Genomic DNA, 72,089 nt, shown 5'->3' with positions numbered 1-72,089 from the left:
GTATTTTTAAGATGAATGATGATAAGTCTTGAATGTAGCATTCTTAAGTTTGGACACTTGAATTTCAAGAGCTTAAACTTGTTGTGATGTGAATTAACGGGGATCTTTCCTTAAGTTAGTTTAATTAAATAAAGAAACAAAGTTGTGTTATAACACAAGTGTATCTTGGTTCTAAAAAAATTTGAGTTTTAACATTTCCAAATCAAGAAAAAGATAAAATTTTCAAACATAAAATAGGATAAAGAAAACACCGAAAAAGAGAAGGAAGAGAAAAAGAGAAGAAAGCGTTACAAACTAAATTTCATAGAAAATTGATAATAACAAACTTAGTGTAGAATTGCCATAGGAGTGTGAGAAACTCTTGATAAAATCTAAGTTATGGTTCTTTCTAAGAATTCTAAGAAGCACACAAGCACACTTGAAAATGTAGCCCTCAATTTTTATTTAAAACTAAAGTTGTCTCACTCCTAAAAGAGCCTTATATAAATATATAACAAAAAGTAAAACTCTAAAAGGCTAAGTAATCAATATGACGAAGCTCACTAACATAATTTAAATAAAAATTCTAAATTTTTTTAATAATAACTATAATTAAGTCTACTAAATATAATAAAATATAAAATTCTAAAAAAGCTTGATAATCAATGTGGTCTAACCCGCTAACCTAACCCAACATATAAAAAACTATTTAATTAATATATAAAATTTTAACCCAAAATACATGTTAAAATAAGATTAGATTAACATAAATTAAATTTAACCTTAATTTTTATAATCTTCAACTAAAACATAAGAGACCAACTTTGGCTTCTTCTTTTTCAGTTTCTTAAACGCAGTTGTTATCATTTAATTTAAAGTTTAATTGATTTTTTTTTTTTTTACCTTGTCATTAAACTTCTAAATCCTTATAAAAGATCCATCTCTTTATTTTCTTTCTTCTTTATCATTATTTCCCGTTAGTTCTCATCATTCTCTCCTTTAAGTGAATTTGTCTTTGAGTTAAGATCTTTATTACCTATATATCAAAAAGATATAAGTAAAAAATATTATTGATTTTACTGACTTTATACTAAAGGTAAGTCATTTTTAGAAGTAATGTCATTTATTCTCTAATGATCTATTGTCCCTTGTTAGAGTTCTAATTTTTTTTTTCGTAGTAGTTGTTTTTTTTATCATGTGAGCTTACACTCAATATTGAAGTTTAAACATAACTTTCTTCTTTCCTTTGTTAGCATGTTAGCTTTATAGAGCTTTTTCACATATTTAAACTTAGCTTTTTCATCCTTATGTATTAAAGAAGAAGGGAAACAAACTAAGAGAAGTTAGAGGATTAAATCCATAAACATTTTCAAAAGGAAAATATTGTGTATTAACATATATTACCCTTTTGTAAGTAAATTCAATGAGATAAGCAATCATTTACTAATCTTCTATAGAAGCTTACTACTCCAAACATCACAAACGAATTTGGGATTGGTCAATCTCTAATGACCTTAACTTTTTCTTTATTAACCTATACTCCTTTTGAACTTACCACAAAATTAAGAAAAATTAGATGAATAGCGCAAACAATACTCTTATCTAAGCAAGCCAAGGACATTACAAAACATAATTAAGATATTCAATGCTCTTCAAAATTCTTGGAATAAATCAAAATGTCATCAACTTATACATCGACAAATTTTTCAAGAAATTTGCCTGAGACATTAATTAATCCAAAATACATTACACACCACTCATACAGTTCATATTTAATTTTGAATACATTCTTCCATTCATCTTCTTCCTTTATCCTAATTTGACAATACCCACGAAATGAAACAAGCATCAAGCAGGTCATCAAGTCTAGGGACAAGATGTCTATACATAATGTTACATTATTGATGACCCTACAATTAGTGCACATTTGCCATGATCCATTCTTTTTTGGCACCAAAATTACTATTATGATTCATATCAGCTAAAGTTGTGCACATTTGCCATGATCCATTCGGTTACATCGGAATTTTGAATGAAATAAATAATAAGATTAGCTTTTTCATATATGTATGTATATTTCCCTTGCTGGCCTATAGATTTTCATAGAAGCTTATTGATCGCAAGGCAAATTAGATCGGGGAAGATGTGTCTCTTTTTCCAATATCCAAAAAGCAGTTCTCCTTCAGCAGAGAGAAAGAATGGAGATCATCTATCATTTATCACTTACAAATGAATGTACATGTACTTCTTCAAAGAAGATCAGAATGAATCAGGTTTCATATAACTTCATCTCTTCTGTCCCCATTTTGTTCTTGACTGTAGAGAGCCGTTAGCTGTTGTTGCAACTGTTCCACAACTACGTGGTTAGTTTGTTCTCAAATTTTAAAGCTTCAGCATACATTACATGGTTCTTCGATTGTTCATCTAACTATCACCCCAAATGGCCGACTGACTATGTAATGCAGTGAAAACCTGCTTAACTGAAACTTTTGAAGGAAAAAACATAGTTAAAAGCTTCTATAGAAAATTACCTGCATGTATTTTAGCTTCTCAGCAGTCAGTTCATCAGTCAAATTGATCACCCTGGAATATGAGATGGGGCAGGGAAAGAGGGAGTTAAATAAGCTATTTGAAGTCGAATAAAAAGGAAGACCGAGAAAGAATATTCAAATTGGGATAACTAACCGAGATTGAAGCTCCAAAATTTTGACCAGCAGAAGACGTTCCCTCTCTGAAGCTGCGCTATCCACCTGTCAGTGACACAAATGTCCAAAGGTAACATCATCAAGCTGTTGAATAATATTAGATTATAGGAATTAGTAGAAGCTTGTGTAACAAAATCAAGATTGACAAGTTATTCAAAGAAAATTGACATACAGTAGTTGAAAAGTAATTAAGCATACTAGTAAAAGGAATAAATCAAGTAAAAGTTACCCACACTTCCGTTGATCTCTGAACTGCGAGGTAATGGTGGCAACTTTCCATTCTGCAAAACTGAAAAAATTGATTGAATTATTATATCCTTCAAAACCCCATAAAGAATGCCTCAAACATAATGAAGGGAAAATCCTTCACCCACCATCATTTGCTTCAGCAGGTTGCAAGCTATTTAACAGATTCATTATAAGATCCTGGGGTAAAACAGAACTTTCCATGAGATTATAATATGGCAAACTTACAGTTATGATGATTAAACCACTAGTACTTTCATCACCTGTTGAATAGATGTTTGCTGGCAAAGATTTAGAAGTTGAGCAAAAAGAAGTGATTCAGAGATATTGGTGGTGGCAGAATCTTTGGTGGCCTGACCCACTGGCTGAAGAGAAACAGATTCAATAGAAAACAGATAAGCCTTATATATCAATCTAGTAATATATGATACATCATACAGTGTCTTTTTAATTTTGACAATATTTTATAAATTGTTTTGAGAGCATTAACCAAATATGGAATAAACATAGTGAAAATGCCGATAAACAAGGCAGTTAGATATGATGCATGCATATGGCTTATGTACAAACCATTTGTTTGGAATCTAACATCCAATCACTAACACTGGCAGATTTCCGCAGTTTTGATCCCTAAATCAAATGTAACAGGGATATAAATACATAAATAATAACAATTAGAAGTAGAACAACAACCAACCTGTGAAGATCGGTGTGAAACTGAAGTTAAAGGAATATCCTATGGCACAATGTTAAGTCAGTTAAAGTTAAGACAATAGAACAAACCACTTGAAAGCAAAGCATACCTTCACAAGATCTAAATTTTCTGACGTCACAGAGAATCTCCCTTTAATTTGTACTAGATTAGCCTTGGATTTGTCATCCAAGGAATCTCTGAATCCTACAAAGAGTAGTGGGAACCAAATTAAACTCGGAATTTAGGCTGTTTTGGTTCAGAAACTGTTAGAAATTCTGCACATAGCCTTATAGTGCATACAGTATAATTTAAATACCTCCAGAAGACTTTATCGGTGCTGATAAACTATTTGCTGAAGCTCGAGTTGGAAGCATCAATGGACCACTAAAACTTGGAGTTCGTCGCGCTTCACGATTATTTTTCTCGACTGGCAACTGATTTCCGTTCTCAAGCCTAAATGTAATAATAAGGCATTAATGTTTTATCAAGCAAAATATGATGATATTGACAAGTAAACAACAATTACCCTGAACTGAAATGTCAGTGTGTCAGTAAGAAATGACAAGAGACACACAACATGGGGGAATCGATTATTTAAACTTCAAATTACATTAGTTACAACATTGTATGGTCATAGACATCTTAAGAAAAATTAAGGGAAAAATGAGACTTTCCTGCCTATACATTTTTCGTGGTTGGCTTCAAACTTACACCTTTTATACAAAACAAATATGCTCAAAATTCAAAATAAAAAATAAATAAGGCAGTCACTAACGTTTATTGATTTTCTAAATTAAAAGCTACAATCACCACCCCATAATTATTGTAGATTTCTGAATTATTCTCTGTACCATGAATGCAGTGGTAAATGGAGAATAAATCCCTAGCATACTTTCTTGAAAGTGAATCCACAATCTCCCATATTCTTAATTCCTTCCATGTGACAGTGAATTACAATCACAAACAAACTATATAAACCAGAATATTAAAAGTAAACTGCTTTCATGGATTGAAGTACTATTATGTTAGAAACTCATCCTCAACTAATAATACTGACAACAAATATGCAGTATTGGATAAGTGTTTGATACTATTATGCCACCAATTCTGGTGTGGTGTGCAATAATCGTCTACATTAATAGGAAACAGTATCCAAAGCATTAAAGGAATGGATGCAGTACTGGTTCCCGATACAAATACAAGTATGAGATATGACAATTTTCAAAAATCCAAGGTCTGAGTATGTTAATAGAAATTTTTTACAAAAGTTATACATAAGAAATTAAAATTTTATAAAATAAAAGATGACAAGATTACATTAAAGATTAAAAAAAAATAAAAATTAAAGGCTAACATAAATGGAGTCAAACACTTGTCAGTTGTTGTGAAAATATTAGTAAGAAATGTTAAGAACTTCAATTTAACCAAAATCAAATTGTTGTGTTGAATGCTACAATTTGATTGTGTACTACCATTATTAGTTGGGTTGACCTCCCAACTCAATGTTACTACTGGGTGCCTCTAGGGACGCTTTATTTATAGCTTATTGGTAAGGACTAGACGAATGAGTCTGATTAAGTATGGAAAAAACAATGAAAATAGAGAGGGAACAAAAAAAATATTTAACTCTTGACTAAAAACTGTCATTTTTGGGAAAAATTTCCTCGCTACTATCCAAGCTATTATCAACTTGGTTGTCAAAATCACTCATTGAAGCATACGATTCAACATGTTGCAGGTTACCTAAAGATGACTCATTGACTCATTTAGTAAATTGAATGTTTCTGACACTTTTCATTGAATAAACAATCTAAGTTAGTGTAATTAATTGGAAAACTCAATGGAAAGATGTTATTACTTGGAGTGCAATGGATAGTTCAATTATTAATATTTTGCAGTTGATTTTTGAAGATTTCAGAAGAGTAATTGCAATTAGATCTAGTGGAAAGAAGTTAAAATACTGGAGGACTAATTTATGGGCACATGCATAGCTGATTATGCGGACACGAGTTAGATAGAACATATAAAAATAGAATTTTCTTCTAAAAGCAGCACCATTTTTTCAGACACAGATTTTTAGGTCGTCTTTACTTTGTCCTTCCTTTATTTTTCTTTATGGAATTTTGATAGGAAGGAGGGATATATCCCTTTATTCTCTTTACTCTTTAATAGAACAGTGATTTCCTATAATTTACATTTCCTGTAATTTTCTTTCAGCTGAACATAAAGTTTATTTCTGCAATCTATTTCAGTTTCTTTTCCTGTATTATTTCTGCAATGTCTTGCTAATTTCATTGGGGTTGAAGATAGATGACTTAATTCTTAACTCATTGAGATAATCTGAATGTGGGATATAACTAAGTTGTAACTTCTATTCTAACGCATTTAATCCTAAACTTAATGCTTCTCTGGTTCTTAGCATTCAGAGTTGATAAAGAAAATCTTTTAATTGGAAAATTGGAATCATTCTTGGAAGTGGATTAAATCGCTCCTTATGGGTTACCTAGGAATAGGAATCTTTAATGGTATGATACTATGGTCACTTTGATTCTAAACTTAATGCTAATTTTCTCTTGATTACCTAAGGAATTAGGAATTAAGAGTTGATTTAGAACCATTTGATCAACGAATTGATATTGGGTACCATAAAAATCTAACCATTAGATTAGTTATATTCTGGGTTATACATACTTTTCACAATGCATTAGAATTAAGGAATCTTAATTCAACCCACTTCTATATTAATTGTTAACTTTACTGAATTCATACCCATTTCTATTCTGCAATTTATTTGTCAATTTGTTTTAACTTCTTGCCCTCAGTTTTATTCTCACATTAAAGTAATCCTCCGAGTTTCCATCAATTTCAATTGTTGCATAATATTTAACTTCTGCATTAAACTCTTACTCTGTTTGTCACCTAACTAACAATATTCTTGTGGTTTGGTAGTTAACATTAATCTCAGTAAACGATAAAATTTAATTGTTATTACAAACGGTTTGGTACACTTGTCAATTTGTTTACCACCCGACGTGGTGTGTGCCACTGTAACTCACAAATCTGCTTGGAGGAAGCAGACTGGATCATTGCTCCAGAGCATGGAATTGAAATGACACACCAAAAATGTGCTGGATTGAGCTCCACATGTGAACCCTAAACTATGCTACCCAGCCAGAAAGAATCATTTGACACACTGCCTCTATTCCCCCTCACATTCGACACTCTCTAAGCATCTTCTGCTCAATTTCTTTGCTGGTTCAGGGTTTGAGTTACTGATTTCTATCTTTGGTTTGCTGCACCTGCATTCTCTTCCTTTCTCTTTTCTTCTCCAGTTCTCTGTTGCTTTGTGCAGTTATTTAGTGCAGTTTAGGGTTGCTGTTCTTGCAAAAAAAAAAAAGTTTGTGGGTGTTTGCTGCAATATACCTACTGTTTTGTTTTACTCCTTAATTTTATGCATTTCTTTTGTTTTGTCAAAAGCTTATGTGACTTATGTTGACTTTTGAGTTGTATTAGGACCTTATGAATCTTTAGTACAAGTTTTATTAAATGTTTGTTGTGGTTTAAGGGTTATAATTTTTCTTTAATGTTTTTTTTATGCATGTATATGTGTGTTTAAATATAATTTAGCATTTTAGTTGACTTTTACGAGTTGTGTTACGATTCACTGATACTAAAATCCAACACCCCTCCTCTGTTCCTATCTCTTGAAACTCAATTTTGACATCCTTGATTATCAATTACATTAAAGTCATGCTCAAGCTGACCTTTTAAATTATTTTGGTACATACCTGTTAGAATATATGAAAATATTCCCTATCAAAGAGGAATACTGGTCACCGAATTAAAAGTCATGTCATCTACTCTCTATTTTCCTTCGAAGTATTTTTATGTTTCTCTCTACCCCTTTTTGTCAGGCTAAAAGTCATACCATCTACTTTCTTAACTAGTGACATTAGTGGTCTTCTTACATGTCCAAACCACCTTAAATGATTTTTTGTTATCCTCTCTTTAATAAGTGTTATTCCAATATTTCCTCGTATGCAGCCATTTCTTCTCACGTTCTTTCTCATGTGATCACTCATTCATTTTAACATTATCATTTCTGTAACTTTCATTTTATTTGTGTCTGTAGCATTCTCATGTGACATATCCATATTCCATCACTATTTTGCTTTCCTCTAATTCAGAGCTCAATTTTATTTTCATCATTCTTCATTCAACTTAGTCATCTTGTTGCAATTGTCTTTCCAATTACCATTTGCATTTTCTAACCTTCCCTTTCAGTAATGTCCTTCCACCATTTCCTTTGTATTTCCACTATTGTACAGAACCTTTTTGCCACCATCTCCTCCCTCTGGTGGTCTGAAACACTTCTGCCACCCTATGCAATCACATCCACCACCATGTCACTAGTTTTTTCATCTGCCAACCTCCAGATCAAATGTCTACAGTCAACCCAACCCCATCAGTTTCACTGTCATTAGGGTCCTCATGCACCTATTCCTGTTTTCTAGCAACCAACTAATGACATTTTGATAGGGTCAGACGCAGCACAAGGTAGTCCAAACCAAACCCACGTTACATGGGCCAATTTATTAACTAAAGTCTACTAATCATTATATTATCTTACTATTTTTATCCTTTATAGTTTATTTTATTTCGTAAGTGATAGCTCTAGACTAGTTTAGATCCTTATTTTTTGGCCATCTATTTAGGAAAGTTGTTAAGAAGACCATAGTATTTATATTCATGGCAATCAGCTTTGGAAGGGAATAATAATAATAATAATTCAGCAAATTCATTCTTGGTTACCTACGCTTGAAACGTGAGAAACCCATGATACCTTGAGATCATATCACCATTTAATCCTAATAAGTCATCCTTAAATGGTCTTGAAGGGCATATTAGAGAGTGTAGTTCATTTTTTTATAAAATTCAGAACAATAAATGAGATTAACTAATTTTCTTAATTAATGTAATTTAGTTATTTTTTCCTTATTTTTGAGACCAGAGGGAGTATCTTTTAAGATGTTCCAGTTTGACTAAGAATAAAGCCAAAATACTCCTAAGGCTTTGTTTGAGAGTTTGGAGGAAGAAGGAGGAGAAGGGTTTGAAGGAGGAAGAGAAAGGAGGAGGAAAGAGATTAAACCCCTTCCTTTGTTTAAATGTTTAATATTGAGAGGGAAGGATGATGTGGGTTTAATTATATAAATGATATTATATTTTATATCTTTTATTTATATTTTTATTTTTACAAAAAATAAAAAAATATTTTTCTTTCTCTAAAAATTAATATTTTTAAAATTACTATTTTTATTTTTTATAAATGTTTTTAAAAAATCATCACTTGAAAAATTAATATTAAAAAAAAAAAGAATTCTATTTATGAAAGAGTACTAGAGAGAACTAAAGAGTGGGAGAGAATGGGAGAGAGAAAACTCCCAAAATGAGGAACTCAAAAAACAAGGGTTAGAAGGGTTCTAGAGGGTTTAAAAAAACTCCCAAAACCTTCCCCTCCTAATTAAACAACTTTCAAACAATGATTAATCCCTCCCTTCCCTTTCCCTCCCCTCCCTAGTCTAAGGAGTGGGCATCAACCCAACACCCCACACAAAACCAATGAAACCGAATAAATTGTGAGGACGGGCGGGTCAGGTGGATATATCAGGTAAACAAATTGATAAGTTCAGTTCGCAATGGTTATGTTCAGATGGCTGTGGGTCTCATAAATTATTTTCATTGGTACCCGTTACTGACCAAACACATTAAAAAAGAAATAAAAAAAGTTTCAGCCTTTTTTTCCTTTGGCCCACATGAAAGAGAGTATAAGGCTTGGCCCAAGTGGCCTTCATCATAAAACATCAGTACATGAGAGGCAAAACCCTAATCATATTTTCCTCTTTATTCTCATCTTAGTTTTCTTCAAGGGTGCTGCTTCTCTCATGCCATCTTTTCACAAGTTCTCTATTTCCAATTTTCATGATCCACATGGCAACAAACACCTTGGATGCAACAAATGCGTCACATCTCTAGTTCCTTTGGCAATGGCAAGACCAACCACTTTGACGATGTTGTCGATCCTGTCTTGCTAGCACATAGGCAAGATGCTTTCATTTAGGTTCATGAAAGAGCTCGCCAAATCCATGTCCAACAATGATGGCAACCATAAAGGCAAGGGAACAACAACCACATGATTGCACTATCTGGTACCATCTCAGATCAAAGGTTGCATTGTAGAAAAGGGGAATGCTTGAACCCACCACAAGTCACACCAAAAAGGTAAGGCCTGGCAAAAATTCTTTACTTTACACTTCAGTTTGAACCCAATTGAACCCACCAATACACCCTTGACTCGTTCAACCTGTGACCCACTATACTCATTGACGTAAACGGTCGGAGATGGTTACTATTTTGTTCTATTCAGTTTGCTTTGTTTTGAGTTTTATAAACTCGAAACCAACCAAAACTGACTGATTCGCAGCCCTCATACTCCTTATAAAGCTTAAGCAATAATATGAAAATATCCAATGTTATATTGATCATATATCTTAGATTAACCCTTAAGATTAGTTTTTCTATTTCCTCATTATCTTTCAGGATTGGTTACCATATTTCCTTATCTCATGATTTGTTTCCACTTTAGTTAGGTAATAAAATGAGGGTTGGTGTTCTAGATTTTATGAACGTATACATGGCAATACTCAATAGAACATCATTCAAAGCCCCTTTTCTTGTTATTTTTCCCTTTATTCCTAAAAACCCTTCATTTCAATAGTACCTAAAACATACATATACCTGGTAGATGTACCACTCACAAAATGTAGTACCCATGCTTCATACTCTTAAGAGTTATTCCAAAGCAATAACTATAGCTTCATACCCAACAATACCTGTACTGAGTCCATGTACAACTCCCAAATTGGTGCACTTGTGCTTCAGTCCTATAACTATTTGAAAGCAATAACTGTTGGGAGTTCAAGTATGAATGAAGAAAGCACTCATTGGAAAAAAATAGACATTATCTCTTAAGGTTTTGAGTCAAGATTTTGTGTCAAGCCCTCATATGCGGTTCCTCACTAATCCCATGAAATGAAATCTCTCAAGTATTATATGATTCCACTAACCGATTGGTGACATTAGAGCTTAGGAATCAATTGAGATGAGTAATAAAAATGGTGGTTGGTACACCAGTATATGCTGCCCTCAAAGAAAGGAGTCACCCAAATAGTTAAGAGTCTTAACTCTTGCAAGAAGGCTACACCACATCATAGATACTTTAAAGAAAAGGTTATCTTTTCTTGAAGATGGCCCAATTTGGAAGGGGAAAAATGAAGTGAGAATCATATTAGCAAGCACAACACATGTATTAATGCCTTAGGATTTTGGGTCCCAATGTAGAATTAAGCCCCCAATTGTAGTCATTTGCCAAGCTCATGAAAGGAGGTCTTCTTCCATAATGTTTCAAACTCCTTACATCTAATAATAGTGTCAAGCATTGAGAATCAAATTGATCCAAAACACCAAAAAGACATACCCTAACCACTTTGTGTCTTTTCTCAAATAACAGCAAGTTTGGATTTGTGTTGGGCAGGCATCAAACCGGCGTATAGCCACAACACTTCTCTTGGTTATGTTGAGCTAAACGTGAGTTCGAGCATTTTAAACACCAATTCAAACACTCCCTAAGTCTATTCTGATAACACATCTAGACCGTGAGCCAACTTGAATCTTTTGGTTTCAGCAGTGGAAATTTGGCCAGCATACATGAGATTGAAAGCTCACTCAAAGTCGATGACCCAAATCTTGTTGATTTTTTATTGTGTTGCATTCCTCCCAAAGGGTTGTTCACTCCCACTCCTACACGAACAATCCCCTGTATCTGCATCTACCAATGCAGACCTTAAGCCCTGAAATGCCTGAAACCCACAAATGACGCTGATATCCACAATTGCTTTCTTCAAGAATGCTTCCAAAATCTCCATTTCTTATAAGATAAGAGATCCAGCACATTGAATCAATTTATTTAGAACCGACATACATGAACAGAGAAATCGCACGAAAGATATATAGAATATAAATCAGTTAAATCTCATCCAATAGTTTCCCCTAACAAGTTACAATTGAGCCACTGCATCTTTTATGCTAGGCCCTCTAATGCAGATATGAGCCTTTGGAATCTTTTAGCTCAGCAAACAACCAGCGGGCCCAAGGTGTGGAGGGTGCATAATAAGAGAAATAGCAAAGAGAGTAAGAGGGATGCTAAAGTGGCAGGGAGAGAGAACATGCTAGGAATTGGTTAGGAGATTTACTTTCAGTTATAAGGGATGGAGTGAGGTATGTGTAAGGTAGCAGAAAATAATGCCTTTCTGGTTGTTATCATAAAAGAGAACAGTAGCTCTCCATAGGAGCGAAGTCAACAGTAAGATATTCATCCTCCGTAATCTCTAAATTCAATTCAATAAACATACCTATTTTCTCTCTCCCCCCCCCCCCTTCTGTACATTGCTTGTCCTGTGTAGAGTTGAAACCAGTTTGTATCATTTTAAACGTGCTGCAAGTAACTCTGAAGGCCACTCCCTTTTCCACCTGTCCTACTATTTAAACTAAATCCCTCTCTTTCCAACCTCTGTGGCTAACTAACCAATTATTGATTCTCTAGTGTAACTAACTATTGATATATAGGAAACTCTAACAGAAGCTCTCTTCAATTTCATCAAACAATATGTAAAACTTCTAATCACAGCCTAAAATAAGAACAACAAAACACATGATAAAATATATAAAGTACCTTTCTAATGTACGTCCTGACAAAGAATGATTGACAACTGTGCCTGGCAACAGTGGCCCACTTTGGGTTTGATGACTTTTCACAGACTGACTTTTAATTTTACTCGTACCTATACCTTTCTCTACACTAGATGTTGTTGCTTCTGTAATTGATCCATTTCTCTTCCAAATAATATTTTTGGGTAATTTAGGTTCCTGGAGATCACTTTCAAGAATCTCCTTTTTGTTCAAGTATTTACTCTGCTCATTCTGTTTTATCTCAGCAGCAATTACTTCTGATGTGATTGTATGCTGTAGTAATTTCTCTGAATCCATTTTGCTAGTACCAGACTGGGAATCAACTGCACCCTGTCATGACAAACAAAAGATGAAAATGAATATCTTTAGGGTATAGAAAGTTTAAAACAATTGAACCAACATCAAAATTCAGTAGCAGGATCTTCTTACAGCCTTGTAATTGGTGAAAAATTTGCTTTCGTCTTCTTCCCTCATCTCTGCAATATCATCATCATCCCTCACCTAGCAAAATTGAAGACATCAGTTTGAATCTAATAAAGGGACAAACTAGTCAAGTAAATAAAATCTGAACACAATAATACATACCAAAGAAGCTTGAGCTTTCAAATCATCAATATCAAAGTTCCATGCACTAACTCCTCGTTTGTATTCACTCTTAAGTAAAAATAGAAGTGGAGAAGATTTCAGTTAATATAATTGATTATCTATGTACACAAAAAGAAAGGTGATAATCTTTCTAGTTTTCTACCAGAAATGTGTATGTGATAACCAAAGCTCTTAAATGTTCAATTATCAAAAGGAATGCTTGGGTTTGTCATAAACAAAACACCTTTATAGGGGTTGGGGACAAAGTGCCACAAAACCCTCCATTTTAAAATCATGGTTACTATAAAATGTCTAGAAATAGTCAGCCTTCTCATTTTGATTAAATGGCTAACTTGGCTCAGTTCATAATATTGCTCCTAGGAATCATTGAACATATCATATTACGTGACAAATATACATTTGAGTATCAGCTTTTACCTGAGACATTGCTTCTTCTTCTGCAGAAGGCATTTGCTTCAGTGCTAGTTGAGAAGCATCTTTGAGCTGCAAGAATTTGAGAAGTAAAGAAAAAGTAGCAGGAAAAAGAAAGTTTAAAACCTACACCAAATCCTGTGTGAAAATTAACCTGGAGGGCTTTTAAACGTTTCCAAAGAGGTGGTAAGTCAGCAAACAATTTCTTTACAGAGAGTTCAGGATGCTTGGCATGTTTGAAGAAGGAATGTTTCAGTAACTTATCCGCTGACGGCCTTTTTGTTTGATCTTTCACCAGGCACATAGCAACCATTTCCTTAAAAGACTGATTACAACTGGAAATACTTTAATTAGACTACTATTAAGACGAGAAAAGCACTATGAAAACAACCATATTAGAATCAAAGATCCGCCTTATATGATATGACAGCATGAGTAAAGAACTAAATAAAAGCTGTATAATATTGACTCTTGTGCAACAATCTATACAGAAAGAAAACTGATACCTTAGAGAACTTTTTATCACGGTCATAATCAAGTCCAGGAGGGGCATTCTTTATGGTCATCAGAAGAACCTGTACGTGAAACAAAAAAGTAAGTCGTTGTCCTATATTTTGCATTATACCACAGGAACCTGAATGTGTCTAATGCCAACATCTATCTAGATATTGTCTCTCAACACCCCCTGGATATAAATACCTTCATTGGAGGATATTTTGAAAATGGTGCATGACCATGAGCCAACTCGAGCGCCGTAATCCCAAATGACCAAATATCAGCCCTATCCAACATTTATGGACCGAAGCAATAAGAATAAACTTGGTCCATTATTCAATCATAATAAAGACAAGATGTTTTGCAGTCTGTTGAAATAATGAACAAAAAAGGATTGCAGCCCCTATGTAAGCCACAAACTTTGTCAAGCACTTTTGCATGACTAAGAGGGCATTTGGAAGAGTTACTGCAGAGCTTCTTTGAGTCCATGAAAATAACTTATGAACTTTTTATAGACTCTTTTCAACATATTTCAATAAGCTTCATTAAGAAGCTTCTTATAATAAACTCATTTTAGCTATGTACAGGTATGAGTTAGTTAACTTCCAAGAAATCAGTTACAATTAGTTACTATTGATTACAGCTATACAATGATAATCTGTATCCAGCTCAACCAATCAAGGAGAACCACTTCTCTTCATTTGACTCTCATTTTCCTCTCAATTCCTTTCCTTTTACTCTTTCACCATTGCTGCTCAAACACCTTTGAGCATATTTCAGTAAGCTTCACAGTTAACAGTCAAGTTTATGATAATCCCTCATTTGACAAGAGCTGATAGAAAACACTTAATTAAGCTGTTTACCAAATGGATTCAACACCTAGCAGAGCAGCATTAAATGTTGAGTTGGCAGTTTTACGTTTTAAATGTGGGCCCAATCTAAGATTGGACGAGAGTGGGCGGGCTTTAATCTTGAGTGGTTTGTTGGTCTAAAATCTCTAAGGCAATTTTGAATCATGACCCTCGGGAAACTTTATCATCTTAACAAGCAGTCACAAGAATGGCAGAGTGTTCTGGCAATTGGTAGAAGCATATAAAATAGCAAGAAGAAAAATTGGACAGACTACTGACTTGGAATTATAACCACTTCCGGGTTGAAGCACCTCCGGAGCCATCCTGCAAGAGAAAGGCAACATGCTATGTCAGGTTGAGAGGGGAGAGATGTTGCAATGAGATGGCTATTGGTCACCGACCAGCAGGGAGTTCCGACGATAGTGTTTCTGGAACGCTGTCTATCACCGGCGTCAAACAAGCAAGCCGCGACGCCGAAGTCGGCGAGCTTGACGGCGCCGTTGCTGTCAAGTAAAATGTTGCCGGCCTTGACATCTCGATGAATATGGCCCTGCTTGTGGAGGTAGTCCAAGGCCTTGAGAGTTTCCTTGAGGATGGATCCGATTGCGTCTTCTTCAAATCCATCGGTGTAAGCAATCTTCATGAGGTGCAAACAGGAACCCTGGTCCATGAACGGCATGACCACCCAGAGACTCTGCCCCACCGCGAAGGAGCAGTAAGCCCTCACCACGTTGGGGTGGTCTATGAGGCTCATGGTCTGACTCTCCCTGCTCAAGTCATCCTGTTATGTCATGTCAAGCCAGCACCCAAATAACAATTAACCAATGTTACAAAATAGAGCGGTGGAAAGGGGAACGAGATTGCTCCTACGAACCAGGTTGATGTTGCAGCGATCCAGATCCAAACACTTGACCGCAACGACTTGGTTGAAGGGAAGATAAATGGCTCTGCAGACAGCGGCGGTGCCGCCATGACCCACTTCTTCTAGAAGCTTATAATCGGCGGGGTTGGCGGAGTAGTTTCGCGGATGAGTCCCTCCTTCCATTTGGTTTGTGTGCTGTTGTGTTGTGTTTGAGTGAAACAAGAAGATGTTTTTATGGGCTGGTTGACCGCCACCACTTTGATTTTGAGTCAAGATATGAATAAAGCGAAGCAGTGGCTGGTGCCAACGCCTATTCCCAACCACTCACTCCACCACCACCTGCTCACGTGTTCCTCTCCTTCCCCTTTTGACACCTGGATCCTCCTATTCTTTCTTTTTTCTCTTTAAAGTAATTGAAATAATTTGTTTTGCTTCCTTATCCATGTAATAATTATAATTATTAATTTTATGTTAATAAATAATAAATTTAGTAATTTATTTAAAAATATTAATTTTTTTTACTTTTAAGATATTAAAAAATTTATAATTATTAATTTATGTGAATAGAATATTCTCAAGTTTACTAATATTAGAATAAATATTTTTTATTTATTTATTTAAAAAAAAAATTACTTATAGTACTATACCTGTTGCGCCAGTGTCTTTCCACACTAGTAATAAGAGTTGCGCTTCAAAGATGCTGTCCCTAAATATTCCAATAATATAGGGCTTTAATTGAACAATGAGAGTAAAAGTGGAAGAGTTTATATATATAAAAAGGTTTAAATATTATAAAACGATATAATAGGTTCACAGTAAATCAAAGTAAAGATGGTAGGTAAAATATTATAGTACTCATTCTTCTATTTGAGTTTTAAAAAAATACTTATACTTATTCGCATGAGTATGAATATTAATTTTGTATCCATCTTATACCTATTACTTACACTTGTTTGAGAAAAAAATATTTATAAAGAAAAATATATTTATATAACTTCAAATAAGTAGCATAATAATATAAAAATTTAATAAGTAGTTGCCAAATAAGGTATAAATATAAATAAATATTCAAATATCACAAGTGCTAAATGTATCTTAATATAATAATTTTCTAAATTAAAATTCTTAGAAACAATAAGCGAAACTAAATACACAAGTTATTTGTTAGCGATGATTTTATCTTGTGTGAGATTCGATCGATTGACAACATCAGAGTAACAACGAAATAAATCTGCACAATGAGTGACCCTCCTTATAGAATCATTTGATGACTTCTTGTGGCGGCATTGACAACTAACTTTAAAACGTTTCATAGTTGTTAGGTTTTAATGATGCAGACACTGAGAATGAGAGTAGAGTTAGGGCCGGGAAGTTCAAGTATTAAACGATAACGAAAAGTAGATACATAAAATATTTTTTCTAACTTTTAAATTTGAAATTGTAAGAAAAATAATAGATTTAATTAAAATAAAATAATTTAATTAATATATATATATATATATATTAGTATTTTTAATTCATGTACTATATGAAAGTATTTTGTCAAAAATACAAATTTTTAAAAAATTATTTTAATAAATTAAATATTTATATTGTATATAAATTTTATAAGAAAGAATTTGAATAAAAGATAAATGGTCACAATAAAATTTTATAATAAAGAAATATATGTATATAAAAAAATTATATTTTTTTATCCAAAGAAAAAATTAACAAATAAGAAGAATTAACAATATTTTTTTATATTTTATATATTTTCAAAAACTTCTTTGAACATAAATAAATGGTAAGAATAATATTATTTAGATTCAATAGATTATAGTTGTGCTTATAATACACATGTTGCATAGGAAAAATATTATTTTAAATTAAAATATAAAAAATAAAATTTAAATATTATCAATAAATAATAAACTTACAGTAATAGTGATTGTAAAATTTATAAAAATTTTACAATATGTTTATTATTTATCATTCATTTTATGATTTAAATATCAATATAATTTTATTCACAAAAATATTTGTGTGAAAAATATTTTACGTGTGTCATATATAAATAATATTTTTTTAAAAAATCAATCTCATATCAACTGTGTAATAATTAAATTGTATTAGTCTAAGTAAATAATATAAAATAGTAAATAAATTTTTCAGTAAAAATATAAATCAAAATAAATTTTTTGGTTTACTTTATTATTAAATATATTTTTATATTAATCTTATATAATTTCACTTAAGTAGAATAATAATATAAAAATTTAATACATAGTTTTAAAACAAAGTTCAAGCATATATATAGTGGTTTTAGTCATTTTAGGAAATTTATTTTTTATTTAATTTAATAATTAAAAAATTAATTTAAAACAATTTATGTTGTTAACATTTGCCACATTGCCTTTAAATATTTTTTATTTTGATTATTATTATACGTAATATTTTTCTATTATGGTCTTTATAAAAAATATGTTTTTCATTTTAATCTTTATACAAAAAAAGTTTAGACTATACTGATCAAAATAAAAACAATATGTTATACATAAATATTAAAAACAAAAAAAATTACATGGAGAGACTAAAATAAAATTCATCATTGTAACACCTCAGATTTTTGTAATAATATTTTAATATATTAATATAAGGGTATATGTGAAATTTTCATATATTTGTAAGTTTGATTTATATATATTATGATGTGTATATGTGTGTGATGACATGGACGTGTATGAATATGTGAATATGATTGTGAAGAGGTCCGTATAGTGTAGTTGAAATGTAATGTAAATTTGTGAATAGGTTGGAATTGATTGAAAATTTAGCTAAGTGTGTAATGCAATGGTGTTCTCGGCGAGAAGGACCTGGGTGAGCTGGATGATTATGTTGTTGCGTTCTCGCTATAGCGAGAAGGCAATAGAGAGGGGTGCATTTCTGAGTGCAGTCTCACTGTAGCGAGATTCTACAAAAACTAGAGTGCAATTTCCTCTGAGATTTTCGCTGTAGCGAAAGTGTCGAAACCAGAAGGGTATTTGAAGGATTTAGGGTTTGGAAAATGCATTCCCTTTTTTTTCTTCAAAATCTTTTCGATTCTCTCAACTCAAAACTCTATTTCACTGATTAAACTGTCTCCAAAGTCGTTTGGGAGCTAGATTGAATATTGAAATCATGTTTGGAACACTTGGAAATGAGTTTTATGGGTTAGGGTTTTAGTTTTCGTCCCTTTTCCTTATTTTCTCAGTTTCTCGTGGGGATTTTCCATATGTTTAGGACGAAATCCATGTGGAGAGTCTTTTCAGTGTTGATTTCATGTTGGGCCTTCAATTTGAGGTAAGGAGGAAATCTACCTTATCTCCTTGTGTCTTTAATCCATTTATATTGATAAATAATGTAATATGGTTGAGATAGAATGTGGGATAAGCGTGTTTTGATAGAGGATTCTTGATTGAGTATGATGAAATGAATATTGTTCATGTGTGTGATAGAATGGCTTGACTAAGGTAGGGTTTCTATGAAAATTTGGATGTTGAATGTGATATAATTGAATGTGGGCCTATGTGTCGTGTATGAAAGTGAATATTATAATGTAATTGAGATTGTGGGTGAAACTATGTGTTAGCATGCCATCGTGTGGAAGATAGGGTGGTAGAAATACCTTGGGGAAGAGAGAGTGGTGGTGACACCAACAGTGAGCATGGGTGCACCACAAGCAACATACTTTCTTTCTGACTCGGCTTCTAACTAACACCTTTGTTAAGGGGTCCGTGACTGCACACGTTGTATCTGTGAGGCAGGGGTTATCCGATGACCATCCATGGTGTGAAACTGAGTAAGTCTCTGATGTTGATGGCTAGCATGCAGTGAGCCCACGTGGGTGTGAATTGTTTGATAGTGCAGTGAGTGCACCTAAGTGTGAATGAGAATAAAATTATTGTTTTGTGTTATATGATGAATGACTTACATTATAATGGAAATATGTGAAAATATGTCAGGTGAGTCTCTATGTTTGTGCATGTTTGATAGTGTAGAGTACTCACCCTTACATTTATTTTTCAGGTGACAAAGACGATCAATACTGGGTTCAGTGAAGAGATGGATGGAACTGCTATATATAGGACTTAGAATATTATTTTGAATTATGATGTAATTGAATTGGTCTTGTAGCAGTTATTTGATATAAACTTGTAATTCTTTCATTTATTTTGAAATACTTTGATACAGCCATGTGTTGAGAATTATTTAAATAAAAAAAAATTTTATTTCTATTTTGTGAAATTTATTTATTTGAAAATAAAATTAAGGTGTTACAATCGTCAAAATAAGTTGAACGAGGAAATGTTGTAATATGGTAAAATATATCAACTTTAAATAATATAACGATAAATTAATGCAGTAAAATATAGTTTAGTGTTATAGTTTTAGTAACTTTGAGAGTTATTTAATCATGTTTGGTAAGGGATTTGAATTCAAATGGAGTTAGTACTCTGAAGTAGAAGGCCAAGTTAGCTAAAGGTAATGCCAAAAATGAGCTTAGGCAAGAGGATTTAGGAAATAGTTTATCCAATGTATTAAGCATTAAAACCAACTTAAAAAGGAAGCCAAGTTAAGCAAGGAATCTTAGCCAAATGTAATAAGAAAGGTTTGGTTAATATAACAGTAAGGTCAATGTGTGGGTCACGAAAGAGTCAATGAGATAGTCTATACAATCTTGGACAGTGATAAAAAAAAGGTTAGTTTCAAGGTCAATTTAACACAAAAGACAAGTCAAAGTTTATTTTCAAATCACTTTCAATTTCACTATAAAATATTTTTCCATTGTATATCCACATTTCATGTTACTAAAGCACCACTTTATTCTAACCAAAGAAGAAACTTCTCACTTTCCTAAAGGTCATAAACTCAAAACACATCTATACCCTGCAAGATTTCACCCCATCACCAAGAGATCATCAATCACTTAGCCACCATAAGTGTCAGGCCTATATATCTATCTATCTATATATATATATATATATATATATATATATTACTCTTTTTAATTTAGGTTGTAATTGCTTGATTTGTATGAATTTTCATATATTAGAATATAAATGTGAGAGTTGTGCAATTGGTGAATAAAAAGTTATATGTTACAGTACTGTTTGATTGCTTTGTTTGATATAGTTAGTAATGAGGGTTTGTGATCAGTTATTAAGTATTTTGTATATGTTTTAACATAAGGTGTTAAGTATTTTGTATATGTTTTAACATAAGGTGATAAGTCAATATTTTGATGTGTTTCACAACTTATATTTATGTTATTGGAGCTTGTTTTATAGATGTTTCTCACTAGTTTTAATGTTAATTTTCGCAATTAAGCATAAGAGAACCATCAATGCATTATGAGAATATTCTAAGCAAAAATTTGGGTAAATTCAACTGGACCCGCACTCAAGCACGACAATGCTTCGCACTTGACATGGGCGTGCCTTGTTGTCTAGCATGGTCGTGTTGGATAAGGATACATGACCGTGCTAAATGGATCTGCGGTCAAAAGTTTAAATTCAAAATTCAAATCTTGCGATAGTTTTTGACCCAGATTCAGATTTAAAATTTAAATAAAGATTTCAGTTAAGATTCTGATTATGAACAAAACTAATTCAAAATGATAAAGCTCAACCGCCTAAGATCGAGTGACAACTGGAGAACTCATTACACAATCCTGTATGAAGAAACCTTATGCTCTTGGAGAGACACTTTTTTCTACACACCTTCTTCTTCTCTTAAATTCTGACTTAATCAACCATTAAGAGATATTAAAGATTATTGGCAAAGACGACAAGCATTTCTTCGGAGTTCGAGCGAGTGACTGAACGCCCCTTGGAGAATAAGAGATACTTTTATCCTTTACCTTTTGGGCCCTTCTAGTTCGAATTTTTCTCTATGTTTATGGATTTATTTATCATGTTTTTCATTGTTTACTTTGTTATGAGTAACTAAATTTATAGCTAGGGTTATGACGAATTCTATTGTATACTCTATACAAAATCATCAAGCATGAAAAAAAATTACACAAAGCCTTTATATTTATATAAATTGAAAATTTGAGAATGAGGTGGTTAGATGAATAATAAAATATTACTCAACATTTCTTTATTATAAAATATATAAATAACAGTATTATTTCTTCAAACATATTAAAATAAAAAGTTTTTAATACTTAGGTTCATCAAAGTAATTTATAATATTTTAGTAAATATTTTAAGCTTACTTTAATGTATTTTGTAATCTTATGAATATAAATATAACCAAGCATTAATCTATTCTATAATAAGTTCATAATTAATGAGATAATTAATATAAAAGTATTTATTAACTTTTTTATATAATTTTATTTTTAACTAAATTTATAGTTAGGCTATGGTGGATACTATTTATACTCTATACTTTGTTAACAAACCAGTTTGAGAGTAAAGAAGCTCTTGTCGTCTTCCTTTTTTACTATTTATTAATGCTATATATCTGTTTATGTTAATATGAGAAAATGTCCATTGTCAACTTTGAGACAGTAGAGTACTCCGAAATATGTGGATTAAAGAGGATTGTTTTAACTTAGTAGTTGAAGTTCTAGTAAATGCAAGTTAAATACTTAGAGGAAGAATTTTACTGTTCATAGTGATTTTACTTGTCTCAAATAAGATTGTTTTCACGATAGGGTACAATGTGTATTTGTGTTTTATTGACTAGTTAGCTTTTGCTTTGATTATTATGCTTTAAGAAATATAATGAAAATGATAAAATTTAAAATTATTCAGGACTTTACTCCCTGCTAGGTATTCATATTTTTTTGTTTAATTATAAATTGAAATTTGCTTAGAAACAGATAATAAAACAAAAATATAACTACAGGTCACAGTACTTTAAGGTTGGCTTATCTCCTCCACAGGCAAGACATGCAATTAAGGACGCAAATGCGTCATATAAATTACCAAAAACATTGATCTTAAAATGAACTTGGGTTGCTTTTTGCAGTAGGAATGGATGTACACTCGAGACATGCAGACAACCCACATGCATTGTTCAGAAAACAAAGCAATAAGCAATTAGCACTGTTTGAAAAACGTGGACGATAAACTATATTAAAAATTTATAGAGGAGCAGCATTGCATAGTTGGAAACAACAATACCCTCACTCACTGCTTGCATTATAAATAAAAAGGAAAGAGGTGCCCATTTTTCATGACAACTTGGTCGACAATTAAGCAAATTGCTCACCTACAAACCCCATAATTGCTGTCCAAAAAATGTAACACCCGTAGTTAAAAGCGTGAGAAAAAAATAATAGATGCAATGTATAATATAATTGAAAGAAAAATGAAAAGATAAAGGGAAGCGTAAAATGTAAAAATTAAAGTGTGAAAAGATATCGTTTATTACAATTTAGATGTTACTATAATTAATGTTTTTTCATGCTGTTGTTTATATTTTCTTGTGTGCGTATGATCTGTGTAGTCCAAATGGGAAATAAATATTGAACGTATCTTCGTGTAATTTCCATTAGTTAACAATATACCCATCATATTTAGTAGAGCAGATGAAAATTTTTATTTCTGTGATTTGTGAACGAGCCCTTCATTGGTTCTACCATTTTCGATAAGAAATACTAAAATTTGCCAAAAATTGAATACGAATACCATCCTTTGATTTCCGTCAAAAAAATTGAAATATATATTTATTAACAAAGTAATGGTTCGTCAACCAATAAAAACTGACCACATAAATTCATGATGAATTCGTGTAACATTTTTCTGTACTACAGCATTAGCATTGTGTAAGTAAATTTTTACAAGTAACGACTTAATTATGTTTTTAAGTCGATATAAAAGTAGTGTCTTTTAAAATTCGTTTTATAAAAAAATTTATTAAAATTTAGTTGTTGACATTTTAAAATATTTAGATTTTTTTTTTGTTAATTAATGAGTTGACTAACGAAACTTTAATTCATTACTATTACATCATATTTTTTTTTAATATTTTACTACGTAAAAATTTATGTTTGTAAAAAAAAAAAATATTTTGCTATTTTGTTTCTCTCTTTCTTTTCCTTTTAGAGATAATTTTTGGTATTGGAACTAGTAAGTAGCATGGTAATATTTCCACTTACTAAATTTGGAGAGTAGAGTAAAAAAAGAAAAAACCTCATAAGTATAGGACACCACAATGCAACCAAAAATTTTAAAGTAATGACTACATTGGTCTATCTCTTTATAGACAGGACTAGTCCATATCTCATCCTACATGAGACTTTCTTCTTTATTCATACTTGATTTCAACACCCCACCAATAAACACGCATTTTCCTATTGACGAGAAAAACAAGGTCTCATGCATCAATTTCTAGTTGATGCACACGTGCCTTCATGCTATCCATGTGCAAGTGCAACACCTAATTCTCCTCATCATTACACACCACCACGTGCTACTCCCTTTTCTGCAAGTGCTCTAATGCTAAATCTCCTTCACCTTTTTTCACACTGATTTTCTCATCAACAATGAAATAGTTTCTAATAACTTTGATAATATCCAAAATTTAGTTGGAACAATTAAGTTTCGGTTATGAAGTCTCTTGTCTTAACTACAGAGAAGTCATCCTAGGTCATTTGATTTCTTGGTGCACAATACCACATGTGTCTTCCTAGTAACATCTTGATAAGATCAATGTGTCTTCCTAGAGCTTAAGCAACAAGAATATTAACTTACAACTTCTTAAAATTTTTTAATATTTCTTCTATTGCTCATCATTTTATTTTCTCTTCAAGGCTATGAGTAGGGATGGAATTAGGTCAAGTCAGACCAGACTTTACTTTAAACAGACCTAACATGTAACATAATTATTAGGTTTGAACCTGACATGTTACCTGTTAACGGCTTTATTTTTAGCCTGGCCCGAAGCCTGTTACAAAAAATATATATATTAATATTAATGAAAATATAAATATTTTATTATCAAATTAATTTATATATTTTTCTACTTTTCATCTGTGTTATTGATAATTATTAAATATGTGTTATTGATAATTATTAAATAATTATAATAATTTTTATATAATTTTATAAATAATTTTTAAAATATTATTTGAGCACTAATTATAAATTTTTTTTATTAAATAAATTTATATTTATATTTTTTGAATTATTTTTAAAAATTATTAAATTATTAAAGATTTTAGTTTTTTCTAAAATCATATTTTATTTGTTTAAAGATATCTTATATTTAATAAATAAAATCATAATAAACACATAAAATTGATCACAAGAAATAACATTCAAACAATTTATTGAATCAGCTGAAAGAAAATTATTATATTTTAAAAAATAAATAAATTTAAATTCAATGTAATATATATATATATATATATATATATATATATATTGACAATAATAATAACTATTAAATTAAAAAAATAAAATAATTACAAAATATTTAATTTTATTTTTTTTATTAATTTGTTATTTTAAATTAACAAATACATGTAAAATTAACAACACTATAACATACTATAACATTAATATAATATAAAAAAATATTACTGATACAAAAAATTAAAATATATACTTATATATAAAATATAAATTAATAAATTATCTAATAATTTAATTTTTTATTTATGTAAATATTTACAAATTATTGAATTTCAAATGTATGTTAATAACTATAATTAAAGTATTAAAGATTTTAATTAATTTTTTATGATAATTATATTTTGTTTGTGTAAAGATATCTTATATTTGATAAATAAAATTATAGTAAACTTATAAAATTGATAACAAAAAATAATACTCACAAAATTTGTTGAATCAGCTAGAAAAATATATTATATTTAAAAAAGTAAATAAATATTTATTGTAAAAATTATAGATAAAAAATATTTATATTATCAAATTTAAGAATGCAGAAAAATAACATATGAACATAATAAGAATTAATAAAATTTATATTTAAATTAAAATAACTTATATTTCTAAACTTTTATCTTAATAAAAAAATATGTAATAAAACTTAATATATATATATATATATATATAATATGACAATAATAATAACTATTAAATTAAAAAAATAATTACAAAATATTTAATTTTATTAATTTTATTTATTTTTATTTTAAATTAATAAATATATGTAAAATTAACTACACTATAACATTAATATAATATAAAAAATATTACTGATACAATATATTAAATATATATATATATATATATTATAAATTGATAAATTAATTAATAATTTAATTTTTTATTTATATTTTTTTTGTAAATATTTATTAATTATTAAATTTTAAATATATATTAATAACTATATTTTTTAAGAAAAAATTTATTTACATTTATGTCAAATTCGTGAAAAATAATTCTTTAAAATTTGATTTATTTATATTTAGGTATGTTGCTGTGTACTATGCATCTGGTATGTAAAATTTTTTTATAGGTACTTTACTCAAAAAATTTATATTAATAAAAATAAAATACATATTAAGTTACAAAAAGTATATATTATTATATATAATTTATTTAAAATTATATTATTTATATTATTTACTATATAGTCCTATTATATACATATATATATATATATATATATATATTTATATTGTATATAGAATTTTTTATTTTATTTTTGTATCATTTTTTTAATAAAATTTTAGTTTCAAATAAAATATAATTCATATTTAAGGAATTTAATTTATTATAAAGAAAAATAATTAAACATAATATATTAATATAATAATTAAATAGTAATAATAATAAAATTAAAAATATAAAAAAAATATTAATATAATATTATTATTTTATTTTTTAATTTTATTTCATTCAGTTTTGATTATTTCTTGTTCCTGTTCAAAGTTTTAACCACTCTTTAACTTATTTAAATGTAATAAATATGATAATTAACAAAATTTGACTGTTGCACTACTTTCACATACATCTCATGCAACAGAATCCAGTCATTCATACAGCGGTTTAAAGTGCAGCATAAATTTAGGGGTTCTCACAGCATAGGATACTCAGATCAGAGAAGCCTTCTTGACAACGTCATGCATATTTTAAGTGATGCTTTGGTGTATTACATCTTCACTTAAGTGAGGTTGGACCAATATTAACAAGCAGAAACAGAATAACCAGAGAATATACACATATTATAATTGGCCTGCAGATTATTCAAAATGATAAGATACCATAACTTTTCCACAAATGAGACCAGCCGAGAGCATAAAAAAAATGAAGAAAATACACCGTTCTCATATTGTAACACAAACCAGAGCAATTATTCAGGCATTGCTTCATGATTTAAACAGAACCAAGGCTACTATGAATTCAGAATCAACGAGACAAAGCATTACAAGATCAATCAACTTATTTAACAGAAAATCTAGTTTAGACTGAGAGCATTAGACCTTAGTCAATCAACCTATTTAACAGAAAATTTGGTTTAAACTGAGAGCATTAGACCCTAGTCATACAACACATTATGTTCAATTAGTATAGAAAAAATATTCATGCAAATATGCTATTTTTGAAATAACATGAGACCATCTACACTACAGGATGGGAGAAAAAGATTTCCTTGCTGATGCAGAGTCACAAAACCCTCGAGGTTAACTAAAAAAAGAAGACAGAAAGGTTTCCATGACATGCACATGTGCAACATAATCTGCATGAATATTATATCTGTTAAGATGTGAGAAACTGAGAAAGCATATGATGAATTCCGTGTGTTTCAACTACACTACAGGCTGTAGATTTATATTAGCAACGGTAATCACAATCATAGCTACATAATTAGGAGCAAATATAAGGTTACCTAAAATATCTAAACACATTCTCATACCTTAGGTATCTAAGTTGGGCAGTTACATTTACTCCTTGATAAGAGTGAGAATGGCAATAGGAAATCTAGATGGGATTTTTCTTTCAATTTGCATGCATTTTCATTGGACCAGAGTGTAGTGACATGACAAGTTTGGTGGCCGGCTGGATGAATTCTAAGGCACCTTAGCCTATAGCCTTAAACGGCCTAGAGTAAGTTAAAAGAGGAAGGTTTTAATCAAGGTAGTCAAAATCGAGATCCTACTTAGGATCGAAAAGGAAAGAAAAACACGTAACTCGTGGAATTCTAGAATGGACCATAAGATCCTACCTAATGTATAAAACTATATTTAAACATATAAATGCACACAAAAAAGAAGATAAATAAGGAACAAATAGTCTTAAGTTCATAAAAGACAATCACAACTCAAACATTAATGACAATAAATATGTTCTCAAGTCAATTACACATAAAACTCAAAAAAGTACTAAAGTAAAAACAAACTAGTCAAAGTGTCCAAGATTGGTATTCCTTATTCTAACAAATCATTCAAGTTTTGATCATAATAATCATCTTCTATTTGATCTTCATTTTCTTCATCTCCAACTCTATCAAGGTCATCATCAAAAGTAAGAATCTCTCAATCATCTAAATTTACAGGATCATCATTAGCATCATTGGAATCATTTCCAACTTGACCCAAGTGTTCATTTGGATTCAAATCCAAGTCCAATAAGTCATCAACTTCTAAATCATCAGCATTGGATGAACTTTCATTACCCATAATCCATTCATCATCAGATAAAAGATCGTCAAGATTAAAGTCCATAGCTTTTCTAGATGTCTTTTTCTTGGCTAATTTTGAGTTAGCCATCACATAAACAACATCATTCATATTTTTTTGTTTGAAACGATTTCGTCTCTTTGTGTGGACCTAAAAAATATATAAATGCAATTGATTATTTGCTAAATAGGTAAAGAAAAAGAATGCAATTTCTCATAGTTTTAAAATTTTACCATCTCAAAAGCACTCCAATTACGCTCACATCTAGAGGAGCTACATGTCAAGCTCAATATACGAATAGCAAATCTTTGAAGCTCTAGATGTCCATCTCTATAAGATTCTCACCATTGTGCTGGAGTTTTGATATTAGTTTTAAGTGCATTTAGGGCTGCCTTGCCACCAAAAAACTTCTTTTTTGCCTTGAAATCTTCAAGTTAAGCATCAATTTTAGTCATTTCTTCATCATTTTCTACCATCCTTTCTATACAATCATATAATTCATGTTTAATTTCAAAATCTGCTTTAAAACCAGGATTGTAGTGTAAAAAAGGTTGAGGTAATAGGCTGCAGCATGTAATGGCCTATGGAGTTGATTGTCTCATCTTTTAATAATGACATTCTACAGAGGGAGATAATTAATATATGAAAAAATAAAATTAATTTTTAAACAAAAATAACTAAAATTTTTAATTAAATTTAATAATTTATTTACCTTCTTTTACTCTCATTGAAGGCCTTTGCTATCTTCATATTTAGCTCGCTCCATTTCCTCATAAAGGAATCCCATAGCTAGAATCTCATCTGAATCAACCAAATGAATAACTTTGTTTTATAGAATATGAGAACGCAACAGAAACACGACTACTTGCCCATTACCTTCTTGCTACAACGAGAATGTTCCTGCAGCACACATTAGCCTATAATCTCAAGCATGTTCAGTCCATTTACTGGCAAATATTCACATTTGAACCACAACATATCAATATACACATCTATATCACTAGCATAAATCAAAATACACATCAAAATCACAATATACACATATGTATAATTATCATAAAAGAATTACAAAACTCAAGGCATTACATGGATAACCTGAAGGAATGGAGTAAACTGCTTCCATGGGCCGAATTATGGTATAACAGCTCATTTTCAATCCAACATAGGAATGACTCCTTTCATAGCAGCTTATGAAAGAGAACCACCAACAATCACTAAGTATCAACTAGATTATACGAACTCTCCTTCCTTATGGGTGATGCTACAAGAGAGACATGACCCTCAGTCAGTTAAAAACTCATTTACTTAAAGCTCAACATCTTATATAAAACACATTCCATTGGAGTTTGTTGTAGGTGACTTGGTGATAGTGAAACTACAATCTTACACACAACATTCGGTGATACTTAGAAGAAATCAAAAGCTAGAACTTAAATACTTTAGTCTTTTTACCATAATTCAATGCATTGGTTCAATGGCCTACAAGTTACAATTGTCTACTTCAACTAAAATTCGCTCTCTCTTCCATGTGTTCTTGCTGAAGAAATGTAAAAGTGATCATAAGGAAGCTTATCTACCACTTCTTCTACTTATAAATGAGTTCGATCCTGTAGTTCAACTAAACAAGGTTCTGAATTCCAGCATTATCATGTGCGAAGATTAACATATACAATGGGGTGGACTAGATTCAACCAAGACCACGAGTATACAAATATTTTTATTAACTTGAGATTACCTAAACTTCAATTTTAAAGATAAGGTTATTTTTTATGGGAGAGAAAAAATTATTATACAAAAAAACGAATAAGAATGATGAGTTAGTTAAAAAAAGAGAAAATGGTGAAGAAAATGACATCATACGTAAAAGCGTATGCATAAAAAAAAAATCAATGAATCATTGAAAGAATTCTTATAATAAATAAAATTAATATATAATAAAGATAAATAAAAAATTTGGTAAAACTGGTCTCTTCTTTCTATAGAACTTTAAAAGATATTTCTGTTACTATTTTTTTCTCTCTATATTCCCTTAACTGATTAAGTGTTTGCATTATTTTTTCTATTTAAGAAATTACCGTATTATTATATTATAATACTATATAGAGATTTTATTTTATTTTTTACCTTTAATATTCTTATTGTTGTGACCTACTTAATTGAAAAAAAAAAATTGCCAACAGATTAAGAATGCATAACTTAGATTTGTCGACTCTTCGCTTAAGCTCTAAATATCGTGTTGAGAAAAAATATATAAAATAAATCCGTTTATCAAATATACGAAACTATATGTTTATAATCATAATTCAGAATAAATACATAATTTTTATCTAAACTCACGTTATAATCACAATTACCTTGTTTATCTACGTTAATGTCAAAATGTTTCAAGAAAGAAGATGATACAAGTCAAAAATGCGTCGTGGAGGGCGAATGTTAGGTTTGGAAGCTCTGGAAAGCATGTAACCAAAACCGAGGCAGAGGACCCAAATTCCCACATCCATCGCCCACTTCAGTACTTCCAAATCCATTTCCAAGTTGGTGCGCGCTTCTTCAACTTCCGCATTCGCATCAGCACTGTTATCACTAGGAAGCTCTGTTTCCTCCGGAATGTCCTCCAACTTGTTATTTCTCTTGACGACAACCCTTTCTCTTACTGGCTCCACTCCATCCAAGGCAACCAATAGCTCCACCTCCGAAATTGACAAGGAAATGGGAAGCTCCCACTTACAACACTCCAATCTCCAATTATTCCGATCGTGTTTTCTGATTACTCCCTTCAACAGTTTGGTTTCCCCAGCGTGGAGTTGGAAATTCATTGCTTGGGTTGTAGCCCGCACCCTTTGCTTGCTCCCGAAAATTACATGCCCTTGGGTTTTGGCTTGGCGAATCCGGGTGAGAGAAAGCGAATAAGGAGGAAGAGAGAGGATTAGAGCGAGGGAATCAGGTAAGGGACTTAGCTTGGATTCCCAAGTTGAAGTCCGAAAGCGTACGAAGAAAGCTGTGACAGTGAACGAGTTTGAGTGGGATTGATAATGGGTTGGGCAGCACATGCTGGCAGCGAAATGGTTAGAACTTATGATCAGAAGATGGAAACATTGGAAGGAAATTGTGTTCTTTATCTGTTTTGTGGTGTTCTGTTTGGAAGCGAAATGGCACCGAGTTTTTAAGAGCCCCGCCCATAGTTTTCTGCTGCTGTTGTAATCATTCCGCGTGCTTCAACTTGAGACCCAAAGCACGCGGATTTCACAGTGGGAAGCGGATTATGCTGAGTATATTGATAAACCACCTTTTTTTTCAATTATAATTGTTATCATTTATTTTAAATTTTATTATCAATTTAGTTCTATGTTTATTATTTTTACTACTTTTTAATTTTATATGAAAATGTTTAATTTTATCCTTATATAAATTATATGCAGAATTTTTATTATTTATTAAAATTGAAATGAAGATAAAATTATTTTTGACATTTAATATTAGTTTTTATTTTTGAAATTTATTTTAGTTTTTATACTTATGGTATGTTTGCCACGTCATTGGAGATGGGCGTATTTTTATGGAAAAAAAATACGGTAATTTGCAGCTTATGAGATTGCTTCTTTCGCAATTTTTCTTCATCCCAAACTGCAACTGATTCCTGTTTCTGTGGGTCATTTTTGCTTCGAAGACGGGATGGCATGTGACAACTACTTTTAGATTTATTTTCCTAAAAAAATAAAATATAAATAAAAAATATAAAATATTTGAATGGTACATACTACATAGCAATAGCCGGTGGTCGGGGCCTAAATTCTGATATCTCATCAAAACTTTGTTTTGATAATTTTTTATTAAATATTTGTAAAAGAATAAAGATAAAAACAATTAAATTTATCAAATAATTTAAATTATTTTTATGCATCTTATTTTTTTAAAACAAATTTTTTGTCTTATTAGATTTTAATTTATTATATAATTTTTATTTTGATATAACTATTATGAAATTAGCATTCATATTGATCTTAAATTTCGTACTTCTCACAAGAATATAGTTTTCACATAATCAAGAATCGGAAAAGCATTGACTTCTAAATCCATTATTTTTTTTATGTTACCTTCTAATGTTGTTAAGTCTTTGGTATTTTTTTTAACGTTTTCTTTTTCTTTTATCTCATCTTCAATGGTTGAGAGAAAGTTCTTTTTGCAATTATTGTGAGATCATTGGATACCATGAAAGTAATAGTCTGAATAATAGAGAATATTGTAATTTCTATTTGACAATTGTTCTGTTATTTCTTATTTATCTGAAGGAAGAGGGGGAGGTTTCCTTATAATTATATTTACAATTATACCTCAATGACTCTATATTTTATATTTAACTATCATTACATTAAATCGTTAATTAGAGTCATACTATAAGTTACATAGGTCATACTATAAAAGAGAAGAAGCTGCAAGTTAACACTTTCAGTTCAGAAAGCAAGTGTTTCATAATGTTGTTATTTGAGAAGAAGTTATGCATTAACACTAGGCACCAAAAATGATCACGTCAGAAGTGCGAGAAACTTAGAATTAAAAGTATCTTTTCTCTTTTTATTTTTTTTACTTTCCTACACTTATAGAGTTGAAAGAGGATTGAGGGCAAATTTCAAGTCTTAATCCTTGAGGAATTAGGCTTAGGACTTGGAATCATGATGATTTTCTATACCTTATCTTCTACTTTTTCTTTCTTTCTTTCTTTCTTTTATAATCATGTTCTAATTTGCTTTGGTTAGGGATTGATGGATCCAATCTGGACCTTGTAAATTGATTCTGGATTTGAATTCTAGGAGCTTGATTGTATTGAACATTTAATTCTTTATAATTCTTGGATTAACCATTCAATTGAATTGAACTTAGAGAGTTTTCATCAATGGAAGTTGAGTTAATTTATCAAATTTGAATTAAATATCAAGGTTATTGATATCTTAGGAATAACCATTCATGATCTTGTGATCTCTTAATTTCTAATACCTAATACAATGTTTGATTGATTTACACCTAAGAAATTAGGGTAGTTAATTGAACTTTGATTAACCTAGTGAAATTGATCATCAATCAATTAAGAACTTAGAGTTTATATCACATTCAATTTTGCAATTAACAAATTGGTGAAATCAACCCTAACTTTGTTTAATTAATCATCTTATTTCTTAAATCTTTTGCTCTATTGCTGTTACCTTTTATTTTATGCACTTTATTGCTTTAGTTCTTCAAATGTTCAAAACATCTCAAAATTCGATTAGCTCAAATAGTTATTGATCTTATAAATCAATCCATGTAAATGATACTCGAAACACATAATTCTAAATTTTATTACTTATTAGAACTACCTAGTATACTTGCTAGATAGGATTATAAGACCGTGACAACATGCACAACCTTGCACCTCCTGAAGCACCTATGTACTTATCTACCTATTTTACACATACATGGTCGTGCTTTTCCGCGAGTTTTCAAAAATAAAAAGGATAGGGGTGCAACAAGGGGTGCATAACATACCCTTGCATTCCCAAGTACTCCCAAACTCTAAAGATTTTTCTTCTCTTTCTCCTTAGTATTATTGGTTATTGTAGCTTAAGGTATGTTCTTTATTGCTTTTCATAGGAGGACTAGAAACATGCATGCTTGGAACCCTAGACTATTGATTTTTCTTGCATTTCTAGATTATTTAGATACTATGCAATAAGCACAATCGTGCTTCATGTGTAGCATGACCTTGCATAATTATTAGCATGATCATGCTTCACTTCCAGAAGTCATGTCTTTAACTCTGGGAGGGTACAATGTAAATAAGCACAAGAGTGCATAATTATTAGCATGATCGTGCTTCACTTCCAGAAACCATGTCTTTACCTTTATGTGTCCTATGTTATCCATTGATCCTAGATTTATTTATTCTTCAAGTTATGACACCAAAGAGATCCCATTCTACTTAGGGTCTTCCTCTAGAACAAATGCTTACCCCATTGTACTTAGGAATGATGTACATCGACATAAATTCCAAACTTTCCTACCCTTTGAGTTTAGGCCAACTAACACCTAGATGAGGAAACCTTGTAGTCTTGTGGGTTGTGGGAGGGGGTCGCATGCTTCATCACTGCTATTGGATGGGAGAAAGTCTAGTCAATGAGGTTCCCTGCAAACAAAGAGTTAGTCTTGGAGTTCCTTAGTTATGTAACACCTAAACACCAGGTGGAGGACCTAAAAGAGCTTCGAGTCCACTTCCAGCTTGGTGGAGACATGCAAGATATTTCATTAGCCTAGTTCAACATCTACTATTGCTTCGAGACAGTAAAATTTGTAGAGACACCAACTTATGGTGAGGCACTACTAGAAGTCTTGGTGATTGTTTAGAGGACATAATATAGTAGGAGATTAGAGGTATCAGAGACGTATATAGAGCACGTCTCGCAAAATTCACTACCATTCGCGACCCTTCACTAAGTGTCTAAGTGGTTGGTGCACTCCATCTTTACTCACAGCCAAGGTACTTACATTATCTTATGTTTATGCATTATCAATTAAAATTTCTTCTCTAAAATCATCTCTTTTAAATTATTAAATAAATGTAAAAAAATTATTCTAAATTTGAATCAAGATTTATTTCTATTAAATTATATATTTTATTAATCAATTAAAATATATTATCTTAAATATTTTTTATTTTATTATTTAATATAATTTATTTTATTAATAAAATTAAAATTAATTTATTTAATTAATGTAACAATTTATAATGTTATTTGATCGCGAGTGTTGCACTCGAACAAATTAATAAAAATCAAATTGCATAAGAATTATATAGTAAGAGGTGCAATCCGAGTCGTCTCCCAACGATGATAACGTTATACGATTATAAAATTAGAGGGGGTTTGATTTATAGAATAATACTAATTAGAATAAAAAGTTAACAAGAATTAAAAACTCTAATCCAAGAATTTAGAAAAACTACGACCACTCTATCACCGGATTCCAAGAAGATGCATCAACCAACAAATTAGTGATTAACATTAAATTCGAATGAAACCTCAATTCAAATTAAGCATCCACACGAGAACCCTCATGCATTCAATTAACACACAATTCGCTCAAAGTTCAGAAACCTCTAGAATCTAATCGATTTATGTTAATTTAATTCACCAATGCCAATAATCTTAGATCTCAAACTTGAAAATCTAATTCACACTCCTTCAAGAATTAATTGCATACATCAACCGAATAATATGTAATCAAACAACTACACAATTATTAATCCAAACGAAGAACTTCAATTCGAAATCATAATTAGCAAAAGGATAGAGAAGGAAGAGATGAAACCGGATTTGTTGTTGAATAAATTGCGAAACCGATTCTCAAGAGTGTCTCATCTCTTTTTCAATCCTTGGACTAGATGAAAGTCTAAGCCTCCATTAATGGAGGAAAACAAAAGGTAAAAACGGAAGAGAAAAAGGAGAAGAAAACAAAAACCCTAAAACATAAAACCTAATCTCTTAACGTCTCAACCAACCCTTTTACAGCTTGCTGCCCTAAATTTAAATACAGGCTCTTAAGGGTCAAAACGTAAAAACTAATTAATATTTATTCAATTACATTAATCCTCTACTCAATAGCTGTCTCTGGAATCCTTATTTGTTCAAGTTTAAATTTTGGAGGGAAAGTTATGCTTGTAATTGCTGCCCAGCATCTATGCTGAATCCGTGAAGATATTGTGTGTTATTTTTGGCCATGAAGATCTATTCAATTTGATTTCTGATATGAAGATAAATTGTAGCCCTGGATGTTAGCTTCAAAACGCAACTAGAATGGGCTTAAACGGACATCTGTGGACTGAGATATGGCCCAAATACTACACCAAGATTATAAACTGCGAGTACAACATTTTGACTTTTTTTAGGCCTAGTTTCAGCTTCTTATCATCAGAATTGGGTTCTGACATCTCATAAAAATTGTGCAGCTTTCTCTTAGCTTTCCTACAAATCAAGAATTACAATGAAATGAGTTCTACAACTCAAGATATGGTCCAGAAACCACAACAGTATCAGAATTTGTCAAATACTAGAAAAATTAAATAAAGTACAAATAAAATTCAAATATCATAAAATGATCAAATTCAAATCAATTAAGCACAAAAGAGGATTAATGAGTTAAGAATGAGAGGAAATAAGATTATAAAAATTCAATTGATCAAATATATAGTGTATGCCATAAATCGTTGAGGCTAATATGTACTTAACTTATTGTTGGTTTCATATTATATAAATATTTTAAGTTAAATAATATTTTATTTTTAAATTAATTAAATATCTTATCTTTTAAAATTTACTTTTTAATAATTAATTTATTAATTAAATTAAAAAATTTATCTTATCAATATAATAATTTATAATTTATTTTAAATTAATTCAATAATTATTTCATTAATTAATCTAAATTTTTTAAAATTTTTATATAATAAATAATTAAATAATTAATTTATTAATTAAAATAAGTATAACAATTTATAATATTATTGAACATCATAGTTACTTTAATACGTTATAAGTTGTAAAATTTTTTAATACTAATATTACTTTAAGTTTCATATAATGCACTCTTTAATAATCTCTTTTCTTAAGTTTTTATACCTTTGGTCTCAAAATCTAATTTCAGAATCTACTTCTTTAGATAATATCATCAATTAAAATATTACTTTTTTAAAAGGTTAGTTTCATCATTTATTTGTTTTAAGATTAATTTTAAAATCAAATTTTTTTTAACATTAATTTTAAATAATTCAAATAAAAAATTTTATTGATAAAAAGAATTTAGTATATTTTATAATTTTAACAAAAAATAATTAATTTAATTATTTAAATTCAATTTTAAAAACTAACATTTATAATTTTTTCTAATCTCTTACGTTTTATTTTTAAGTAATTAAACGACTTCAATCAGGAACTCCAAATGATTTTTATCGACACCGCTTGACTTTGGAGCAAGCACATCAATTTTTAGTCCACGGACATCCCAACTTGGACGAGTTGTATTTTAGCGCGTCAACTTTTGTCGTTACGTACAGATGACTTTGACTAAAACTAAACCTTGGATGAAATAACGTAACGAAGTTCTCCAATATTAAAATATATTAAAATTTTAATTAAAATATATTAACCGTATAAAAGACTTAAAGCATATTTATTTTAATTTTTAAATTTTTTGTTTTTAAAAATAAAAAATACAGTTGTTTTTAGTTTTTAAAAAGAGAAAACTTCTTTTCAAAATCAAAATAAACATACTCTTTTTTTTTTAGTGAAATATGTATTGTTATATAAGTAAAAATTAAAAGTTCTACCAATTGATTATTTTTCATTAAAAACCACTGTCCTTTTCTTTAATGTTTCTTCAATTCTTTTTAATACATTTTTCGCAATCATATATTTTTTATTTGATTATTGATGTACCGTAAAGTTTTCATATTTGATCTTGTTCTTTTCTTTAATGTTACTTCAATTCTTTTAATACATTTTTCAGAATCTTATTTTATTTTATTTGGTTATTGATGCACCATAAACTTTTCATATTTGATATGCTTAAATGTTTTATCATACTCTTTCTACACTTATTTTTAAACTTTGAAACCATAAATTACCATTGATAACTGTTATATATGTATAGTTTTCTTTTAAGTTTTTTAAAAATTCTGATTTTAATTATTATAATTTTTTTCAAATATAATTAATTTTTCTTTAATTGAAGCAATTCCATCACGTAACACATGTTTTAAAAAGAAAAATATTTTACAATAAAGAATAATTATTTTGTTAGAACAATAAACTATATTAAATTTAATTTTTTTTGTCCAGAGAAATACTAATTGGGAGAAGAGAGTAGAGGTGTGTTTCTTTTGCATGTGAACAGAGATTATACCCTTCTCCTTACATTTCATGTCTCTTTAACTTATTACTCTGCGGTTGTTTGGGAAAGAAGTTTTGGGAAAAAGGGGAGAAAAGAACATAAATTTATATTTTAAATAAATATATTTAAAATTAATATTTTAAAAAGTAAAAAGTAAAAATTAATATATTAACAAATTTAATATATTATTAGTTATTAAGGAAAGCGTGCATATATTTTTCAAACAATTAAGTATAATCCAAAGTTAAAATAATTGAAGTGTTTTTGTCAAATAATCTATCTATATTTGTTAAAATATGTTTACACCTGTGATTCTGTGAACCAATTTAGCACATTGTAGGCTTTTAGCGAGTCACATTATTGAAAAATTAACTCATCATTTTAGCTTTTTTACTCACATCTCTCCACCCTATTAATTAATACGAATCGATTCACAAGTCAAGTTAACCCACGAGTTATTAATTTAATTATAATTAATTAAAATTAAAATTTACAAATCAATAATAATGATAAAAATTAAATATATAAATAATATAAATATTAAAATATTTGATAATTCAAAAAATACTTAATAATATTGATCATTAATTATAAATTTTTAAAATATTTTTAATTTTTATTTTGGAAAATATAATTATTTTAAAAAATTTAATTTAATAAGTCAACTCATAAATTAATTTTCCAGATTAGTGAATTGAACATAGTTACAGTTTAATAATTTCACCGTAAAAATATATGATCCGAATTCTATCATGTTGTAGCGAGATATATCATAAAATTTATTTTTACACAAAATTAGCTTAAACAAATTTTGTGATGCTTAAGTTAATTTTATAGATTCTCTCAAGTTAATATTTTTAGTTTAAGCAAATGTTACATCTTCTCTTCTAATTTTTTTCCTCTCCTTTTCTCCATATCTACACTCTTTCCTCAATTTCTGTATCCAGACCTAACCTTGAGGGTAGTTTAGAAATGCGACTGTCTAAGGCACAAGCTTGAAAGGGACCTAAAGTAAAAACCGTGTTTTGCTTTCACATGGAAGAAAAATTCTAACTCTTAATTACAATTTGTAGTTGAAAAAAAATAAAAAAAACCTTTTAATTTCTTGCATCTTACTTGCCATAAACATAGTCAACTCCTTGACTTTTCTAAACTCAACTTCATTTAATTCTCAAATTTCACTCTTCTTACTATTAAAACTCATAGAGAATTTTAATTTTCTTTAAAAATTAAACAGTTCTTGCGTTTGTTAAATCTGCATATTGTTATCCAAATATTTTAATCGTTTATGGATTTTTTTTACAGTCCCAGATACTATAGCATTAGTTGAAAGAATATTTTTAAAGATAAAGTTAATCAAAACATATCTAAGATCATCAATGACACAAGAACGGTTGAATGATTTTGTAATTTTATCGATCGAGAAGGAATTTTTAGAAAACATTGATGTTAATATTATCATTAATGATTTTACATCTTAAAATGCTCATACAATCTATTTTTTATAATTTTTTTGTATTTTTTAGTTAATTATAACGTAAGAGTTGTTTAAATAAAAGAATAGTTTTTTTTTAATTTTATTAAAAAAAATTGTATTCACTTATAAAAGACATATTATTTTAATAAAATTATTGGCATATAATTTTATCTTTTTATTATATTTTATATTTTTTTTAAATGAACCTAATTTCCTATTTTGTTTAGAGCCTTAAAAAGATAAAAAACGAACCCATACTTATCAATGTTTCTTTTCCTCTCATACTCAATTCTTCTAATCCTTCTACTTCATACACAACTTCTCTCTTTCTCTTCTTATCTTCACCTTACTTCACTCTTATACTTACCCCTCTCTCTCTCTTCTCTTTTTTTTTTTTTTCTTTTCTCAAGTACACAAAATTCACTTAAATAAATATGTAAAATTTGTTTAAATTAAAAAATTTATTTAAATTAATTTTACCTAAAAAATTTTATTATTATTTTTTATTTTCATTTAAGCAAATAAATCGTTATTTCCAATTTCTGTCGCAACCGGAAAAAATATACCGCCGTGGATGACCCGTGTCTACGGATGGAGATTATGGCTTCCGCTTTCAGACAATAGGCCTCGAAATCATGTATTGCCAAAACTTCCAAATCACGTCACGTGTTCACTTCTGAGCACCCCACCAATCTGGGAAAAGACTACAAATGTTGAATATAATTTTAAAATTCATGGTTCATTAATTATTTAGAAATTTCATTGATGTAATTTTTATAATTAATTTATGATTGAAAGTAATTTAATTTTCATTATATTTAATATAATTTTAAATTAATTTATAAATTTCACGATTTATTAATAATTCATTAATCTTAATTCGATAATAGTATAAATATTCTCCAGTAAAAATATATCAAAATTAATTTTTTAACAACTGAACATTCCAATTATTCTCCTCCTTGGTTATTTGTGATACATCATGTCAAAAATTACTTCTGTTTGGTCTTACAATAATACGCAGTTGCATGCAGATGGTAATAAGTAGAATTAATAAGGGAAAATAATATTAAAGTATTATTATATTTGTACTTATTTATAAAATTTTGTTAAAATTTATATTTATGTGAATAGTAATCTGAGCATTTTATATTTATATGGGATGAGTATATATATTTATATTCGAATTGTTTTTGTATTTTAATTGAATAAAATATGCTAAACTATCTTTTTTTAATGAACTAATAAAATAAAAGAATTGACTTTATAAAATTAAATTCATTACAAAAGAATAATACAATAAAAAATATGTACAACAATTAGCTCAATTAAAAAATTTAAAGACCTTTCAAACTTTAACTAAAATTAAAAAATATATATAGCTATATAATCATATTTATTTTTTATATACGTGTGGGTGTTGTCTGGAGTAGGTTGAAAATCTCATCCACACATTAAAAATTATTTATCGATAATTATCAAAATACATGTATGGGTAAAATCTTTGTCATTATTAAAACTTGTCAACGGTCAGGTTTAAGCCAATGTTTGAAATATTAAATTTATAAAACTGTTGGGCTAAAGAGTAATGTCAAACTTACGTTTTCTATTCCAATGTTTACAACTTATCCAAATTTCACTGCAATGTTACAACCTATCCAAATTTCAATGCAAGCAATTTATCTAAAATTTTAATGTAATGGTAGGTAATCAAACTATACATTAATGATTTGATCTATCCAATTTTTTACAACTTGTCGCTAACCAGTATTTTGTACATGAATATACAAACTAATTCAAATCAATAAGTATACAATAAAAATTTATATAACAATTAAAGAGTTCTAATGTTAAATGAATCAATTTACAATTTAAATATGTGACGGTGTGTGTGAAGTGTGAGAAATAAAATAAATTAAAATTGTACAATTACTTTCAAACAAAAACTACAAAAATTAATATGCTTTCATAATTTGAATTCACATTTATAAAATAATATCAACCACTAACACAAGAGAAGAAAATCTTCTTTAGTTGAACTAAGTGTTGAAGTCACATCATTCCTACACACCTATACTATATTGTAAACAAAAAACATTGAAATTAATAAATGAATCTAAATCAAAATAAGTTTAAACTAAATATAAAGTTGTTTTAGAGACCAACATGACTAACGATTATATATGTTAAGGATTAATATGACTATATTTATTAGCTTAGAGACTATTTTAGTGTACTCTTGTAATAGTGAAAACTAATATGGTAATTATCTTAAGAAATATTTTGTCTACCTATACATATTATGATTAGATATAATTAGTGTAGATTAAGGTAGCATTCATTACCGTTTGCTCATAATCACTGAAGTCTTATTGAACTCTACTACTTCCATAGTATGACTCACTTGTAAATATTGCAGGAATATTAAGTCCTAGCTCATTATGGTTAGTCTAATAATAGTAATTACTCATTAAGTCTTTCATACAAATATGAATTTTAACATCCTTAACTAATTGATACTTTGGATATTTGAACTTTTTACATAGACATCTCAATTTTTTCAATGTCAAGTATTGTTCTTGTGCACAAGCAAGTTCTATGAACTCAATAACTCCAGTCATAAACTTATCTATAACTCATCTTTATCAAGACCCACTGTGTTATCATCCATTTATGATGTTGAGGAATTTTACTTTTTCTTATTAACAAATAGGTAATCATAACTAAAAATATATAAGCTTATACAATCACTAACAAAATAAATTATCATGCAAATATATCATGTTTTCTCTTGTTTCCATATAAATGCACAGAACCCAATTGTTCTTATTAATATATCATATAAACAACATCAAACAAATCAAATAGTGAATACACAAACGAGGGCACTTGAAATTTTTCTTTAATAGGTTATAATATTTATATTGGTTGCACATTAAGTTTGTATTCTTATATCAGAATTAGTCTTGGTGATGAATGGAAATGGTGGTGGATATCTTACAAAAAATGCAAAATGATGGTTGTCTCCTAAACCTATCTTCTTCTATTGTATTAATAATTACTAGCTCATATTTTAAATAATTTCTTTATTCAATCATTTTTCTTATGTGAGACGGATGCTAAGGTCTAAGAAAACTAACAAATCTTCTTAAAAAAACAAATAGCATTTGAGTCCTCACTTGATAAAGAAACTTATTGAAAAGGAGTGTTTAAAAGAGTACGAATACTTATAAGATCAGCATAAGTTATGTTAATAAGAAAGATTGTGAGAAGGATCATAACTTGATCATGCATACTAAACTGCAGCATTGAATTAGCATACTAAATTTATATGCTAAGGAGCATAGAAATTTGCATTCATTGAATTAGCAAATAAAATAAAATAAAATTGCATTCATTGAAAAGCAAGAACCCAATAAGATTTGTTTTTTGAATTTGTAAACAGGCTCACCAAAATTTAACGTATAGCAACACTCCTATAAAGAAATTTTCAAATAAGAAAATGGCTTTTTGAGCATAAATTTGTCTCCACTGTAAACCTCAAATTTTCAACTTAATTCAATTTTACTTTTCATGTACATACTTATTCTACCAGCCACTTTTCTTGTTCAAAATTTCATTTTTTTACTTTAACTAATATTTATTATAAAATGAATTGTTTGGATTGTGTACTTCTGAAAGTAGTGGAGAAGATTGATTATACAGAGGTTAGGTTGTAGGTCAATCAGGGTATATGAGTGAGGCCATGTGCTATGTCAACTTGTTATAAATACAGAAGGAGAGAATATGTCCTAAAATGAAAAGTAAAAGGAAAAGTTAAAAATAAGTATTCTACTTCACACAATATTTTATCATATATTTTTCTATTTCTAAATTTTCAAGAAAAAAAAGTATGTTAATTCAATTCGTTAAATGATATGTAATTTTATTTTTTAGAATTTTAAATTAAGTATTTTTATTTTTTAAATTAAGAAAATTTGATTACTTCATCAATTTTATTATATCTATACCTCACAAATTCCCATTTTAAATTTAAAAGTTTTACAAAAAAAAAATATTAATTAAAACTGTTTAACATCTTGAATTTCAACAATTAATCAATTAAATTTCATCCAAATAAAAAAAATCTCATTTTTTTCCTTTTCAAATCTTAATCTCACACCCTGAAAATTCTTCCAACGTGATTGAGTTTTTACTATTTTTTTTAATTTCTAAACACTTAAAATTATTCCATATCCCTATTTCATCATATATTTACAGATATATTTGGATCAAAATAATAAAAACTTCGGTGTTTGAAATAGAAAATTCTATCGATATGCTAAATTTTCTTGATTTTTTTAAAATAAAAAAACTTAATTAACTTAGAACAAAGTGTGAGAATCAAAATTGCATGCAAACTAAATTATAGGAATAAAAAAATATAATTAAGGAAAACAATTTTCACATTATTTTTCTGCACATTATCCTACAGAGGTATGTGTCCAAGGGAAAATGAAAAAAGAAAGATAATGTTTGCTGCGGAAACTGTCTATTCGTTTGTTTTTATCTAACAAAAAAAGAAGAAGTTAAAATTGTGTGAAAATATCATGTGTAGATCTAACACTGTGTTTGTATTGAAAAAAATAATAGATAAAAAAAGACAAAAGGAGAGATGTGAATAAAAAAATATGTTAAAATATTGGATAAGATCGTTATATGAATTTTTTTTATTTATCCACAAATTGAATTCTAAAATTCCAAATGAATAACAATATTCTTATGTACTTCTATATATTAAATTTAAAATTTTGTTTTCTAAAAAATATTTTTCAGAATTATCTTAAACAAGACTATTTTTATGAACTATTCTCTTCTTCATTTCATCAAGTAACTTCTTTTCTTGCATTTGTTATTTAATTTTTTAAAATTTAATCTTCATTTGAATTTCATTTTTATAATTTATTACATAATTTTCAATTTTTTTTATCTAATTTAATTAATATATATTAAAAAATATATAACTTTTTAAGCTACAGAATTTATTAATTTTGAAAATAATCACATAATATTTTTTAAATGTTGATGTAAAAAAAATATTAATATTTGTATTGTTCATAAAAATTCATTAGTTTATTTTAATTGTTGATAACCCATGAGTTAATTACAATTTAACAACACCTATTGTTTACTTACCATTATGTCTTTAAAGAAATATTTTTTTAATATTTACGAATAAAATAAAAATTTTATTTAATATTTAAAAAATTATAAAATATCACAAATTGAATATATTAATAATGTCAAATAATATTATTTTTAATTAAAACTTACTGTTTAAAAGTACACATTTAAAAACCGTTAAACAAAACATATCTTTAACTCATTAATCAAACAAATAGACGTTATCAGTTGATAATTAATTCATCAATGCTATTCAAGTCTACTGTAAGCATAGTGTTGACAAAGAGTGCCATTGTTACACTGTTATGCAGCTAATCATGGAAAGTGACAGCAACTATCCCATTGGGATCCCAGCCTGCCTATATATCCACGCTATTTGTGTGGCTTGTGCGTTGCGGAAACCTTTCCATTGATCATTTCTTTCAAATTCCATCATTTGGCAACCCTACAAGTGTATGAACAAGTTTAATCAAGGGGAGATGATCTCTTCATCAAGTGGTCTAAGCATGGGAGAAGAGAAGAAATTGGAAATAGAGAAAGAAGTGGAAAGTGAGGTTCCAGAAACTGAATGGGAGGAGGGAAGTAGGGAAAGGGGAGTATGGAGAGAGCAAATTACGGTGAGAGGATTGGTGGCGAGCACCGTAATCGGCATCATGTACAGCATAATAGCCATGAAGCTCAACCTCACTGCAGGAATCGTTCCAAATTTCAACGTCTCTGCTGCTCTTCTTGGCTTCTTGTTTGTCCGAAGCTGGACCAAAGTGCTTCACAGGGCTGGTTATACATCCAAGCCCTTCACCCGCCAAGAGAACACCATCATACAGACCTGTGCTGTCTCGTGCTATAGCATTGCTGTTCATGGTTCTCCTACTCCCTCCCCATTATTATTTTATATATGTTTGCACAATAACCCATGAATTTAATCGTGTTTTGAACTGTAGGAGGATTTGCTTCTTATCTTTTGGGATTGAATAAGAAAACTTACGAGCTTTCTGGAGTGGGAGCTGACGGTAACAATCCAAATACTGTTAGAGAGCCTGGATTTGGGTGGATGACTGGCTTCCTCTTTGTAGTTTGCTTTGTTGGCCTCTTCATCTTGATTCCCCTCAGAAAGGTACTCTACTTTTTTTTATCTTTTGTCGTACGTTTTATATTTTAGGCCTTCGATGTCTCATCCATCGCTCAAATCCTATCTATACATGATGCATCCCATGTGTGCAACATGTGGAGGTCTTTCCTCGCGGTATAAATAGTCAACAAAGAGAGAGAAAAAGTGTCGGATACATAAAACATGTAGATTTGCATGTTCTTATTTAATTAATTGGAAATTTTCTACCTCTCCCTATTCTCTCCCTCCCATCTTTTTACTTATAAGGAATTGAACATCGATCTCAGAAAATTTAATTAGAATATGTTGGAAATTTGCACGACACAAAATGGTCTATATATATATATATAGACATTCCCTTGGTCTCAAGCAAACACTAGGCACTAAGCATGAAAATCAGCAGATTAATAATGGAAGAAAGTTTATTCAGCAGCATAATATATCATATTGATCTAAGCTTCTTCTCGAACAGATCATGATAGTTGACCTCAAATTGACGTTTCCTAGTGGCTTGGCAACAGCGGTTCTCATCAATGGTTTCCATACGCAGGGGGACAGAACGGCCAAGTAAAATTCTTTTTCTTTTCTTTTTCTCTCATCCAATATGTTATATATATATAGGTGAAAGCTGCATAATAATTAGTCATGTCTCAAAATTATTTTGAATTAATTTCAGGAAGCAAGTTCGCGGGTTCTTGAAGTATTTTTCTGTGAGTTTCTTGTGGGGTTTTTTTAAGTGGTTCTTCTCAGGGACACAGGGCTGCGGATTTGCACAGTTCCCTACATTTGGATTGCAAGCGTGGAAGCAAACGTAAGGAATGAATATTAACTGCTTCTTGGGAGTGGGTGGTTTCTAATTCAATTTTATAATCACTGAATTTGTTTATGGTTTGAATTTGCAGATTCTATTTCGATTTTAACATGACATACGTGGGAGCAGGGATGATTTGCCCCCACCTCGTGAATTTGTCTTTACTACTCGGAGCCGTTCTCTCGTTTGGGGTTATATGGCCTCTCATCGATCAACGTAAAGGAGATTGGTTTCCTAACAATTTAGATGAGACTAATATGAAGGCGTTGTACGGCTACAAGGTCTTTCTAACGGTTTCTCTCATCCTCGGTGATGGCTTAGACAACTTCCTCAAGATTCTTCTTTTCTCGATCCTTAGCGTAGTTGAGAAAATTAAGAACTCCGATAACCAAACAATTGGTAAGACGAGTTCCCACTTTCGTTGCGTTGATTGTTACCATTCCTCCTCTGTTTATACTGTTTTTTTTCTTGCACTCCTTTCTCATTCTTTACTTCTTTTATCTCTTTTTATTTATTACATTAGCCCCGTTTAAATAAACTTATAGATAAATATTTATAAAATTAATTAAGTTAAATCATGAATATTTTTTTTAAGTTAAAATTAACTTCTACTACAATTTTAAAAAAATTAAATACAAGAACTTTTAAAATAAATGTAGAAAAATAAATTAATTTTAATTTACAGAAGAAATTTGATTAATTTTACTATTTAATTATTGACTAGTTATATAAGAGGTTTATAAGTAATCATTTCATATTTACTTTCGATTCTCATGTTCTTTATATCTCTCTTTGTTTTTGTTATAGCATCATCAATCACATTTCTCACTTTATTTAGGGTCATTTGATGGTTGCAGCAACAGGTGATGAGCAGCAAGCTGGAGAACTCAAACAAAAGGAAGTCTTCTTGAGGGAAAACATTCCCATGTGGATCGGAATGGCTGGCTACATTGTTTTGGCCATCATTTCCATAATTGTAATCCCACTAATGTTTCCTCAGCTGAAATGGTTCTACGTCGTGGTTGCTTATGTTTTAGCCCCATCCCTAGCATTTTGTAATGCCTACGGAACAGGCCTCACTGACATGAACATGGCACACAACTACGGCAAAGTTGCACTTTTCGTGCTTGCGGCTATAAGCGGAAGAGACAACGGCGTAGTGGCAGGACTCGTAGGTTGCGGTCTGGTTAAATCTGTGGTCTCAGTGGCTTGCACTCTGATGCACGATTTCAAAACCGCATATTACACGTGCACCTCTCCGAGAGCCATGTTCATATGCCAAGCAATTGGCACTGCATTGGGTTGTATCATAGCTCCCTTGAGCTTCTTCCTTTACTACAAGGCATTCGACGTTGGAAACCCACACGGGGAATTCAAAGCTCCTTACGCACTAATATACCGAAACATGGCGATTTTAGGCGTTGAGGGTTTCTCGGCATTGCCCCAACATTGCTTGCAACTCTGTTATGGGTTCTTTGCTTTTGCGGTGGCGGTGAACTTGGTGAGGGACCTTGGCCCCAAAAGGATTGGGAAGTGGATGCCTTTGCCGATGGTAGTGGCAATACCTTTTCTGGTTGGTGCCTACTTTGCGATTGATATGTGCTTAGGGAGTTTGGTGGTTTATGTGTGGCACAAACTTAACACAAAGAAGGCAGAGGCCATGATTCCTGCAACTGCCTCTGGACTTATTTGTGGGGAAGGGTTGTGGACTCTCCCTGCTTCCATTCTTGCTCTTGCCAAAATTAATCCTCCTATTTGCATGAACTTTTTTGCTTCCTAGAACAATTAATCACATAGTTAGTGCATGTGCAATAGGATTTATCAGGTGCACTAGGCATAGAAAATTTTTATTATTGTTTACTAAATTTTCCTTTTAGATAAATTAAGTTTAATCTGTTGTTCATCTTGCAATGCTTTGTTTGTAAGTTGATTTACAACGGTATTGCATGAAAAGACTATTAAAAATTATCTTAGGTTGTTGGAACTTATTAAAAATGGAGGGAAAGGATAAAAGTAGAAGAATTTTAGAAGTTTTCACAAACTCCCTCTCATCTGTAATCTCATTTTAAGTTTAATCAGGTAATTTGACTAAATCTTTTTACAAAAGTATTATCATCCAAATAAAGGAAGGGTTTATTTGTTATTTTTTCTCCTTCCCTTCTGTTCCTTTGAATATTTCTCTCTCTCTCTCTCCCCACTTCAAACTCTCACGCAGGTCCCTTATCTAGTTTGAACTTTGAAGTTATTTAATATACTTGTGTAAGAAATCCGATGCTAAATATAAATACAATAAAAATTGAAAACTTGTGTATATTTATTAATTAGTTTGCTATTATAATATTATGTATGAGTTACTTTAGTGTTTACTGAAAAAAAAAAAAAATCACACACACACACAAATATTTATTAGTTCCCAAAAATATGACGTGAGTATTAGGGCAGTTGTGTTCTTTAACTCTATAAGTAGTGGATTAATATAAACCCTCATCCTCTATGTATGGTGATTGACACATATCTTCACATGAAAGTCTTGTTATATTTTTATCATGTTTAGGACGTTGTATAAAAAGATTATATCTAACCTCAAAATATTTTTGTGTTTATTTAGTTTTAACTAGAATAAAACAGATTTTAATAAAACTAATTTAGAATTATTAAATATATTGTTAAGATACATACATATACTAATTTAAATTACATGTTTTTACTTGAATACATAACTTTTTTTAAAAAAACATTCAATAATTATTTTTTCAACATTTTAAACGACCACGCTTTATTGCTAAAACAACGAGATTTTGTTGAAATTAAACAATCGCTGTACCACATAAGACATACAATAGCACTTCCACAGTATCTCGAATGCTCTCTTACTGTATTGCATAATCAAGGGTGGAATATTTTTTATTTCTTTGATTGACTGTTTCTGTACAAAAATGAAGGGGGGAATATGCCTGGTTATCATAAGTGCTCTAGAGATCTTGAGTTAACCTCATATAAACGGCTCTACTTGACATTTATATAGATGATAAAAATTTTATAAGATGTATATATATATATATATATATATATATATATATATATATATACACATCACTCATAAATAAATGATATAAAATTCATTATAAACTTTAAAACTTAACATCTTTTTCTATCCAATCTAACACTTCTCATAAATGAAGAAAAAAATTATTAGTGTTAGTAGAATTAACAATGACATGTTATTACCTATATAGACCTTCAAAATTTGCTAAAATTTTTTTCAATCACTCAGCCTTGTTACAAGCAATAAACTCTAACTTCATAGTCGATTTGCAATAATAGTTGTTTGTTTGATCTTCACGTAACAACATCACCTCAACGTGTAAATAAATAATCACTAGTGGATTTTGTCTCCTTTGAATCTGAGATCCAATTTGAATCACCGTATCCTTCCAATATAGTAGGAAATCCACTATATAAAATATACTTCATGATACCTCTCAAAGTCTAATTAACATAGTCTAATGCTCATTTTTGGGATTATGTAAGTACTTACTCAATCTACCCACAATATATGTTATGTTAGGTTGAAGAAAATTCATTAAATGTAATAACTCCCAATAATTTAAGTATATTTAAACTGAGCACATGATCTCCTTTGTTTTTCTTTAATTGATTGTTACCATTGTAACTGGTACTCACAAGTATAGTTTCAAAGTATCCAAACTTCTTAAGAAGTTTCTTAACATAGTGTTTTTGAGATTGCATTCTACTATCATCATTCCTTATGATTTTAACACAAAAAATTAGGCCTGCTTCACTCATATCTTTCATATCAAAATTAGAGGCAAGATATCTTTTTGGATTATAAACTATATCTTCACAGGCTCAAAAAATAAGCATAACATCTACATATAAATAAATAATAACATATTCACTATTTTTCTCTTTTACACACACATTTATCAACTTCAATTGAGGAAAAACTATGACTTATCAAAACCATATCAAACTTTTCATGCCATTATTTTGGTACATGTTTCAATCCATAAAAATATTTGAAAAGTTTGCAAACTTTATTTACTTGTCTAGAACCACATAACCTTCAAGTTGAAGCATATAAATTTCTTCTAAATCACCATTTAGAAATGCAATTTTTGTTTTGTGTATATTTCAAAAATATTTTTAATTTCTCATATTTAAGCTTCTAAATAAGCTAGTAGAAAAAATGTGCTCTAAAAATTTAGCATTTTTAGTCTCAATAATATAATTACAATCAAGTAAATAGTACAACAAGAAATGTATATGTAGCACTATGTTCAACATACCCAATAAACTTGCAATAAAAAGTTTTAGAATCTATTTTTTTTTTCTCTTTTTAGGGTTAGTGACATAACTTTAGCTAAATATCCTACACTTTAACATAACTTAAATTAGGCTTATAAACTTTCCATATCATATAGGGATTTTACCTAGAACTTTTTCAAGAAATCCTACTCTTTATATGATAGGTAAATAATAAGGCTTAACTCCAAAGATTGTAAGGAACAGAAGAATTAATTAGCATAATATTCATCATTTCTTTTAGGGTCTTGTTTTTCCTTTATGATATTCTATTAGATTCCAGTGAATAGGGAGGAGTTATTTCATGTATTATATCTTCTTTTTCACAAAACTCATTTGAAAAAAAAAACATATTTACCACTTTGATCTAATCCTTTTAATCTTTTTATTTAATTAATTTTCTACTTCAACTTTATATATTAAAAACATCTTAAAAGTCTTATTATTACTTTAAATTAAATATACTTTGGTATATCTAGAAAATTTGTCTATAAAAGCTATATAATATTATTTATCACCTCTAGTTACTGTTTGCTTTAAATCTCCTAGATATGTGTGAATTAAACTAAGCAATTCAAATTCAAGTTGTATAGAAAAATAAGATTTTTTTTTATAATTTTACTTTCAATACATATGTCACATTTATTAAAATAGATTTTTAATTCTAAAAATTAAAACATTTTCTTGCATTTTTTTTTCACATACGAAACATTGATGTGTCCTAATTTAGCATACCACAAATTAAAAGAGTCAACAAAATAAATAGAAGAAACAATCTTATTAATAATTTCAAAAATAGTCAATACAAAAAAGTCATTAATCGCAATATCTCTTGCCCACGCATAATTATTTTTTGTCATCATTATTTTGTCAAATTCTAATAAAAATTAGCTCTAATGCTCAGTACAAGAAGTACATTATTGAGTGTCAAAGTCTTTCTAGATGTGAGCTTAAGAAGAATTTTTCCTTTCCCAACTACATTAGCTGTTTGAGAATCACTAAGATTCAGATGTTCTTTTCCTTCTCTTATATTAGTATAAGAGGAAAAAGCACTTCCATTAACATAAATATGTCTGGTAAACTGAAAGTCTACCACCCATTTACTCACATTGGCTACAATAAAGGCTTGATAAACAATTACAACTATCACATTATCTCTTCCTGCGATGTTAGCTTTGGACTTAGGAGGATTGTCATTCCTTTTCCTTTCTCTCTCTCTCTCTCTCTCTCTCTATATATATATATATATATATGGGGCAGGATTTTCTTATACTGGTATAAGTCTAAAAATTCTTACACTCAATATGAGCCTTTCATTTAACTTAAATTTAACAGGTTATAATTTTTTTACTTTACCAGCCATTAGATTTAAGTTAAATAAAAGGCTCAGATTGAGTGTAACAGTTTTTAAACTTACACCGGTGTAAGAAGATTCATCCCTTATATATATATATATATATATATATATATATATATATATATATATATATATATATATATATATTAGTATATGATGACCTGTCTTTCCACAAACATAACATGTTTCTTTATTTTTGTAAGAAGTAGGTTTAGATGGCCTAAGAATGTGATAAAAAATAGACTTCTATTTTCGTACCTCTGTTCTAGAGAGTTTTTATTTTGTAGTAAGTTTGCTCTAAATGCCATGACGTTTTAGCTTTAGCAACCCTTAACTCCTTTTGACTAGTATTTTCAATTATTATGAGTTATGAGGTCTACAAGAGAGAATTCTTATGTTTGTGTTCAACTTGCTATTTATAATCATTTCATATGTTTTTAGACTGAACGCATTATGAAAGAACCTTGTTTTCAGTTTGTACTTTGAGCTTCTGGAATACGATATTCTTGTTAATAAAGACTTTAGAGGGCATAGTAGAATGAAAAATTAATAAAATAAAAAATATGAACATGAATAAATTTCGTTTAAATAACCAAATATAAGAAATAAGTATTTAGAAAGTTAGATTATTTATAATTTAAAATTTGAGAGTGAGTGTTTGGTGTTGGTAGCAAGAAGATGAAATTTTAAGTATATGAAGGAAAAAAACGATAAGTAGTATTGTACAATACACGTGGTATAAAATAATAAAATTTTTTAGCAGAGTTAAGGTTCTTAACAAAAAAAAAAAGACTTATTTAAAATTTTTGTAAAACTTAGAGGAATAAAGTAAATAAAAAAATTAAAGAATAAAATTAAAATCTACCTTAAAATTAAAGGACTAAAATACGAATTTTATCTTAAATTTTATTTTTTAAAAGAAAAAAATAATTAATTTGGCAGTAATTCATAAACAGGATGATGAGTAAATCGACTGATTTATACTAGAACTAGACATTATGGCCCAAACTCGTGTGTATAGCTATTTCTTTCGCTAAACTTGTTTACGTGTAATGTGCACAAATAACCAAAACGTAAGTTAAATTGACAAAAGAAACAATGTTTTCTATTGATATTCAATAATTTTAAATTGAACTCTCATAATAGTTAGATATAAATATTTAATAATTTTAATTTATAAATATATTAACATTATTCATTCTTAATTGACATATTTTACTTTTTGATTTGTTTATATTACTTATCACATTTATTAATTTTTAAATAGACTTGTTTTATTTCTGACAAGAACAATTTTTCTTTTCTTTCGATGAATTTTGATAAATCATCGCTCCGAATTTCTAGAAGCTCATTAGTTTCACAATTTTCCAACCCGAAACAAAAGCTGAAAGAACAATATTCCGTAGATGTCGACGGAAAGACCACATTCAATTCTCTTCACCAGATCTTGATGTTAATAAGCAACGTAGATAGAGAAGAAAACAAGAAATAGGACTAAGTCTTGATCGCTAAAACAAGGATAGAATTAATAATTTAATCTTCTAATTTAAATGTAAGTTTTAATTAATTCTTTTGTTATTGTAACATAAAGAGTTAATGGATTGGTGTAAAACTCTATTATTTTCGTATGTATGTGATACATCTATTTAGCAAAAGGTTGTGTATTTGAATCGTATTATTAATTCTTTTGTTATTGTCAAAAATTGTGTTTTCATATTGAATAATCTTTATTTGTCTAATTTTATGTTTATAGATTACAAAATGTAATCTTGATTTGTGTTTTTTAGCCACATATTTTTTAATTCTGTTTTAAAATTTGAATATTAAAGTTTTTAGTTAATTTTATCTTATTACTTTATATAAATTTTTAATTTTTTGTGAATACTTACTTTTATAGTTATAAAAACTATCTTAGTTTTTTTTTTCTATTCTTTTGAATTTAAATTTAAATTTACTTTTAAGAGTCTTATCTCTTAAATTTATGGTTATTAATATATATATTGATAATTTATATTTAATTAATTTTTTATACCATTCAATAGAAATATTATTCTAAAATAAATTATATTTTAAAAATATTTAGTTTTATTTAACCTTTATTATTTTGAAAGATAATATTGATAATTACATAATCAACTCAAGATTATGTTTAAAGAAAGTTATTGTTTAAAATGATTTTATTGTATATATAATTATTTAGAAAAATATAAAATTTTATTTTTTATTATTAATTTTATGTATATTTATTCTAAAATAAATTATATGTATATTTACAAAAAAAATATTATATGAGCATTACACAAGTTACCAAATTATTTATACAAAAATATGATTGATTAGTTTTACCACAATGTCTAGAAGAAATCTCAATTAATTTCAATAATTATTAAATAAAAAATTGAGAAAATGGGTTATCAAAATTGGGGCATGCTTCAATCTCTCATTTTCACCGATGAGATAACCAAAATTTTGTATATGTTGATTGTAACACAGTATTATTAAGAGCAATCTCTCAATCAATTTTAACAATAATTAAAAAAATAAAGCCTCTGATGCAATTTTGCTTAGATTTAACGGTGCCGTAACAAATGACTAACATGATATGAAAATAAAATTTAAAAAAATAAATTGAGATAAAAAAATATTCGAAGGAAATTTTTAAAAAATTAAAGTTATAAAACTGAATTAGTAATTTTCTCTAAAATACATTTTTAATATATATATAAATGTAATTAAATTTAAATTTAAATTTTAAAATATTTTTTATAAATTTTATTATATTTTAATTTTTTATTAATATAATTTTAAATAATTTTTGTTATTATTTATTAATGATAAGATATACTTTTAAATATTTTAAGATATTTTATCCTAAAATAATTGTCAATGATGATAATTTTTAATAAAATAAATAAATAAATAAAATTTTAAAAATTAGAAACTAAAATATCTGATGGGTGTCAATTTTAAAGATTAAAATGAAATAAAAATACATCTTATGTATATAAAGTCATTTTTATCACATAATAATCATACATATTATTTAATATTATATATCAATATTTTATTATTGTATAATAATAGTATATAAAGGATTAAAGTTATAAAAAAATAAAAATTAATGACTAATATAATATTTTAAAATTTAAAAAATTAAATGTTGAACACTTAAATATTGTTGTTTTCTTAACCATAATAATCCATTAACTTCCTAGTGTCAGTGTCTTCAGTAGAAGTAGACATGAATGGTCCTATTTTGTCACGTAACTTTGTCACGTGCCTGAAATGTTGACTAATTTGCTGATTATGATAAGCTTTAACGTGTGTTGCCCAATTACTCTTCAACATTCAACGTCGTTTTTGGAAAATTTGTGCATCTCATTCAATTAATTTTATTTTAATTGTAAAATTTTAGACGATACAGTATAATCTTAAAGTTTATTTTTTTGAAAATAATAAAAGATAGTTTTTTGTTTTAATATCGATATATAATCATTAACTACAAATATATAAAAATTATATTCAAAATATTGATTTGTCTAAACAAATATATAACAAATTTTTAGTTTAATTTGGATGTATCATTACACTCTCAATCAATTAAGTTATATTATAAAATACTTTCACTGATATTAAATTTTATAAATAAATAATAATATATATTTTTAAACCACTCTCAGTATATTTTAATTAAAGTTTTTAACCAACAATCTAACGTTTCATATATTTACCATATTTACACAATCATCATTTATCAACCATTTATGAAATTACTTTTACTGATTAAAATAAATTAAAACTAATCACCCTATAAATATGCTGTAAAATTGTTATATTTTCGGACTTAATTTTACATAACATTCTTTTAAATAAGCTCTTTTACGTAACTTCATGTCAATGTGCTTCGCAAGAAGTTGTTTTTATAACTAAAAAAAAAAAATGCTCTCAAAATAAAATATTTTAATTTCCTTAAAATAATTATTTTTAAACACCTCCTAGTACATGAAACACATTCTATAATAAACTTTTACATAACATTGTAAAACAAATGATATAAAAGAAAAAGAAAATAATATTTTTAAAATTTATAATTTTATTATATCGGTTTTATTAATTGATATATATATATATATATATATATATATATAAACTTTAAAATTTTATTATTTTTTTTTACATCATTTAGTTTTATAACCAGATTACATTAGTTGTACTATAACGTATTTAAATTATGATTACTCTAACTAATGTAAAAACTATTTTTTTACTAACATTAATTAATTCATCATCATTATTATAAATCTTAATTGATAAAATCTACTGTACTTTTTCTGTTGAGGGCATACAATGCTTAGCTAAATATATAAATTTACTTTTATATTTAAAGAATTTTAAAATATATATTTACTCATTAATTTTTTAAAATATTTATATTAATTTATTAAAATTTAAAAATTAATATTATTGACTAACTTCTCTTTTCTACATCTCAAATCAAATTTAAGTGTAACATCCTTAATTTCTTATTTAAAAATAAATAAATTTTTATAGTAAAAGAGAAAATAGAAGAATTTTGTTCTATTTTATAAATTTAAAATTGAATAAAAATAAAATTTACATTTCTCTTGTAAAAATTTTATAAAATTCTAAAGTATTTAAAACTTTCAAAGGAATAAATTCAAGACTTTAAAGTAATAAATAAAACTTAAATTTACATCTAGCAAATTATTTGGTTCACATTGTATACATATAAGTTTGGAATATCATCAAAAACATCTCCAAATTATTTATTACAATAAAATTCACCAAAACATTATAAATTCTAAAATTTGACATTAAAAAAATATTTACATAACTTGGTCAACATGAAATGTAATTAGAATTAAATATTATAATTTTTCAAACTGTTCTAGTTTTTACAGAGCAGTCTTCCTTCCAATACCACTGGATTATGATCCTAGAACGGACCAACTATTTTTATCTCTTCACTTTCATTACCTGAAAATATTAATAAGAATGAGTACCCTACTAAATCTCTTTTTTTGACATAAAATTTATATAGTATAAAAAGTATTGGCTAACATATTTCTAACATGTCAATTAACAATAATACTCAAAACACACAAATCATTATCACAACGCACATATCCAACAATTCAATTATTTTTGTAATTATTTATAACATACATTTTTTACACTAATCTGTATATCATAATACATGTATTCTATCACATCAATCAATATGTCACCATATATGTGTCCTAATCACACCCGTCAATATATTACAACACATATATCATAACAACATTAATCGATATGTTATAATACATATATTATAATCATACAATATCTTTACTACTTCATATTCATCACAATTCTTCATTCATTACACTTTCATATTCATTACCCCTGGGATCCCTTGAGGACTTCATAGCATAGATAGTTACGGGTTAGCCACAGCAACACGGATACACACATGTGCCAACTTAACTCTTTTTATTAAAGGTATGGTCAGGGATTTAGGTCAAGAAATGAGTGTGAAGTCTGTGGTGTCTTTTCTCTCTATTTTTATTAATTTTGCGCAATTATGGAAAAGCACCAACTACCCTTATTTCCCCCATATCTTTACAATCACCCCCATCTTGCACACCTTAGTATATCTCTATGACTATCTATACTTATTCTCAACATTTCTCATATCACTTTCATTCTTTCCATATCCTTCTCATAGATCAACGTGTCATAGTACGTGAGTCTTGATCATATAACTTAATGTATTACAATATATGTATTATGAGTACACCTTTTGATGTACTACAATACTTGTGTCATAATAACATCCATCACCCTATCTGACTCGCGTATTATAATCTTATCCCTCATAATTCCTCCATCATGTCATATCATTTACTTTTATACATAAAACTTTTTCTTCAGTTGAGAACAATATAACACTTTTCATCAATAACTTAATTTTATCCATTTTAACATACCTCAGTCATTAATAAACATTCATCTAACACAAAAGATCCTAAAATAATTTCACAGCACACAGATCAATACAATGTGCCAAAGGTCAGACACCTCCAGACTCAACCTAATCGTACACTTTCAAGACACACGCTTTCTTAGTATCGATACAGTCATTTATCCTAAAGTTTGGCAACACCTAATATTCACAGTATATCTATTATTTCAAAAATATCAAATGTGTAAATCTTAAGTTACCTCTGAACAAGGTTTACTAGTAAAATTATAACATTTCTTGAAATAGTTTTGCTTAGAGATTTTGTTACAAATTGTATTTAGTTAGTTTTGAAAATAAGCATGGGGTTTTCATGTCAAACTCTCTATTCCTACACATTAGATTTTAAAGAAAACCTTAGTATTCTAGGATCCCCATAGAAAACTTAGTACTTTCAAACTAAAATACCAAAGAGAAGTTAGGGTTTGAGATCACTCCCCTTACCTGGAAATGAGTCTTTCAGATCGAATTTCCTAGAGATCCAAGGGAGAAGCATAACGTCCTGGTAGAGAATATCGTCTTAAGGGTTAAGGTTTCTTTGAGTATCACAAAGTACAAACCTTTAGATCAGATAAAATGGAGAAATAAGAATGAAGTTAGAGAACCAACCTCAAAGAAACTTACTTGGATCTGGATGGTTGAACTTCCAAACCTGGATTTGAACAAAGATTGAAGTTTAGAGGAGGATTTCTGAGAAGAGAGGGTGAAAGATTAGAGAGAATAGAGGAGAGATTGAGATTTTTGGATTATGATTCAATTTTCTAGGTTGGAGACCTTTAAATACCCCTTAACTCGCTATATTCTCGCTACAGCGAGTTATCCTCACTATAGCGAAAAAATCAGACAAAATTTTCCTTTACTATCTGTCATTCTCTTGCTATAGCAAGAGCATCCTTGTTATAGTGAGAGAGCGTCAGAGAGCCTGATTCTGGATGCTCTTTTTCGCTACAGCAAGAGATATCTTGCTATAGTGAGATACCCTGCACCCAAAACTCATATTTTTTTATACAAGGGCCACAAAATTGAGGGTGTTATACTAAAAATATAAACTCTATCTTCATATGTACTTGCAATTTTGAATATAATATTGTCCATTGGTTCATTTTCAAATTCTTTACATCTTTTTGGTGTGATAAACCCTAAATCATATAATGTAGAATTATGACTCTACTCAATAAATTTTCCTCTATTGTTTGTGAATCTCTCTAAAATAGGTAATCTATGAATTTGTGTTTTGAATTCATAATTTATATCATTACTAAACGTCATTTTCCTTTTAATTTTCACACATCCACACATATGTATATTAATTCTTGTCTCCTATTTGATTATTACTTTGAAGCAACAATCCCATTCTTGGTTGATTATGAATTTCTTGCAATTTCTCTTTAGAGTTTCAAAATTTCTTCCTTGTATTGTTTTTTGTACAAAACTATACATTCAAATTTAATCGCGTACTTCATGATCATGATGAAAAGATGACAGCAAAATGTATAAATAAATTTATACCCTGATAGATGGAACATTGTTAACATAAAGTAACATTAAATTTTATTAGTTTTTGTTAAGTGATAAAATCTACTAGTAAGTTCCTATGCCCAATTTGAAAGGAGAAAGAGGTGGCATCCCAAATGGTGAAAGACAATGTCTTTCTTAGGGAACATTTTGTTTAGCTTTTTTGGAAGGATGGAACTATTAAAGAGAAGGTACAAAATATTAATTTGAACACAAAAACAAGAGAGGAACTTCTTGTTAAAGATGTTGGGTATCATCACATCAAAGAAACCTTCTATGATCTTCAGGAAAAGCTTAAATATAGGAAAGTATAAATTTATCCTCAAATTGTTTATGACTTTCAATTAGTTACATATCAGAGCTATATTTAGCTAGCATGTGACCTATACGTAATCGTGTTATCATTATGCTATTTTCAAATAGTTTAACCAATAACGTAAGAAATTACTAATTGTGGAGCATGTATAACTGATATATGTTATTTGTTAATTTTATTTATAAATAAAAAATAGTTCATTATTAACATTCTACATATTATCATTTTATATATACAGTTATGTTCATATGCACATATTTTTGTTGTTCTTCTTGTTATGAAAATTTGTTCTAGATATATGTTGTTGATATTCATTTTAAAGTATAGGATTAATGTGATATTAATTGGCCACTAAACTCATGTCATGTAATGGCACTCTGTTACATTTTTGAAGGATAGAATACTTATTTTTTTTAAAAAAAACTTTAATTAAATAATTGTATATATTTAGTGAAGTACCTTTTGAAGATAAGTGCATTGCACTATGTTCAGAAAATTTAGAAGAATGTACATCATGATAGTTTACAATAATGTGACTATGAAATTCAATGTGCTGCTCATAATTCAATTGACTACCATATACTATTTTCATTTCTTATCATTCTATCTGGGGCACAAAACAAATACTCAAAATTATTTTTTATTTTGAAGTTAGTTCTTGTAACGCCCCGAGTTTTGTAATTCTTTTATGATAATTATACATATGTGTATGTTGTGATTTTGATGTGCATTTTGATTTATGCTAGTGATATGGATATGTACATTGATACGTTGTGATTCAAATGTGAATGTTGACTAGTGGATGGACTGAAATGTTTGAGAAATACGCTGAATATGAACTGTAGGGACATTTTCGCTGTAGTGAGAAGGTCCTGGGCAAACTCGTATGTCTCTCGCTGTAGTGAGAAAGGTGTAGGTTATGAGGGGGCCTCTATTGGCCCTTCTCGCTGTAGCGAAAAGGCAATAGAGAGGGGTAGTTTTATGGGCCTAGTTTTGCTGTAGCGAGATTATGCAGAAAACAAGGTATAGATTTGTTTGATATTCTCGCTGTAGCGAGAAGGGGTCTCGTTGTAGCGAGAATATCGCGATGTTGAGGGTATTTAAGGGATTTAGGGTTCGAAAAACACATTTTTTCACCTTTTCTTTTTATTTCTCCTTCGATTCTCTCAACCCCTAACTAGTTTTCACTGATTAAATTGCCTCCAAGATCGTTTGCACCCTAGATTGACGATTGTGATCATGTTTTGGGCATTTGAAGGTAAGTTTTATGAGTTAGAGTTTTCATTTTTATTCCTTTTTCATTCTCCTCGATTTCTCATGGATTGTTCCATGTATTTAGGACGAGAATTTGTATAGGGAGCATTTCTACAGTTAATTTCATAGTGGGTCTTCATTCCAAGGTAAAAGGAGACTCTACCCTATCTCTTTATATTGGAATCCATTTATATTGTTATGTAATGGAATATGATTGAGTTAAAACGTAGAAAAATGTGTGTAGTGATGGAAATTTTGTGTTAATCATAATGTAGTAGATATTGGGTGATGTGTGTGACGAAATAACTTGATTTGCAATAGGTTGTGATGGAAATTGTGTTTGAGTAAAATATGGTTGAATATGTGTAGACGTGCCATTGGTTGAGAATGGATACTATGAAATAACTGAGAATGCAGATGAATGTGTGTGAATACCAAATCGATTTTGATTGTGGTTGTGTTTGAAATGGTTGGAAACTATGAATGATGACAGTGATACACTGGGGATGTGGAAGATGGGCACTGTAGAAATACCTTGGGGAAAAGAAGGTGGTGGTGACACCAATAGTGAGTGTGTATGTACCACAGACCACACACTCTTCTCCTGACTCGGCCTCTGATCAATACCTTTGCTAAGGGGCCTGTGACCGTAGATGTTGTATTTGTGAGGCGGGGGTTAACCGGTAACCATCTATAGTGTAAAATTGAGTAAGTCTCTAAGGTTGAGAGCATTAGGAAACTGTGATCACAATGAGTGTGGCTAAGGTGCAGTGAGTGCACGTGTGTGTGTGAATTGGTTGAAGGTGCAGTGAGCGCACTTGAGCATGTTTAATGTGTGATACTGTTATGTAGGTTGATTATGCAATGAGTGTACCTGCTTGTATGGATTGACTTGTTGTGGTAGTGTGAACTTGATGCGTGTATTATTGAAAAGAAGCGATTAATGCTTGTTTAAAGTATAAATTAATTGTGTTAAGGGTGGCTTGAAATAGGCAAGATTAGTCTCCTTGTTGTTTTGTGATAGTGTAGAGGACTTACCCTTACATTTCATTTTTTAGTTGACCAAGACGATTAGCACTAAGCTCAGTGAATAGGATGGATGACACTGCTATAGGACTTAAAATTTATTTTGAAAATTTTAACTTGTTGAATGAGTCCTGTAGCATTTATTTTGATACAAATTTATAACTCATTCCCTATTTTGAAATACTGTATTGGAATATTGTACTCAAATTTTTATTGGAATGAAAAATATTATCATCCCTTATAAATTGCAAAAATATTTTATTGAGAATGAATTGAAAATAATTAAGGTGTGACAAATCTTATGCTTTTTTAACTTATATTATATCAAGCTGAGATTCTTGGATAAATTATAAAATTCAACCACTTAGTTTTATGGCGGAAAAAAAAGCAAAAAATGTGATTTAAACTTGTTCAAGGTGATTCATATACTACATTAAGTAAACTAATTTCTCAAGGTTTTGCTTAAGCTAAGAGATTTTTCTCAAAGCTAATTCTCCCATTTCTTCTTCTTTTACTATAAGGTTTCTTTTGCAAACTTTTTCAAACATTTGTCTTCAAAGAATGGTGGGTTTAATGTCACATTGTTCTTGCTGGTCCACCAAACTTTTTCCACCACTTAAACTCAAGTCTTTCCTTTCCTTTCTTAGAACTCTAACTTTTGGTTGGATTGCAAGCAAAACAAACTTCTTTTTGTTACTCAAAATAGAATCTTCTTATACTTTAGTAAGAGATTTGACAGGTGCATTTACTTAACTATTCCCACTTTTGTTGAAAATTGTCCTTTTAAATGCTTAGAATCATTGGATTTAGCTGACCTTTGTGAAGGTTCAAAAAGCCTACTAGTTCTATGAGAAATTTCTATTTTTTCTTTTATATCTCTAACTTTAAAGATAAGGGAAGATGACCCAATAAAAGGTCCTTTTGTGAAACCATATTGATGATGTCACCAAAGGTGTTTTAGCCTTTATAGTAGCTTGGGGGCGGGTTCAAAAATTCTTATTGTAGCTTCTATTCTGTAAGTAGCATTATTTGTTGAAACAAAGCCAAGATTCTTAATAGGACACTATAGGATTTTTATAATAACAAATTATGTTAGACTTCATTAGTGGATTTTTCAATTAGATAAGATGCATTTTACATGTTTCTTTTATATCTAGTTTATGAATGTATATGTGTTGTATCCTTTGTCATTTTGTTGCTGCTCCTACAAATCATGTGTACATGTTTGCAACTTGACTTATAGCTACCCAAAAAGGAACCTTTCTAAATTCTAGCCATGTTGTTGTCCATTTCTTCTTCATTCTTTGTTTATTGCTCATTTGAATACTTATAAATGATTAAAGAATATATGTAAATCATTAGATTATCATTTTTCATATCATGTTAATTTTATGTTAGACTATTAATTTGTATTGTCTAATAGACATTTTTTTATGGATGTAATCTTCTTATTTGTTATGAATATTTTGGATTATATTATTTTTTACTTTTGGACTTTATATACAAATTTAGTTGCATCTTCGATAATGAAAAGCCAAGATAGCCAAGTTAACCAATTTAATTGCTTCTAACTTGAACTATCAAAAATTGAAACTTATATCATAGCAACTTTTTATTACCAAGTAAATAGATGAACACAAGTGTGTGGATTTAGACCATGAGTGTATTCTCTTATTGTGCATAGAAATCAAGTTAAATATTTAAAATCTAAATATTTTCATCAGCTCCTAATGACTTCACCAAATTATAATAGTAGACAATATTTGTTGCTCTCTAAGGCCATGTAGCTCACCACAACAGTTCATCTAGGAAAACATATAAAGCTTATTTAGATAGCATAATATTTACCCCTACTCAGCACTACATGTCCAACCAAACAACGTTGATTGAAAATCACAATAGGTATTAAACATTAGCAATTAACTAGATAATTGTTTTACCTTAAAACTAGCCAACGAGCAATAATATGGGTAAGTTGTGGATCCAAGTGATGTCAATGTTATACAAGTGAATAATGATATGTGAAGTCCACTATACTAAGATAAAACACAAATTGGTAGAGGTTTTATGACAATTGTGAAAACTTTCACCTTTTTAGACACAATTTTCACAATACATGTATGAATAAGCTTGATATGCCATAAATCCTAATAATATATACAAAGTTTAAAACAATATAATGAAATGCTTACACAGAAAAGTGTTACAAAATATGAAAAACAAATTATAAAGGAACTCAAAACAACCCTTAGGGATTAAAGTAAATATGCAATGAGAGAAAATGAATAAAGTAAATCATGCCATTAACAATTTGCATTCAAATAAAATGAAAATCTAGACCATTATGACCTCAACTTTTTCGGATATGACACCATAACATAGTAATACAAAAAATAAAATCGTAGCTATGTAATGCAGCCTAAGTCATTCGGTTGAACAATAACACACATGAAAGCCACCTACTCATACCAAGAAAATTTACCTTGAGCTGCAATATTGATGACGAAGAGTGTTCCCTAGAACTTAGACAAAAAATTGATGGACTCACTCTTGCCACAACCTTAAGCATAAATAAAAGAGAAAGGTGAAATGAAAGACCTTTTTATTGCGAAGTCTTCTCTTTATTATAACAATTCCTTCACTCACATTACTCAACTTGATGTTTCTCCAAGCAAATGAAAGAGAAAGGTCTATTATAGTTGTACTAGATCCATGCATCATTGAATTGGTTGACTATGTTAATATTGAAAAAAGGTTATGATTATTGTTCATCTATTTAATTATAAACTCATTTTTGGCCAGTAAATATGATCAAGTTGATGGGTGATTTTTTAAAAAAAAACTTCTATGCTATGATGTTCTTCTACAATAGACACTAAATTTATCAGTAACATCAAATTGCTTAAGAATCTATTTATACTTTGATGTTAACACCTCAATTGTGTGTAATCTTAAACTTGCATGTTCCATTTTTTTGACTCAGCCTTTTGTTTGTAGATCAATCTCAACTTCTATCCATTCTATTTTGTTTAGTTCATACTTTAGGTGCATTGGTGCATATATGCTACTTTTAGGGTTTATATCAGAAAAAAGGACTGAAAAACTATTATCTAGTTTTCTCACTCAAGCAAGAAGGAGCTCACTCAGGCGAGAATGTGCTCACTCAAGTAAGAGCCCATGGATTTGAAGGGTATTTAAGGGAGTTCACTTTGAAAAAAATTCATTTTTCACTAAAATTACCTCTCCCTATCTATTCTTTTTGTTCTCTCCCTCTCCCTTCCCACAGAAAGCCTCTAATGATTTTGGATCTCTCTTAGATCTGAGCTCAAATGTCTATTCTACTTGAATCCAAGTAAGTTTCTAGAGCTTAGCTCCTAAATCTTGTTCCTGTTTTTCTATTCTCTCTCTTCATAATAGTAATCTACCCTATGATGTTAGGAAGAACTCTAGTCCTTGGTAGTGTTTTTGGTCACGACGTGGAGTTCTCTTAGAACCCACGAAGAATTTAGTTTTATAGATCCATTTCCTGATAAAGAGAGTTATTCCTGAACCTTAGATTTCATCTAAATATGTATATTGATCTTGAAAGAACCGAATTACTTTATTTTAAATAGCAAATTTATAGAGTTTATTTGAAACTATATGATAAAAGTGGATTTTTATGTTAAAAGGTTTTTTGATTTGTTAAAAATCACTTAAGACAAAGTTTAAAAAGATTTTATAGACAAGTTACTCATTTGATATATATATACATATGTATAGTTGATATTGCAAGTTATTATCTTTTTGAACAATATATGTAATGTTGAAAAAGTTGAAAATGCTAAACTTTAGGCTAGAAGACTTTATTAAGACTGAGAGAATGTATTTTCTGACAAATTACTTATGAATTTTGAGATTGAGTTGAGTCTGAATGTGTCCAACCTTTAGTGCATTGTATTGGATTTGTGATAATGTGTTTCCTATTTTATCACTATATGCTTGATAAAAAGTTTTATTATTGGGTGAAATTGATGTAAATAATTTGATTGTCTTTGAATGATAAAATATATTATATTACATATGTGTGAATTGGATGAAGTCAGAATGTATGTACTTTAGACATGTTCGTTTAATAGAATGATGCGAAAGAGAAAAGTAATTAAAGTTAAAATGTATGTACTTTAGTGAAAAGTAAAGAAAGTAATTGACGTGAATAACTGAGAATTGATGAGAAAAATATGAGAAAAGGAGAAAATAGTAACTAATACATGTGTTATAAAGACATCGATAAGTGCGATTATAATATGTTTGTTGTAATACACTGACGAGTAATATTATAACACATGTTATAATACATTGATTAGTGTGATTGTAACACGTATATTAAGACAATATTATGTGATATAAACAACATGATTTTGATGGGCCACTGTTGAGATATCATATAGTTAGTTTAGGGATACACTTGGGATATAGGGTCTGGAATTGATTATGAAAATCTAGGGGAATGAAAGTGGTAAATGCTGTTTACTGATGTGTACACGATTAAAAGTGAGATACATTTACAGGCCTCACGTTCATTTCCTGTATGAACTCCTAACTATACCTTTGCTATGAGGGTCGTGAATGCACACATATCCGTGTGTGGTTGGGCTGACCAGTGACTATCCATGTTGTGTAAGTCCTCCGTAACTAGGGAGAGTGTGTTGGCAACCATTTGAAATCTCAAAAGTACTTAGAGTATTGTTAATTAATGAAATGTTCAGATTTGAAATGAATAAAGTGGCACAAAGTTATTCTGGATTGGATAATGATGTTTGGTTAAGTGTGAAGTAATGTGCATGGATGACTTTTATTTGATTAAAATTGTATAAATAAATAAAGTGGTATGAGTACAGGAATTGAAATTGATTGGGTTGATTAAATAAGAAATGAAATGTGTTTGGTTAAATGATGCATGATGTATATAGATAATTTTTGTCTGGTTAAATTTGTTAAGAATAGAATATTTCTACTTTGTTACATGTATTAGAAAATGTTTTGCATTATTTTGATTATTTATAAAAAAAGAATTTTAGTGGGGCAAAGAATGTTCATCCTTACAAACATTTTCAAGTAAAGAAGAGATAAAAGAAGATTGATTTGTTCTAGGATCATACTTGCAAGGGATGGTAGGAAAGGAACTACTATGTAGGATTTAATTTATTAGGAAAGCTGTAATAATATTGATTGAATTTCCATTCAAAGTTATTTATAATATGTAATTATTTTAAATGATAATTCAAAGTACATGTGTAACATTTAGTAATTAATCGTTAATATGGAATTTTAGCTTTTCTTTAATTGTAAATTTAAAATCTCAAAAATACATATTTAATTATATTACAAACGAGATTTATATAAGAAGTTTTAAGTTTTGCTCATTTTCATTGATTCAAATTTTACATACACAAAAATCTTCTCTATATTTATCTATCTTTCACTTATTTTAATCACATTGTATTAATATTTGTATATTTAAAATAAGAAATTATTTAAATAAAGAAAGGAAGTTACAATGCATATACCAATAAGTTCTATAGAGGTTCTATAGAGATTTCAAGGATACTTAGAAATATTATGACCATTTTATTATCTAGGGTGACTATGATTGTATATTGTATTTGAACTTATTCCATATTGGTTGGTTGCAAGAGGAAAAATTATATCATATACTGGTTGGGGACACCTTACACACTAGGACTCTTCCTCTAAACCATGTTAAAGTCTCAATTGAGGTACTTTAACAACATGAAGAAGTGCCTACATTGCCTCTACCAAACGATTAAGCAAACATTTTTTTGTCTTATAGATGCAATAGGTAGTTATGTTGCCTGACCATTATCCCTAATAACTTTATGATCAAAGGTATGTAAGTAAATTTCTTTTTGATTTTAAACATGCATGAGTTATAAATGTTAAATCAAAAAGTAATGATTTCGAATTGCATCATCATCAAGTAAAGGGATGGGAAAAGAAACAAGTCACACTGAGGAATCTATTACTAGTCCAAGTAATAAGGGTCTTGTTTCTAATTTAGACATTACAAAGTTTACATACGCCTAAGGTGGTGTATGCTTCGACATGATGAAGTGCTTGATGAGAAGTGATGGGTTATTGATATTTCTTCCATTCATATGGTTGTTAAGCATTGGGGAAAGGAGTTTTATGTTGCCGTTGAGAAGGAAAACATCATATAGATTATATGTGACCATTGGTTGAGTGTCTCTAGCATTTGCCTTTGCATATGGTAATACTACTGTATAATATCTAATTAATAAGGTTAATTACATTATGTTGATGTTCTTTGATAATTCTATATTTAGGCCTTCTTTTACAACCCATATATTCATGTTCGGCCTTTATTTTATTTGAGTTTTACATTGATTTATTTTTATATTGTGCAATTTAGCATAAAAAGGTCATAACTAGGTTTAAGACGTGTTTTGGGCCCAAATTGGTTGCAAAATAGAGCTTCACAGTAGTTAATAGGCTTAGACCCTATCATTAAGCACTGGAGTGCTTCAAACACATGCACGACCGTGCGTATTGACCAACATGCCCATGTATCAAGTTTAAGCACGGTCGTGTCCACCTGCGAAAAACCCAACTATGAAACAGTTTTAAGGTTTTCAAATCCTTTAACAGCAATCAATCATCCTGTTTTATATTGTTTACATCTCGTTTTACACTTTGTCTTTGATCTCTCATGGCATATTATTAGTAGAGCTTGGAACTTTGAGTAACCGTACTCAAAGATCATGAACTCATCTCATCTTTAGTTTGTTATTTCTTTTGATTATGACTTTATTTATGATTGTTTCAATTCTTTTCTTTAACATGAGTAACTAAGTCCATGGCTAGGGCTATGGCAATACTTGTTTATAAATTTATGAGGTTCTGATATTTGAATCTAAATTGAGTTTTCGTTCGTGATTAGTTTTTATGTTATTGTGCTTCTTTATTAATCTTAATTAATTGTATAATTAAGAGACTGTGCTTCAATTAGTTAATGGATCTATAGGATAAAATGAGATAAAGGATTAGGTGGACCAAATCAATTTTTCTCTTCCAATCGTTATTAAATTAAGAAGTTCATAGGTGTTTTATGCTTTCTTTGATTAATGTCTTGCATGATCATTATGAATGTTAATTTAGAGAAAAGAATATTAATATTGCATGACCATTGTGTATTAATAGTAATTGTATGAATGATTAGTAATCACAAAGAAATTGAATTTAGAGTTAAATAGAAGAATAACATAAAGGATTGAATGAATAAACTCATATGCCCTAGGTTCGTCTCTGATAAGTTCAACTAAGAAGTGTGTTACGTTCTTTACTCTTAATCTAATTGATAATTAATTTACTTTTAATCCTCGTTTCTATTTAATTTCACATCTATTAAGTTTACACAATTAAGTTAATAAATTCTTAGTAATTAGAAATCAATCCTATTTCAGGAACTTATTTTAGAATCCTTTATTACTTCTCGATGGATACACTTGCCTACTGAACATTCTTCTTATGCATTTGATTTGTGTGAAGCTTACTTGCATAGCATTGATAAAATTTTTCAGTTATATCTCCATATGAGTTGAATAAGAAGCTCAATCTTATCCCACATCAACATGTAGTTGAAATGTTAGAGCATCACATGGGAGAAGATCACTTGGTTTTCACACCTTATAATATTCGATGAGTTATTCCTATTATCACGCATATTTGACTCTTATATCATTATTTTTTCTTCTTGTCATTAACATAAAGGTATTCACTAATGGTAGGTAACATTTGCTGTTAACTATCATCAACACCTATAATGAGATACATATTATATAGATCCACTTTACCTCTAAGGGGTGGCGACTTAAACATCCTTTTGATATCATTCTCCCCACCCCTTTGACACATCTCTTTCACAACCCTACTCTTGATCTTTGGCACATTGTTAGCGGAACTTAGAGCTTTAAGTGAATGTACTTGAAAATCAAGAACTCTTCGCATCCTCAATCCTTGGGGATAATCTAGTTTGCTTTTCCTTTCGACTATGACTTTGTTTATGGTTGTTTATTTTCTCCAAAATGAGTAACTAAGTCCATAACCAAGGCTATAGGAACTCTTGTTCATGAATTTATGTAATTTTGATATTTAAATCTAAATTTGATTTTTACCTGTGATTAGTGTTTGTCCTACTGTGTATAATTGTATGTTGTGAATTGACCACTCGTAACATAACCCTAATTAATTACATCATAGGTGACCATACCACGGTTAGTTAATAGACCTCTAGGATAAAACGAAACAAAGGATTAGGTGGACAAAACTAATCTTTCTCTTCCAATTATTATTATATTAACAAGTTCATAGATGTTTTATGCTTTCTTTGTTTGATATCTTACATGACCATTATGGATATTAGTTTAGAGAAAAGAAAATTATTATTACATGAACATTGGGTATTGATAGTATTTGTATGAATAAACACAAGAAAATCAAATTTAGAGTTAAATAGAAGAATAACATAAAGAATTGAATGAGTAAACTCATATGTCCTAGGTTCTTTTCTTATAAGTTCAACCAAGATGTGTGTTTTGTTACTTGCTTTAAATTTCATTGATAATTGATTTATTTTTAAACATACTTAATATAATTTTCGTTATTTGAACAATTAAATTAAGAAATTCTTAGTAATTAGAAATAATTTTATAATAATTTTAAATATATATTTTATATTAATATATTTGGAAAAAAAGGAGGATAGAAAAAAGCTTTCACAATTTACAAAATATTAACCTTCTTTCCTCCTGTATCGGTATCTTTCAAATATATTTTTTTTCATTAAACTCTCAAACTCTATAAATTTAGATTTTAAAGAACTCTCCACGCATTATAATAAAATGTTTAATATTGTCATTTTATTAGGATTTGTTTTCACTTTAGGATACAAATATTTTATCTTTAAAATAAATTTAAAATTTAAAATTATTATATCTTATAGAAAACATTATTTGTTTAGTAAATAATATTTATACTAATAAATTTAAATTAAAATAATTTTATAAATATTGAAAATTTTTTAACAATGAATATTTTTATATTGAATAAGATAAATCAAATTTAAAAGATATCACAAGATTTTATATTTACTTAAAACCTTGACCCTCTAATAAAGTAATTATATCATTTACTTAATGAAGTTTTTTCTTACACTATTAAGATAACATATTTCTGTTTTTAGATAAATGTAATTTTAAAATTAATTTTATGTTAATGAATTTAAATTAAATTTTAAAATTATTTTTAAAATTTTAACTTCTAATATGTAACATCAATATAAATAACGTGTTTCAATTTGAATCATTTATTTCTATAATATTTTTTTAGTTTTAGTACTCTTATCTCTTTAATATATTGTTATTAATGTAAAAATAATATATACATTTTTACTTTTAATCGTTAAATTGTATACACATTTATTTTAAATAAATGTCTA

The 72,089-nt window shown here is 29.1% G+C and overlaps 3 protein-coding genes across 6 annotated transcripts; 1 reads left to right on the top strand and 2 right to left on the bottom strand.

Annotated features, from left to right (window-relative positions):
• Window positions 1–1,161: 1,161 nt before the first annotated feature.
• On the bottom strand, window positions 1,162–15,903 carry LOC113858310 (serine/threonine-protein kinase BLUS1-like). 3 transcript variants are annotated; one of them, XM_027490887.1, is made up of 20 exons: window positions 15,667–15,850; window positions 15,194–15,573; window positions 15,072–15,116; window positions 14,146–14,227; window positions 13,953–14,021; window positions 13,601–13,771; window positions 13,453–13,518; window positions 13,015–13,083; window positions 12,859–12,930; window positions 12,413–12,759; window positions 3,941–4,077; window positions 3,734–3,828; window positions 3,628–3,666; window positions 3,501–3,560; window positions 3,194–3,295; window positions 3,059–3,110; window positions 2,918–2,973; window positions 2,665–2,729; window positions 2,511–2,562; window positions 1,162–2,324 (listed from the first exon to the last, which is right to left on the bottom strand). In XM_027490887.1, the coding sequence occupies exons 1-20, from the start codon at window positions 15,835–15,837 to the stop codon at window positions 2,256–2,258; spliced, it is 2,199 nt and encodes a 732-aa protein (XP_027346688.1). In that variant the 5' UTR covers window positions 15,838–15,850; the 3' UTR covers window positions 1,162–2,255. The 3 variants fall into 3 exon arrangements, with proteins under 3 accessions (XP_027346688.1, XP_027346697.1, XP_027346707.1); XM_027490896.1 differs by lacking the exon at window positions 3,628–3,666 and having other exon boundaries at window positions 15,667–15,903; XM_027490906.1 differs by lacking the exons at window positions 3,501–3,560; window positions 3,628–3,666 and having other exon boundaries at window positions 15,667–15,855.
• An 11,996-nt stretch (window positions 15,904–27,899) lies between these two features.
• On the bottom strand, window positions 27,900–31,409 carry LOC113858249. Its single transcript, XM_027490788.1, has 2 exons — window positions 28,992–31,409; window positions 27,900–28,760 (listed from the first exon to the last, which is right to left on the bottom strand). Exon 1 carries the CDS (start codon window positions 31,327–31,329, stop codon window positions 30,664–30,666), a length of 666 nt encoding a protein of 221 aa, XP_027346589.1. The 5' UTR covers window positions 31,330–31,409; the 3' UTR covers window positions 27,900–28,760; window positions 28,992–30,663.
• Window positions 31,410–45,225: 13,816 nt separating this feature from the next.
• Window positions 45,226–49,050, top strand: LOC113856019 (metal-nicotianamine transporter YSL1-like). 2 transcript variants are annotated; one of them, XM_027487644.1, is made up of 6 exons: window positions 45,226–45,695; window positions 45,776–45,948; window positions 46,415–46,509; window positions 46,619–46,753; window positions 46,845–47,152; window positions 47,611–49,050. In XM_027487644.1, the coding sequence occupies exons 1-6, from the start codon at window positions 45,290–45,292 to the stop codon at window positions 48,531–48,533; spliced, it is 2,040 nt and encodes a 679-aa protein (XP_027343445.1). In that variant the 5' UTR covers window positions 45,226–45,289; the 3' UTR covers window positions 48,534–49,050. The 2 variants fall into 2 exon arrangements, with proteins under 2 accessions (XP_027343445.1, XP_027343453.1); XM_027487652.1 differs by having other exon boundaries at window positions 45,355–45,695; window positions 46,845–47,173; window positions 47,617–48,781.
• Window positions 49,051–72,089: the final 23,039 nt, after the last annotated feature.

This window comes from Abrus precatorius, unplaced genomic scaffold, assembly GCF_003935025.1.
Source record: "Abrus precatorius isolate BTA unplaced genomic scaffold, Abrus_2018 Scaffold1, whole genome shotgun sequence".
NCBI lineage: Eukaryota > Viridiplantae > Streptophyta > Magnoliopsida > Fabales > Fabaceae > Abrus > Abrus precatorius.
This window is presented reverse-complemented; position numbering and strand designations above follow the sequence as displayed.

Excerpts from the sequence above, each read along its gene's own strand:
- LOC113858310 (XM_027490887.1), bottom strand. The coding sequence starts at position 15,837 with ATGGAAGGAGGGACTCATCCGCGAAACTACTCCGCCAACCCCGCCGAT. Across the intron at positions 14,228-15,071 it reads GGAAGTGGTTATAATTCCAA|GGCTGATATTTGGTCATTTG; the intron begins GTCAGTAGTCTG and ends AATGTTGGATAG. Across the intron at positions 3,561-3,627 it reads TTTCACACCGATCTTCACAG|GGATCAAAACTGCGGAAATC; the intron begins GTTGGTTGTTGT and ends CATTTGATTTAG.
- LOC113858249 (XM_027490788.1), bottom strand. The coding sequence starts at position 31,329 with ATGTGCTGCCCAACCCATTATCAATCCCACTCAAACTCGTTCACTGTC.
- LOC113856019 (XM_027487644.1), top strand. The coding sequence starts at position 45,290 with ATGAACAAGTTTAATCAAGGGGAGATGATCTCTTCATCAAGTGGTCTA. Across the intron at positions 45,696-45,775 it reads CTATAGCATTGCTGTTCATG|GAGGATTTGCTTCTTATCTT; the intron begins GTTCTCCTACTC and ends TTTGAACTGTAG. Across the intron at positions 47,153-47,610 it reads CTCCGATAACCAAACAATTG|CAACAGGTGATGAGCAGCAA; the intron begins GTAAGACGAGTT and ends TGATGGTTGCAG.